The 72,089-nt window shown below is 40.5% G+C and overlaps 1 protein-coding gene and 2 pseudogenes across 1 annotated transcript; 2 read left to right on the top strand and 1 right to left on the bottom strand.

Moving 5' to 3' along the window:
- Positions 1–26,894: 26,894 nt before the first annotated feature.
- On the bottom strand, positions 26,895–32,823 carry LOC149155866 (uncharacterized). The gene is made up of 4 exons (XM_089444557.1): positions 32,331–32,823; positions 32,089–32,237; positions 31,297–31,485; positions 26,895–31,142 (listed from the first exon to the last, which is right to left on the bottom strand). The coding sequence occupies exons 1-4, from the start codon at positions 32,821–32,823 to the stop codon at positions 26,895–26,897; spliced, it is 5,079 nt and encodes a 1,692-aa protein (XP_089300683.1).
- Positions 32,824–53,597: 20,774 nt separating this feature from the next.
- On the top strand, positions 53,598–54,712 carry LOC149155865 (uncharacterized; annotated as a pseudogene).
- A 3,840-nt stretch (positions 54,713–58,552) lies between these two features.
- Positions 58,553–60,639, top strand: LOC149155864 (uncharacterized; annotated as a pseudogene).
- Positions 60,640–72,089: the final 11,450 nt, after the last annotated feature.

The raw sequence follows: 72,089 nt of genomic DNA, 5'->3' as shown, positions 1-72,089 counted from the left end.
AGCTTCATGTGGTCACTTCTGTTCTGAAACAAGTTTTTCAAGGCCTTCCACATTGCATATGGAGTCTACTTCCCATGGAGGCTTGAGTCAATATGATCTCTAACTCCTTCTAGTATGATACTTCTCACCTTTGCACACATTTCCTCCACTCTGCCAAATCTTGAGCATCAATTGTTAGAGGCTTAGGAATATCTTTATTTATGAATTCCTTCAGCCTGTTGTTTTCCAACACTGCCTCCATCCCGTCCTTCCAAGAAATATAGTTTGAGCAACCCTCAAGAGCATATTTGAGTCTCAATCCGTAGAATGACATCCTACTATCTCTAAAGAATGATACTGCAAATTTGATTTCACCTGCAAAATACAAGCTCGTATTCTCCTCTTCTAGAGTTATTCATGCTCTGATACCATGTAAAAATTCCTAGTAAATTCAAACTGCTAATTGTAATTTAATAAAATAATAGGCTTGAATTTACTCTAATCATCACCAAAAACAATTAAACAATCGTGAAATCACGAAGCATACAAGATAAATAATTCAATCAATACACTACACAATGATCTCCCGGGGAAAACCACATCTAAAATCCCCTAATACCTGTATATTTCATTAGTCAGAAAATATGAGAATAGTACAATGCTTTGCTCAAGCCCAAACAACCTTTGCACTATCTCTATCTATCTCACAACTTCCTAGACAAGCCCATGCCAATACTTAACCAAATTTTGGCTAGCCCAAGTACCTATTTCCTTGCGATGTTTCTTTGGGAATTAACCCCCTATTAATTAGGGAAATTCCTCAATATGAATTGTGCAATCCTCATATGCCTTCCTCTGACTGCATTCACCACCTGTACAATTTGGATGATTATACAAATTATAGTACACTACCCTGAACTCCAATCTCAATTGGGTAACTCTCAGATTTGACATGCATGAGTTACATATGATTTAATCACCAGTTAACTAGTTGAACACATGAAGCAACACCCCATTGTCTGACCTCCTACTAGTTCCTCCATCAATTAGAACTAGTTTAACTCAGTTAAACTTAATTAATTAATTACAACTCAAAATAAACTCAACCAGGGCTCCTATAATGTAGGAGACACTCTACATGACTCTAGTTATACCCTCGAGCTGAATTAACTAAGCCAACTGAACCAATTTAACTTAGTTAACACGTACAAGTTGTCTTGTGATGTGGAATTACAATTTTATTCCTAATTTAATTCAAGGAAAAAATTAAATTAATATTTTCTTATTGCATTTTCAGCAAGCGTTAAGGTTCTAAGGCCTTCAGATCCTGCCAGGGGCATATCTTCCTTTGTTGACTACTCTTCATGGTTGGTTTCTTTAGTCTCCTTGGCCAAGCGCCACCACATCAGACCTCCCTATATCGGGACTTCCTTCATAATTCAATTTTGGAGGAGTTTCGAAATTCTGACCTCTGAAATACTTAAAGCACTCAGGTGTTGAGTCTTCTTTCTATGCCCTTGGTTCTATGGCTTTATACAACCATGTGCCAATACCATCGAAGCCCCTTTATCGGATCGAAACTTTTCTATATAAAAATTAGACAAGAGTTACGAAAAATCCAACCTCGGATATGTCGAACTTTAAGATGATGTCATGTTGTTATTATCACTCCACGTGACACCTCCTTAGTGGTGACACATGTCAAACATATTTTCCCCATTAGGCCACCAAAAATGTCGAATCTGACTTCCACGTGCCCACTATACAGTCACATCATGATGACATCATCTGCCTCATCATCTCATAAGGGGCCAATCAACTATTGCCATGTATCCAATTGGAGGAGAGAGAAATGGTCCACCGGTCCTTCATTTTTCAACAATTTCCTTTGTATTTCTTCTCCTCTGTAAGCCTCTACACTTTCAAATATTTTCAATTTATAAGGACTTAATAGGATCCAAGGTTCTGATGGCCTGCCCTCTGCTCCGGGGTTCCAATGTGCCTTCCTATGCCATCTGCTCCGTCCTCCGATGTTATGATGGCCCTATGCTCAAAGGTTCTGATGGCCCCATCCTATGCCACTTGCTCTAAGGTTTTTATATGCCTACATTCCATAAATCCTAAGACTCTGATTTCTGATATTCTATCCTTCTGAAATGTCACCTGCTCATCGATTCCGATATCGAGTCATGAAAATTGACTCCTAAACTCCAGGCCTTTGAAATTTGAAGGACTTCCTTCTTCACGTAGAGGCTCTGCCATCATCTACACTAAGTTTGGAAGTGCTCCCAACTTTTTTTATGCACCAAGGCTCCTCGAATCACGTTTTAACTATGCTTTCATGGCTTAAGTTAGCAAAATTTGACTGGGAATAACTCCTTATCCAGGAGGAAACTTGCAAATTTCCACATACCTTTGGAAAGCTTATTCAAAGCACTTTCTAGTGAAGAAGGTCCGATGTAGGCTTTGAGACCATCTTCTACCTAAAAAATGGTTTCTAACTCTCTTCCATTCTTTGCTCCTTGACTCTTCTTCTTATGCCTTGAATCCTGGACTCCCAACCACCATAGTCATCATTTTATGGCTTCTCCAATAAGACTGCTACTATGATTATTCTCTATAGAGTACTATAGCAACCGTGGGACTCCCTTTGATCTTGACACACCAAGCACATCAAACTAGCCTGATTACAGCCACAGCGAGGCTTGAGGACATCAAATCCAACATCTGTTGCCACAAACTATCGTGTTGGTCTAGTTGAATTCAATGCCAACACTCTTGCCAACTATCGACAATAACAACTGCCCAACACATCTCCTAGCATGATTTTTTACATCAATTCCAACACACTTGCAAACACTAGCCATCCATATAATTAAAATTGTACAACAATCACCCCATTTGGCATTAAACGCAACACCTCAACCTCATCAATTCACTTTGATGGCCAATCCTCATGCTGCTTCCACACTTCTCCTAGCATGAGCCTCCAATAGCTTTCTCTCCTCTACATGGGCCATCACAACTTCTCCACATATTTTCCAATAATTATCTCCCCCTTTCTCATCAATGGAAAAGGTCTACAAGATGCTCCTCCTCCCCCGTGCAATCATCGACTATCAATGACGTGGGTCTAGCTGTTGATGTGCATTTTTCTCTGTAGACTCCTCTTCAAGGACTGATCTTTACTGTTGCTACCTAATCTGGACATATGTGTTATGCTCCCCCTTAACATATATTCACTCATCTTTGACTTTCTCCATTTCTTAGACACCTTATGGTTGTTGGTTGAATACTCTCTAGCCAATGAATCTTTGATCTCCTACATCTTATTCCTTGCTTCTACATGGAAACTGATCCTTTGGACTTGACTTAACTGTGGGATTTATGTCATTCCACCCTCTACTGCAACTCATCTTCTTCTTCAACAAAATAAAATGTTGTTGTGTATTCTCCCTAAAATCATGTTGAATGCACTCCTCCTCTCCTTTTTAATGATGATATATTTAAAACAAACCAATTTATTATTTTAATTAGCAAGAAAGCACGACCATACCTTCAACAATTAGATGCACCTTTTTGTTAACTCTCTTTAGCTTCCTGAATCTAACTTATTCGACATCCCATGAGGCCATTCTCTTCTTTTGCTAAAGAGAAATAGAGGATCTACTCCCCCTGAGCAGATCATCTTCCTTCTTCTTCCAAACTCTCAAAGGCCAAGTCCTGACTGAAGCATTAATCTCCAGTTTCTTCTTTGCCCATGTTTGGTCTTTCTCTTAGTTACATATGGCTAGAGGAAACTTCTCTTTTAACTCCTCTTTCTTCACCCAAATCCTTTTGTTGCTCCCTTTCCTTACCTAAATCTTGTGCTCATTATAGTTTGCAATTACAGAGGGCTCTTTTCCTCCTTTATAATTCAAGTCCTTTTGATACTAAGCGTTGAAGACAAACTTGTATTCCTCTACTCCACTGTTTCTTCTTATCTTCAAATCCCAAGTTGTTAAATTCACATGCATACACTGAGAAGCATGCCATTTCTTTCCATATCTGTAGTGTGGTGCCTCATGCCCAAAGTTGCCACAATTGTATCATTCAATTTGGATTAAGAATGGAGAAGAGGATTTGCCATTTTTGCTATAATTATTGTCACGACCTCTACTTATACAATCATGCCTACTCATAGCTACTTTGTGTGTTCTAGGTTTGCTGCTACCCAAAACATTTTGTTTTCTTTCATGCTATTGGGAACGGGTCCCCTAGGGGTCAATTTTGGGGTTAAAAACCCAATTTTTGGGGTAGAAGGCCCGAAGTTTGTATAAATAAATGTAAAGTCTCTGCATTTTGTGGTCGCAGAGCACAAATATGTCAAGAGTCATTAAGGGTTCTCTGCCCTTGTTTTGTAAAGAATCATGTTGGTTGTAAAGATCCACCCATGGTCTGTGGACCATGGGATTGTATAAAAAGAATCTAAGTAAGTAAGTTCTAGGGGGAGTAAGGAGAAGAAGAGTTGGAAGTGCTTCGGGTCATAGGAGAGCTAAGAGCGAGAGTCTTGGCGCAGGTAGAGGCTTTGTAGCTGAGTGCGCAGAGGCCTAGGGTAGAAGTCCGCAGCTGAGTGTGCGGACCCCTGCAGCTGTGTGCACAGGGCAGATAGAGTATGTAATGGGAACTTGAATCATCAATAAAGAGAAGTATTCTGAAATTGTTGTGTATTTTGTCTCTAATTATTGCATCTGATTATGTTATGTTAAGTTCCAAGTTTACATTATAATGCTAATTTGATGCGCGAATGTATCTGTTTCTATCTGTTATTTGAACGTAAGAAAGAATATATGTTTACGTGAAGATAACCTTAAATTCATGATAAAATTGGTGAACACTTAAGGTAATTCAACAACTTGTAACTGTACGTAGTTTGAGAGGTGCGTAAGTTCCTGGATCGTTGGATAGGGTTGCGTGAAGTCAGTCGTATACCTTCGCAAAGGTTCTGAAGGTTGGAGAAGAAGGAACATCAATAAGCTCTAAGGGATTATCGATCTGCCTGAATACAAAGGTTAGGGTATAAGATCAACATCACGACCATCTCAAGGTGCGGAAGCTTGGTTCCTACATCCCCCCATACTGCTTCAGGTGAGACTTCAATTCACACTCTGCAGATTGATGCTGAAAGGGCCAGTAGTGTAGGGATTTTCTTGTTTGCTTAATGTTGAACCTAGATCAGGGCCCATCAAGCCAACAAATGGTTCCATTGTCGGGACCGAGATCTGCATAACGAGATGTGTGATGTCGTATCATTGGAATCCAACTAAGAAAGAGATCGAAAACTGGTTGGATATAAATATCCACGAATTCGTAGCACAAGAGAACAACAATCCACGATTGATGAAAGAACAGTGGTTAGAGAGATATCTATACACAGAAATACATGAAATCTTCTTCTGTTCCTTTTCATTTGAGTTATACAAGTGGATCACGAAGTTGGCAGACGGCCAAGGAAGGTGGAGGCTTGAAAATTCGATTGTTTGGACACCAAAGTTAGTACGCATATTGGAAGCCTCTGAAGATAAGATCGCACACGCTGTTGACCATTTGCTCGACCACTTCATAGGAGGATTTGTGACAGAGTTCGCGGTCGATACTTCCATCAGTTACAAGGAAGTAGAGCGTTTCTTATTTAAAGGACCGCAAGGTAAGTATTTGAAGTAACTAAATACTTGGATTAAGATGATCTTGTGTGAAAAGCGGGTCATGAGGTTACCTTGATGTTTGGAGCTACGCAGAGTGGAAGGTCTTTCAGGGATGGAGGAAGAAAAGGTCCCGAGTATAGCCCGTTGATCAAGCCTCCTTTGAGTGACAACGAAGGAGTAGTGAAGTCTTCTCCACTGAGAATTGTTCAGCTAATAAGGCAAGGGTTCCCGCGAATACCTACACCACCTCCATACTCGTCCCATCCATCCACCTTGCCTCCATCCTCACCCCCACCACTCACCCCATCGCCCACACCACCCCCACCTCCACCATTGTTCAACATGGCAAACTTCATAAAGCTACCTGTATTCAAGGGTGCAGGAAATGAAGATCCGGATCAGTTTTGGTTCGTCGTGAAGGCTGTATGAGAAGCTCAGGGTATCACGGATGACCAAATGAAGAAATCCATGCTGGTTAGTGCTTTGTGGGACCACACATGAATGTGGTACATTAAGTACAGTACTGATAACCCAACGTCCGCATTGGCAGATATCCAGGCTGCGCTGAATAGAGAATTCGGTAAACCTAAGTCTCAAGCACAATCAATTATGGAATTCAAGGAGATCATGATGAAGCCTGGGGAGATGCCCTGGGATTTGCATCAAAGATTGAAGTGTATGATCCATGAAGCCAACATGAATCTAACTAATGGGTAGCACCGAGAATGGTTTGTGGCCTCACTCTTGCCCCACCTAAGGGTTGCATTATCACAACAGAATATTGGGACCCAGGTAGAAGCTTTGGAAATCATGATGAGACTGCATGAGACACCAACACAGGATGCTAATCTAGGGGTTCAACAGATTCATGCGCAGTTGCAGAACATTTGCCTCAAAATTAAAAGTCTGAAGAAGGATAGTACAGCTTGGCTAGAGGCACACGAAGAAGTTTGGTGCCTAAAATGCAAAGATCAAGGGCATGACAAGGATCATTGTCCAGTCATTGTGAACTATGTTTCAGTAGGGGGACCAATGCCTCTACGGCCGAAGGCTGCGGTAGGGCCAAGTGCATAGTCGATGCTATGGTGCGCTATATGCCAAGTGGCTAGGAAACATGCAACTGAAAATTTCCATTTGTTGCAGAAATTCGTACAGACACCACAACAACTCTTCTGCAATTTTTGTCAATCAGTAGGTCATGATGAGCGCAATTTCTGTAGTTATGAATTAATGATGGACAGGACACCTGCATACAGGGTGCAGGCAGAAATGCAGCCTCCAGACCAAGGCGTTGGGGGAATGCGAGGTGAGTATTAGTGGCACGACCTTGAGGGGGGCCTGGTAGAGGTCGAGGGAAGTTTATTTGTTACAATTGTGGAGGACTCGGACACTACGCGAGGGACTGTCCGAATCTAACACGACTGTCATGCTACTACTGTACCTCGTTTGACCATGCGACTAAGGATTGCCCTATATTGTTGGCTAAGATTCACGAAAAGGGGGTGTATCCTCTGCAGTCGATGTAGAAACTCCAGATTATGAGGGTTGAGCCTCATGAGCAAGACTATAAGGTAAACATTATGCTACGCAGCAGAACCACGACTGGCAAGGATAAAGGGAAGTAGCCTGCAGAAGGTGAATGGGTATACAAAGCACCAGAAAAGGAGACTGGGATTGATTTGGAGCGTGAAAAATAAAAATTTATGGAAGAAAACAAAAAAATTCACTGAGGCCTCTACCTCAGTAAGTCAGGAGAAACTAGTTGAATAAATGGACCCATCCATGATTACCACGTTCTTGGAGACCTGCATGAAACTACTCCGTGATCGTAAGGTTGTGAAGGGCCTGCAGGAACTAATCAATCAGTGCATTGGCAATATTTTCAAATTGGGAATAATAGGAGACCTGGGTGTCATGAAGATCACCCTGAAACCAGACGCAAAACCTGTAAAACAAAGACCTTACTGCCTTAATCTGAAGTATAAGGAAAGGGTTCATGCCGAGTTAGATAAGATGCTCACAGAAGGAATTATTGAACTAATGGAAGAATCTAATTGGTGAAGCCCAATAGTGGTTCAGGAAAAGAAACAGAAAGAAGAAATAAGGATATGTGTGGATCTCTGGAAATTGAATGATGCTTGTGTGCATGATCCTTTCCCGACCCCGTTCACTGACGAGGTTCTGGATAATGTAGGCAGCCAAGAAGCATACTCTTTCACTGATGGGTTCTATGGGTACCATCAGATCAAAATCGCGCCTGAGGATAGAAGAAAGATGAACTTCGTGACTGAATGGGGATTTTTTCAGTACACCGCAATGCCTTTTGGGCTGAAGAATGCGCCAGCAATCTTTTCGAATGTAGTCATTGAGGAATTCAAAGACTTCATTCATAAATTTCTGGAGGTATACTTTGACAATTGGACAGTTTTTGGATTGTTCAAGCGCCATGTGGCAAGTCTGCACTTGATGTTGGATACCTATTGGAGATACCAGATCGTGCTCAATCTGAAGAAGTGTCTATTTTGGGTCCCTTTTGGGATCCTGCTAGGTGATGTGGTATGCAGACAAGGATTGATGAAAGACCTCGCGAAGATCGTGGTGATAATCAACTTGGAGGCATCGAGGAATCTAAAAGAGCTGCGTATAACTCTACGGCATACTGGATACTATAGGAAGTTCATCAAGAGCTATGCCCACATCACCGCGCCTATGGAGAAATTGTTGAAAAATGATGCTACATTCTGTTGGAATGATGAATGTCAGAAGAGCTTGGATGTCCTAAAAGAGAAAATGGTCAACGCACCTATCCTCGTCTTCCTGGATGGGAAAAAGGAATTTCATGTGCACGTGGTCACATCATGTATTGCACTAGGGGTTGTGCTAACACAGGCCGGTGAGGGAGAACTCGACCACCCTATAACAATCGCAAGTAGGAAGATGTTTAAAGTAGAGAAAAATTATTCCGCGACAGAGCACAAAGTATTAGCTATGGTGTACGCACTCCAGACGTTTAGGCACCATTTGTTGGGTGGACATTTTAAGATGTATACAAATCATTTTGCATTGAAATACCTGGTCAATAAGCCTGTGTTGGAGGGGAATATCTAGAGATGGGTGTTGTTGTTCCAGGAGTACGACTTTGAAGTTGTTGTGAAGCCAGTATGATTGAATGCGAGACCTGATCATCTATTGCGCACTGAAATGGGAGAGGAACCTTCTAATTTGGAGGAAGGGCTACCTGACATGCAGCTCTTTGTGGTACGTGTCGTGGACAGTCACTTTGAAGATATCATCCACTTCCTGATGACAAGATCAGTTTCGGAAGGTTATACCAGTCAACAGAAGAAGGAACTGGTAGTGTGCGCCGCAAAATTTTCTATCATTGTAGGGCACTTATACAAAATGGGGTCAAACGAAATATTGCGATGTTATGTGCCTGACTTTGAACGAAGCAGCATCCTCGCTGAGGCTCATGGAGGAGTTGCAGGAGGACATTATGCAGGGAAAGCAATAGCACAGAAGGTTCTACGTGCTGGGTTGTGGTGGCCAACCCTGCATAAGGATTTGAAATCATATTGTAGGGCATGTGATGCATGTCAAAGGACTGGCAGGCCATCACGGAGGGATGAACTACCTTTGATGTCGTAGGTGACATTACAACCATTCGAGAAATGGGCAATTGACTTTGTGGGTCCAATTCAGCCTCAAGGAAAGAAGACAGGTGTGTGATACATCATCACCGCGACTGAGTAATTGACCAGGTGGGCAAAGGTGCAGCCTATGAAGGATTGTACAGGTGTGACAATAAAAAAGTTTATTTTTGAATATGTGTTGACAAGATTTGGTTGTCTAAAGATCTTGATGAACGATCATGGTACATACTTTCTTAACGAAACAATCAACACCTTGACAAAATAATTTTAGGTGTATCATCATAAAAGTACGCCTTATCATCCGCAGGCTAATGGGACAGTGGAAGAATTCAATAAGATATTGGAGAGCGCACTAACGAAGGTCTACAATGCTCAGAGAAATGAATTGGATGTCCGCATACCCGCAATGCTATGGGCCTACAGAACGACTTGCAAGAAGCTAACTGGGCAAATGCCTTTCAGACTCGTGTATGGTGTAGAAGTTGTAATGCCAATGGAATACATTGTACCTAGTCTATGCATAGCGGCACTTACAAGAATGGCAGACCACAGAGCCTTGGAAGAGAGGCTTGCATAGCTAGTAGAGCTTGAGGAGGACCAATTTCTAGCTAGAGTTCATCAACAAGTTCAAAAGGAGCACGAAAAGGCATGGCACGATCAACACATCAAACTGTGCACCTTCAAGGTAAATGATCTAGTCTTTTTATATGATAGTAAATTTGATAAATTTCCAAGGAAATTTAGGATGCACTGGCTAAGGCCTATATGTCATCAAGGAGATTACCGATGGTGGACTTAGTTCAACTCGTTAAATTGAATGGAGAACCCTTCCCAGGGAAGGTGAATTGCAGTCGATTGAAGCCATACACCGGTGACACAACTAGATGACTATATGAGGAAGCACAGTCTTAGCGCTCCAGGCAGCTGAAAGGAGGCGCGAGATTGTAAACTACACTACCCAGGTTGGAGAGCTGCGCGAGGAGAGAACTGTGTGGAATGAGGGAATGTCACATAGTCCACAACAGTGCACAGAGAGTTGCGCTACCAAGGGAGCAACCGTGCAAAGCAGCCGGAAAGTGACCGTTAAAGTCACTGTTCATGATTTGACGATGAAAAAACTACTAAATTGAGCGGGGGGCAGCATTTAAGTTGGAATTTATGGGCAAGATCTTTGAAAATTTGCCACCAATCTAGCATAAATGAACCGATTTTGGAGGAAACAGTCGGATTTGAATTCAAAATGGCCTATAAATTACATGTGACCACCCAGCGGAAAACACTCTACATATTGAGAAATTGTTAGTTGTGTTGTGTGTTTTGCATGAACCGCGCCTTTCTCAAAGAGATACTTTATTTTCGAGTGTTATTTATTTCTAAAAACTGACCGCAAAATCATCCGTGACATTATTCTAGGAGTAGCAACCATGGACATTGAAACAATGACAGTCGAGGGAGTTATTCCGAAGGTCGCTATGGTAGCAAAAGGAGCTGCCCTAGAGGTTGCGCCTACAGAGATACCAGCTGAAGTACCAAAGTCTCCAGGGTCACCTAGATCAAGGCCTACCTCGACAAAGGAGGGTCCCAAGAACAAGAAGGGAAAGCAAGCCATGACACCACAACTGGTGCGCGCATCTCCTAGAAAACACCCACAGAAGGATAAGCCCACCATAAAGGAAAAGGGAAAGACGATTAACCTAGAGCCAAAAGAAGAAGAGATTGAGGATATCCCAATGGATGATGAGGATGTTAGGGTGGAAATGGAGGATATTGAAATTGAGGAGTTTGACCCCATCACTAAGTTGCCTAAGTATGTTCCTCCGCGCAGGGGCAAGACCAAGGTGCCCAAAGACATTGATGAGAGTAAGGTCACCCTGCACACAACCCTCTTACCGGACCAAATTGTGTTCAAATGACCGCGCTTGGGGTGTGTCCCCCTTTTGAAATTAGAAGACTAGGATTTAGCGGACACATAGAGGTTCCCTCATTTAGCAATGGACCAACTTATGCACTGCGTGTTCCACAAAAGTATTGGAGTAACCACGTTGGAGCCGAGGAAATGGCTCAAAGGCATGGATAAGCCAGGATTGCTTAACGTTCTATGGGTGCTGCATTATAACCGCGTGCCCATCACAATGGTGGTAATCAAGTAGTTGTTGCGCTTGGTACACGATGGGTTTTTGTGGCTGGAGGAGCGATACCCATCACTGATATGCTAATCCATGGGATCACACGGCTATCATTGACGGGGGAGAATCTAGCCATTATGTTTGGCAGAAAGGTTGGTGAGCATGCCCTCATGGAGGCCATGCATGAAAAGTTCAAGTTAGCAAAGAATCTGCGAGGCTATGCCATTACGAGAATCTCTAACCCTGCGGTTAAAGTGGAAACCCAAATCTTGGTAGGGAAGGTCATGTGGAAGTGTCGCACAGATGAAGTGTCAGCACCAATCATAGCTTTGGTGGCCTAATGCGCTAAAGGAGTTTAATTTAATTGGGTGTGCTACCTCTGCGTTGGGTTCCTTGTGAATTACTATGAGGTGCATAATCTCAGCAAGTCATTCCACTATGCATGGGTCTTGTTGTCCATAGTGCTGGTAGCATGGGAGCTACCTAAAGACAGTCAGTTTCCTCCAGTCGCATCAGACCTACCAGAGGTAGTGAGGTACACTTTGTTGTGGGTGACTAAGGATCCTTTGTGGATAAAGGATAGCAATATCTTTTGGATCTTGCTGGAGATGAACGTGCATATGGCCATCAACAGCAGGCTGTGGTTTTTGCCTACCAATTTTGACAAATTGTAGGAGTACGTGGAATTCAATCCTTACTTCCACCATATCTCAATACGGGCACGAAAGGACTCTGAGCAGAAGTTGCATGACTTGACCTATTTGGCAACAGATGACGCGATCGATGCTGTCCTTTACCGCTAGCTGGTAGAGTGGCGCACTGCCTCAAACTTGGCTACAAGATCGAGCAAGTTTGTCCCACAACGCATGAAGATTGAGGCCAAGGTGAATATGGAATAGTTGGCCATGAAAAGGAGAAATGTGACTGACGACAAGGCTAAGGAAGAGTGCACTGTTGTGCAGTAGTTGGGTGGGTAGGCAGGAGAAGAGAAGCACGACTCTCAAGGAGGTCAGAAGTCACCTTCACTAGAAACAAAGGAAGAAGAGGATGAGCAGATGGAGCAAGGAGGTGTGGACCCAAAGATCACTATATTCCATATCAATCACACTGGAGGACCATAAAAGGTAGGGCCACGGATGAAGTCCAAGGCTAGAAAGACGTCTCTAGACCTGATCACCCTAATAGAGGGGGATCTGAATGATATAGGGGATGGAGTGCGGGATGCCACCGCAGAACTGTTGTAGCAGTTCAAGCAGCAACAGCAGAAGGCATTGGGGGCTATTTAGATGGGTCTATGTGAGCTTCAGATCCATGCATCATAGATTTAGACCAGCGCGACATCCACCAATTTGGCCCTTGGCACCTCAGAAGCCGCAGGGATGTTGTGTGCAAGGGACCCTCGAGCCATAGTACTACTAGATGGAGCATTGACGACAGAGACTGAAGTTGAAAGGCCCACTGTCAGCGCCCTCAAGGGAGTGGGACTTAACTTCACAGTGCTTCCTAGTGAGGCCCTTCACCTTTTGAAGGATGGTGTGATTGGGGAACTTCAAGCCCGTGAACAACGTGCTTTGCAGGTGATCAGCAAGCAAAAGGTTAACAATGCTTAGATGACTGTGCAAAGAGACTCCTTTGTTAACCTTGTGACAGAACTGAATGACAAGAATCAATGCATAATCAAGGTTGTAGATGAGGCATTCAGAACTGTCCTAGAGCTGGCCATTCCCGAGGTTGAGCTAATAGAGTGCGGGTTCGGAAACTCGTTGAGAGAGTGTGCGACACACACACAGCGTTGGCAAAGGTTTAGCTGGAGCTGAACCTCAAAATTATAGAATTGCAGCTGAAGGCCCAACCTTCGACTCCATTGGAAGTCAGGGAACAGTGCGTGACAACTGTGACAGATGTGATAATAGTAGTAGCGAGTGCAGCGACAGAGTTCACGAAATGTTTTGAGCACTCGCTCGATGTACTCACCAGCCTGCAAGAATACCCCAATGTGCATATGCTAGAGACAAAAGCATGGGAAATACAGCAGTGCTACGATGAGGTTAAAGTGACAGCGCACACTGTCGCCATCACGCAAAGATTCGCGAAGTTGCAAGAGGCCAAGGCATTGAAGGAACGGGTCGATACAGCTTAGCACAAGGAAGTAGTGTTGAAGGCATGCTTGAATCCTTGGTTAGACGAGGCCTACTTGATCATGACCTCCATTGAAGGCAAGCTAGCTAGTCTGTAGAAGACTCAGTAGAAGCTCCAGGCTGATACCGCAAGGCCATCGACCCAGCAGTTGGTCGAGGAGATGAAGCAGGCAGTTGCGTAGTGCGTTGCCGAAGTAGCAATTGTCATTTTCGAGCTCAGAGGTCTTCGTGATAAGACCTCCACGCCAGCCGAGTAACTTGAGAGTGAGTCACCATGTTTGTGTTAGGGGCCTATTGGGAACGAGTCCGTTGGGGGTCAATTTTGGGGTTAAAAACTCAAGTTTTGGGGAGAAGACCCAAAGTTTGTATAAAGAAATGTAAAATCTCCACATTTTGTGGTCACAGAGAATGAAGATGTCAAGAGTCATTAAGGGTTGTCAGCACTTGTTTTTTAAAGAATCATGTCAATTGTAAATATCCACCCATGGTCCCCAGACCATGGGATTGTATGAAAAGAAGCTAAGTAAGTAAGTTCTAGGGGGAGTAAGGAGAAGAAGAGTTGGAAGTGCTTCGGGTCATAGGAGAGCTAAGAGCGAGAGTCTTAGTGTAGGTAGAGGCTCTACAGCTGAGTGCACAGAGGCCTGGGGTAGAATTCCACAGCTGAGTGTGTGTACCCCCGCAGCTGTGTGCACAGGGCAGATAGAGTCTGTACTGGGAACTTGAATCATCAATAAAGAGAAGTATTATGAAATTGTTGTGTATTTTGTCTCTAATTATTGCATCTAATTATGTTATGTTAAGTTCCAAGTTCAAATTATAATGCTAATTTGATGTGCCAATGTATCTGTTTCTATCTGTTATTTGAACGCAAGTAAGAATTTATGCTTACGTGAAGATAACCTTAATTGCATGATAAAATTGACGAACACTTAAGGTAATTCAGGAAGTTGTAACTGTACGTAGTTATAGAGGTGTGTATGTGCCTAGATCACTGGTTAGAGCTACATGAAGGTCAGTCGTATACCTTCGCGAAGGTTATAAAGGTCAGAGAAGAAGGAACATTGATAAGTCATAAGGGCTTATCGATCTGTGTGAAGATAGGGGTTAGGGTATAAGATCGACATCACGACCATCTCAAGGTAAGGAAACTTGGTTCTTACATCCCCCCATACTGATTTGGGTGAGACTTCGGTCCGTGCTCTGCAGATTGATGCCGAAAGGGCTAGTAGTGTAGGGATTTTCTTGGCTTCTTAATGCTGAACCTGGGTCAGGGCCCATCAAGCCAACACATGCCATCTACATTTTGTGGCTTTATGTCCAAAATTATTGCAAGAAAAATAGTAGACATAAAAAATGCCTTTTTGGACTGAAGATACCTTTTCTTTGATGGATTTTTCCTTGAGGAGGAAAGTACCTCTATTGGTTCTTCATGTTCCTTTCATCACTATTTAGAATGTTTCCTTTCATTCTTTATTGCAGTTGCTTAGCTCTCTTCTGTTGCTCTACTTTTTGTTGCTTCTTATCCTTTTGATGGTGCCTTTTTTTTCTTTTGTTTTTGTTGCTTTCCTTGTTGTTGGAGTTCAACAAATTATTTTTCTTTTTTGTTGTTAGAACCTTGATTTTCCTTTACCTAGGAATTTAACCCTTCATCCTTGGAGCATGGTTTTTCTTTGAAACCCAAACCAACTATGATGAGGGGGGATCTTTTCTTTCAAAACATCTCATCCAAGATTTTCTTTCTCTCCTAAAGCTTTTGATATTGAGACAACTATTTATTTTACTTTTCTAAGTCATGTCTCAATGAGACTACTTCATTTTGTAGTCTCTCATAGCAAGCTTCCTTCTTACTCAGCCGATTGGTCAACATGCCACTTAGCCTACTAACATATTCTTGTCGACAATTAAGAATTACTATTGGTTTTCTCAAACTTTCATTCTCAAGCTCATAAATTTTTCAGTTTCTCCTCTTGCTTGAGATTTGCCTCTGATAGGTCCTTGATCTCCTTTAGAGCAGAGATCAACTTCTTTTTAAAGTAGATCCTTTCATTCAGATCCTTCTCTTCACTATCAGAGGTGCTAGCTGAGTCACTACAAAGATCTAAACCTATCTCTTTTTCCATGGATTTTTCCACATGTCTAAGGGGTATTCCATATTCATCACTTTGAGTTATACCCCTATTCTCTTCATAGGATATACTCTCTTCTCCTTCAGAGGATCCCTCATTTCTATTTCTACTAAAGTGGGTCTATCTTCATTACCACTACTAGGTGCATGGCTATATCTATATTCAAGTGATTCACATGAACATATAGATAATGAATGAACTATTTCTTTAGATTTATCACAAAGAAATAGCTTACCTTCAGAGCAGCCTGGCATCTCTTCTGATTTTTCATCATCATCTCGAGAGTGATGAGAAGCAACTTGAGCATTAATAGGAACATAAATATTGTCATCATCTTTTTTATGGGATTCTTTCTTCGACTTCTTCCTTCTCTTCCTCTCATCATTAGAAACCTTCATAGATTTAGGTTCATTGCTTGAACAACAAGGTTCTTTGACCTCCTCTTGAGCCACATTGAAATATTTTCCATTCAGACATTGTAATTTGTCTAGCATTTCCTTTTTGTCTAACAGTGCCTTACTTTCTCAGCATTTGTCTTAGATAACCCTTTCATGATAACCTCCTTGGCTTCTTCATTCTGATCACTATTTTCTCCATTCAATATGAATCACCATAGATCAACCAAGGAAAATTTTAAGGATGGAAATTTTTCTTGAAGTTCAAAAACATTGGCGAATCTCACTAATCCCTAATATGCAAACTATAAGATATTTATTGATATATTTGTAAAATTATTCAAATTTATAATCATTTTATATATAGTCTCTATATAATTTTGGCAATTTTTACCTTTATATTCTAAAATTTGGGCAAATCATCTTTTATAAAATTGGAAATTGGTGAACCTTTTTGTGGAAAAATCATGAAAGATTAGCCCATTGGGCAAACATTAGCCCCTAAAATTTTCCATGAGATCAACATCCAAGGCCATTAAAAAGGCATCCATTCTAACCTCGTAGAATATACATACTTTGATCCATCTCAGAATGGAACTCCTTCTAGCGTAAATAAATTTTCATTAGCCATTGTTTCCCTTTGATCTACCTTCTAGTGATTAAGCTATTCCTGAAGGAACCTGCCTCTTATACCAATTATTGGAAACAATGTTGATACTGAGAGGGGGGGTGAATCAATATTAAAGCTAATTTTTAATTTTAATCCAATTTATGTTTCCTCATTCAAAATTGGCATCCATTATATGATAGAAACCACTAACAACAATAATAAAAACCATATCTGAGAGACTGAATTCGGATATTCCACAGTGTTCATCTTTTTATTTGTCGACGTTGCGAGCCTAGACCAAGACTCATCATCAGGACTGATATACAGAGAAGAGAAAAGCATGTGATAAATATGGTGTAGGAGGGCTATTGAGTTGATAAGCCGACCTTCTTTATCCTATTTTAATTAATTCTTATAATATTATCATTTTATATTTATAGAATGTATTACTATCTATGCGTTATTTTATTTTATTTAATTTATTTATTTATTATATACTTAGTAAATAATTATTATTGTTACTGATTTTCTTTTCTACTTTACTTTATTTTGTTTATAACTCTTTTTTTATGCTAATGTGTGTTAATCTTGTGCAATGTTAATAAGGTTAATTTTTATAATTGTATTAATATTATTTTATTTTTATTTATTTATTTTTATTTGTTTATTTATTTATTTGTTTATTTATTTATTCATTTATTTTTTATTTTATTTATATATATCTTTTAATTTAACTATTAATTAAAATTAAAAATGTGAGATTAGTTTTATATTGTTATATTTAATTAATATAATTAATTTAAAAGCTATATTTTTTCTTCTTTTTATTAGAAAACAAAGTTCTTAAGACCCTTAAGTTAAAGGATTAGGTTTGATTTTCATAATTTCATGAATTTCTAGTAACCCATTTCTTTTTGAGCAGTTTTATATTTATATTTATTAAAGAAACGCCTAGATATTTTGAGACGCAAAGGTCAAATTTCTTATAGTTCTATAGGATGCTAGGTTAAGCGAGGGAAATGGTTGATAGGGACAGATGAGGGGAGGAAGCGGTATGAGGAGGAAGGGATAACTTATTCAATGGGGGTAAGTAGAGAGTTCCAATTTTTACTAATTTCCAAGCCTCCATCTCTATTAAGGTTACGAGGGTGTTTAACGATTTCAATAGCCTCATGAACTTTCCGTTTGAAATGGTGTTTTTCATTCGCAATGACCTTAGTGTCTTCAAGGCATATATGATGGTTTTTTTTACCTGCATGTTCAGCTAAAGCTGAAGAGCGTGTTCTTTCTTTACGGATATCTGCACTATGCTCTTTGAGCCTAATCCTCACAGACCTGCTAGTTTCCCCTATATATTGTTCTCCACAAGAGCAGTTGATGATATAAACACCTTTCTGTTGTAGATGTTCCTGACTGTCTTTTACCGATTTCATTCTTTGCTTTATAGTTGACAAAGGTTTGAATGAAGTTTTGACATCTTTCTTTCTGAGAATTTGGGCTAGCTTGTCAGTGACCCCTTGAATGTATGGGAGGTAGGCATTAGAAGTCATGGGGTTTTTGGATTTGTTTGTATTGTTTCCAGACTTGGCCTTTTGAATGGCTTGGAAGATGCTTTTATTATTGTATCCTAAGTTGGCTAAAGTTCTTTTTAAGTATGTAATCTCTTCATTAGTGTGGTTTTCATCTGAGATTCTACAGGCTCTAGTGAAGAGGGTCTGCAGTACCCCCATCTTTTGGGTTGGGTGGTGATGTGAATTAGCATGGAGGTAGTTATCGATATGCACCTTTTTTCTGAATACTTTATGACCTATGGAACCATCCTTGTTTCTTATGAGGAGAATGTCTAAGAATGTTATGCAATTATTCTCCTCCATCTCCATTGTAAACTCGATGTCATTAGATATGCTATTGAGATGGTTCAAAAAGTTTTTAAGTTCATTATCACCATGAGGCCAATTGACACTGGTGTCATCCACAAACCTGACCCAAAACTTAGGTTTTAATGGGTATGAATCAAGAGCCTTCTTTTCAAATTTTTCCATGAAGATATTAGCTACAATCGGTGAAAGAGGTGATCTCATAGCAACACCTGAAGTTTGTTCAAATATTTCATCTTGGAAAGAGAAGAAGGTGGAGCGTAGACATATTTCAGCTAACTTTGCAGTTTGGGGGTCTGCCACTTGTTTAACCACTTGGATAGCTTCATCTAGGGGGATCTTGGTGAAGAGTTGGACTACGTCAAAACTGACAATCTTACCTTCTGGGTCTAATTTTGTATTTTTAATGAATTTGAAAAATTGATTGGAATCTTTTATGTAAGAGCTGGTTTTGCCAACTAGCGGTGCTAAAATGCTAGCGACATATTTTGCTAATTCATAAGTGGGAGACCCTATAGTGTTGACTATAGGTCTTAAGGGAACCTCTTTTTTATGCACTTTAGGGGCTCCATAAATACGAGGTGTGATTTCACTATCTGGGGTAAGGCGCTTTTTTATTTTATCGTCTAGATTGGTTTCTTTAATAGCTTTCTTTACTAATCTTGTAATTTTGGAGATAGGGTTTTTCTCCAGCTTTTTGTAGCTCCCACTATTATATAAGTGGTCTTTCATCTTGTTTACATAATCCTCATAATTCATAATAACCGTGGCGCCACCCTTGTCAGCTTTAAGAATGACAATGTCATTATTATTTCTTAGACTTCTTATGGCCTTGAGTTGTTCAGGATTTAGGTTTCTTTTAGGTGGTTTAGCTTTCCTTAAGATGACGGCACATTCCTGCCTAATGAGTTCTTTGTCTTTATCACTGAGAGTCTTGATCCCATCCTCTAAGCTGCAAATAATTTCTTCATTAGGGATTCTGTTAGGGGCTAAGGCGAAATTTAGACCTTTTTCCAAGACCTCAGCTTCTTCCTTTTTTAGTTCATAAGTTGAGATATTAACCACTTTTTTGTTGATTGTTTTAGTATCTATGTTTTCAACTATGGTGTTGGTTTTTATTTCATAGTTTACTGTGGAGTTATTCTTATCGATATGGCCAGTCTTCTTTGATGTATAACTATTGTCTTTATTGCTATTATCCTTCCTAATTTTTTTATTCAACTTATTAACTACTAAACTATTCCTTTTCCCCGTGTTGTTAAAATCTAGATTTTTACGAAATATTATGTCATTAGCCGCGTACCTGAGATCTGCTGCGTACAAGCATACCCATCATGAGTAGAAAACACATGAACACAGATGTTTTACATGGAAACTATTATAAGAAAAAACCACCTGAGCTTATTGTTGTTGTTGATGTAAAATAAGAGCACCTACTATATTACATCGATCTATTTTTTGAGCCACCACTCATAGGAAGAACCAAATCGCTTTGATTGTTTGCTAGCACCCACTAGCATGAAGCACTGACTCCCTCCTTTTTGTATACACCTTTTCAACTTACCATAAGCACCATGTGAAGCACCAAGTTCACAGATTTGTTGCAAACACCAACTTTCAGATCCTTGGATTTATGCAAGCACCAACATGCAGGAGCAACTAACCCCCAAGCCTTCTCAAGCACCCACTAGAGATGGAAGCACCGACTTCTTATATGTAGGCTCCAACCCACACTCAAATAGGAACTCAATCACTCTTCTCACTCTACAGCAGCCTACTGTCACCACCACAACATCATACTGCTCTCGACCCTCTATCCATTGCACACAGCATCACACTCTTCTCGACCTTCTTCCTCTGCACAAGAACCTTCATCCTTTTGCACATCAACGCTAGCTTTCTGTTGTGGTCTATTTCCTTTTCTTAGGCACTCTCAGCCTTTCATAAAAGAACATGATCACCTAGCCTCATATGCATCATCGCACTCTCAACAAAAATATCTCCACACAACTCATCTCTACACAATGGTGCTTCCCACTTTTTTCTCATATGTGATCCTCTATTTTGTTCCTTTGCTGCACTTTGCTCAATGTTGCCTCTGCTTCCTGTTTCCACACTGCCCGAGTGTACCTCTGTATGGATCCTCTATGTTGTTGCATCTGATACTTGAGTTCTATAATTGTATTAAACACTAGGATGGGCTCTTGAGCACTTCACCAACTCTCTATGTGATCCTCCATGCTGAGAATTTAATCTCAGTCCACCTACGCACTCCAAAGAGATTCCCCATGCTTGTTAATGGAATGCAAATATTGAATGTACCACAACATGGCTTCTTTGTTCCATATTTAATTTTATAGCATGCACGAGAGATCAGAGATGGATTTCTTCGAACATTAGAATAATCCCAGTAGTTCTAGTCTGAGAATCTTTGTCCTCATTGCCTTTTCCAGTGATATATGTAGATGCCATTAACTCCATTAACTAACTCCTCTAGGTTACATTTACTCTCTAGCTACTGACCCATTCATCCTTTACCTTTTTTTACTATCGTATATTAATATCAAAGCTTTTTCATTTCATAACTTCTTATTAAAAAGAACTTATGAAATCACAAAATCTCAATTGGCCTTTCGCTCCTTCTTACTTAGGCTTTTATCGTATTCCTCCATGTGATCATTTCTTGTGACCACCAACTTCATTCTCCTTTGTATTGCAATATTGGAGCTCCTACATGTCATAACTTTCATTATAATGACCTTACAAAATCACGAGCTTCCCATTTTACCTTTAGCCCCTTTTTCTAGGCTCCTTATTTTTTTAGACCATGGAACTAGGAGCTATGACCAGCGGCTTAATGCTAAGGTACTAAGGCCTTAAAATATTGTTGAGGGCCTATATTCCTTTGTTGACTGCTCTCCACCCTTGGTTTATTTAGTCTCCTTGACCAAGCACCACCACATTGGAGCTCCCTGTATCGGGACTTATTGAATAATTCAATTTTAGAGGATTTCTGAAACTCCAATCTTTGGAATACTCATAGCACTCAAGTGTTGAGTATTCTTTCTATGCCCTTGGTTCTAAGGGTCCCTACAACCATGTGCCAATACCATTGGAGCCCCTTTACCGGATCATAACTTTTCTATAAAACAATTAGACATGATTTATGAAAACTCCAACCTATGATATGCCGACCTCTGGGATGACATCATGTTGTCATCATCACTCCACGTGGCACCTCCTTAGTGGTGACACGTGTCATCTAAATTTTCCCCATTAGGCCACCAAAAATTACGAATCTGACTGCCATGTGCCCACTCTATAGTCACATCATGCTGATGTCATCTTCCTTGTCAGCTCTTGAGGGTCCAATCAGCTACTTCCATGTGTCCATTTGGATGAGAGAGAAAGGGCCCATTCATCCTTGGTTTTTCAACGATTTCCTTTTTATTTCTTCTCCTTTGTAAACCTTGGCACTTTCAAATATTTTCAATTTAGAATGAGTTATGAGGATCCAAGGTTCCAATGGCCTCAACCTTCCGATATTCTGATATGCCCTCTGCTCCAAGGTTCTGATGTGCCTTCTTATGCCATCTGCTCCATCCTATAATGTTTTGATGGCCCTACGCTTCGAGGTTCCGATGAACCCACCATATTCCACTTGCTCTAAGGTTCTGATATGCCTACATTTCGAAACTCTCGAGACTCTGACCTTCAATATTCTATCCTTCTGAAATTTCACGTTCTCATCTCTTCCAATATTGGGTCTTGAAAATCAGCTCCCAAAACTCCAAGCCTCCGAAATTCTGAGGACTTCCTTTTTCGCATAGAGGCTCCACCATCATCTCCGCTGAGTTTGGCAGTAATTCCAACTTTTGTTATGCACCAAGACTCCTCCAACCACCTTTTAACTATGCTTTCATGACTTAAGTCACCAAAATTTGACTGGAAATAACTCCTGATCGAAGAGGCCATTTGCAGACATCCACATACCATTGGGAATTTTATTCAAATCAGTTTCTAGTGAAGAAGGGCAGATGTAGGTTTTGAGCCCATCTACTACCTGAAAAATGGCTATTAACTCTCTGCCATTTTTCTCTCCTTGACACTTCTTCTTGTGCTTAGAATCCTGGATTCCCAACCACCATAGTCATCATTCTATGGTTTCTCCAATAATCATGCTTCTATGATGATTCTCTACAGAGAACTGTAGCAACCATGGGACCCCCCTTGAGCTTAACACACCAAACACATCAAACTATATCAATTACCATCACAGCTAGGCTAGAGGACATTAAAGTCAACATATATTCCCATAGAAAATCATGTTGGTCTAGTTGACTTCAATGCCAACAGTCTTTCCAACTATCAAACAATACCAACTACCCAACACATCTCCCAGCATGATTGTTGACATCAATGCCAAAACGCTTGTAGCCACTAACCATCCATATAATTCCAATTTTCCAATAACACCTAGACACTTTCTTGACCATATCAAGGAGATGATTAAGATAGACCAAATAAATCATTATTTTAATTAACAATTATTATTTTAAAAAAATTTATTAATTTCAACCAAATCTAAGCTTATCCATTCAAATTCCCACACTATTTTGGAGCTCTAGTGCAGAGAGGGCATTGATGGCCTTTTGTTTTGGTCCCCAACACTAGGAGGGAGCATTGTTGGGCCTTTTGATTTGGCCCCTACCACTTGGCAGGAGCATTGATCCTACAAAACACTTGTTTTTCTAATGTGTCAATAATCACAAATTGATCCTTTGACTTAGCAAAGGATGTTCTTTTCATCTTGGCCCTAGGGGTGGATTTTTTAGCTATAACAAATGCCCCTAATGTATGAGGTTAGAAGAGAATCTAATGGTCAAAATACATTAAAATAAGTGGACCAATGAGAGAGGTAGGAATATTTAGAGGACAAGGGACATGTAGAAACTCAAATATATAGTTGGATACAAAAATAAGTACATCTACGAAGTAGGAATGCCCACACAACATTTTGTGGACTAATGTCATTAAGAACTAGTCATGATACAATGTAGATCTCTAGCATTATAGCTATCAATATGGCTAGACATTGATGCGAGTGCACCCAATGATGGCCATCAAAGTACATAATGTTAGCACTCCGTAATTTTTTAAGGTTGTGAAATAAATTTCAAAGGTAACCACAAAACCACTTTTAAGTTTAGAAGTTATCCCTCTAAACTCAAAGAGGGATCTCTTTATCAGATTCATCTTTGTTTTATTTTTAGGATTTTAGGCTAGATGTGAAAGTTCAAGGTTTGGTTTTAAAATTGGTTTGGTTGGAACAACAAGGAAATCCATTGGGAAATGGAGTCAAAGGGGATTAGAGTGATCAAGTTGTAGAAATGTCAACCTTAAGTGTAACAAGGAAAGGTAAGCATGCTACTAGATCTTTGAAATTTGTGAAATGGAGAGGGAATAATAGATTAAGATTCATTTAAAATATAGAGCATTGTTACCTGAATTCTATATTTAAATTTCATTGGAAAACATTGATATTGCTTTAAGCTAGCACAAAGTGTATTGAAACAAATTCTAAACTTATTTTTCTTAAAATAATAATGAACTGAATTGCATATGAAAGCAAAAAGAAAAAACAAGGTTAAAGAAAGAAGCACTTCACCATATAGTTATGACACATGAATCCTATAAACAACTTTCTTGTATTAAGGCAAATGGCCACTTGAGCTCAATAAACAACTTTACAATGAATGGTAGTATTTCTTAGTACAAGTCCCAACACAAATACTTTGAATTTTGAAGTATTTATACAAATTCTATCTAAATATCTTGACATAAAATATCAACATTTATTATAAAATATCTTAAATATTTTTTATAAAATATAGGAAAACTGAAACTACTGAAGCTGCTGCTAGTATTCTCAAGGATGGTTGTTGATGACTGGGCTTGAAGAAGTGTTGTCATGTTGTCTTGTTGTTGGAGGTGAAACTGTTTTATTAAATCAGTTCACATAATTTATCTCAACACTCTTCACTCAGGATAGAAAACTTTATTAACTTCCTGTAAGTCTCATCTACCTCAATATACTTTTGAAAGGTAGGCTTGATGAGAAACAGGGGCTTGATTGTGTGCTTGATGAACAAGTCAAACTCTATAGCCTCCAGAAAATCCTTCCTTGTGATGCTTCCTTTTATGCCTACAAATTTTGATTTATCTCGGGTAATAGTGTATAGCTTATGGTAGTAGTCCTTTAAACTGATTAGTTGGTCTCCCATTCCTATTAGTGTTGGCAGTCCTTTTAGATTAAGTGCATTAAACTTTCTATGAAATTTTTGTACACTAGACTCCATGTTGTGACATTTATTTTCTAATTGCAACATTAGGTTCCTCTTAGTTAGGACCCTTCTCACCTCCAAAATTGTTTTTGTTCTATATGCAAATTCTAATTCTTCTAACTCCTCTTTGGTTTTTGAATTTAGCCGGATCCTAATCAATTTTGTAGCTTCTCCAGGATTTTGTCCCAAATCTTCCTTTATCTTTGCAATTTCTTCTTTTGATTTCTTAATCAACTCTTGTTGTTCAAATATAATTTGAATTGAGGGCCATATTTCATTCATGGTCTCATTAATCTCTATCCATATGGTCTCCTTTGCCTGTGCCTTTTATGAACCAACTCACAAAATAGAAGAAGAGATATATCAACGAATTCAAAATAAACCTCTTCGAGGGGGAAACATCCTTTACATTACACAAATGAACAATTCTTGGATGATACAAATGACAAGACATACTTTCTATATATAGGGGTCTAAGGGGTCACAATATAATTAGAGCCGACATAAAAATAATAAGGTAAGGGTACAGAAATAACAATAGTGGGCTTCTATGGGGTGCCATAATAACAATATGAGGACTACATGGGCACAAAAATACAATAAGGGGGTTGCACTAATAACAATAAGGGACTACACTAGTAGTATAGGGACCTAACATGCTCCTCTCCTTAAAAAAGTGTTTTCCTCAACGCTTAAGTAGTTTTTTTTTTATCGTTAATACTATGCTATTCTATTATATACAAAACAGGAAAACAATTACAGTCGTTGAGTCATACTGTCCAAGGCCATGGATGGCACTTTGGATTGGAGTTTAACAGCAAAAGCAGCCCACGCAGGGGCACCGCAACTGAAACAAACCACCCGCGCAGGGGTTCTAAACCATGGAAGTGTTATCTGAGCCAGACTTGACAACCCACGCAGGGGATCAAAAAGGAAAAGGGAGACCTTCATTAGGAACCCGCGCAGGGGCTTCAAAAACCATTTAAAAAAACTACTTTCGACCCAAACGTAAACAACAAAAACAAACAGAAGGCTTAAGCAGACATAACATAACATGGGAGAACCTGAACAACGATTCTGAGCAAGAGGACGGCTAATCTTCCGGTTCCTCCTCGACAATTGGATACCATCCATAGTCCTCAGGGAGAGGGTCCTGTTCTTTCTTATCTTCCGCTGGAGAAGGCACTGCCTGAGACAGAGGTGGACTGGCAGCCTGTTCTGGAGCAGCCTCTGGCGGTCCCTCAGCATCCCTCGAGCTTCCTGCCTGGTGCTTCTTCTTGCTGGGTTGATTCTCGCTCTCGTCCTTCGGTTCCTCAAGGAAAAGGACCGAGACATGGGCGTTGATGCGGGAATTCTCTTGGGAGCTGCTGAAAGAGAAGACAGCCGTGCCAAACGCTGGTAGAGGTGCCGAGTCCAAATCTGGGCTACTCGAGTCCAAGAATTGACTCGCTTGAATGGGGTGTGCTTCTGCAACTCTGTGGCAGAGGCATCTACAACATCTTGATTGGGCTGAAGCCTCGGAGGGGCGTGAAGACCCGCCTCGGCTAGTGCCGCGCCGGCTGAGGAGACGCTGCCGTGGCCGAACCATATTCCCACTGATACCCGGAGGGAAGAACAGAATCGCAAGGGAGGAATTGGGGAGACTGAAGCGTCCACCTTTCGCGTTTTCCACTTGGAGGCCACAGTTACTTGACAGAGGAATGGCGTGAGCAGCAGCTCCGCGAACCATAAACACAACAGGGGCGCTCTTCCTGAACCATGAGCCAGGCTCCAATTTCTGAGCTCGAAACAACATAGAGCGATCCATCCCCTCATCATTTTTAACCTCTTCAGCATTTCCTCGAAATCTACAGGCCATAACTGCGCTCTGAGATCACACTTGAACTCCGGACTGTGCATTGAAATGCCGTCCCAGTACCCACACTTAAACTCATCGACGACGGAACGCATTAAAAGCCTGTCTCAGGCATGAGGCCACACATGGCCTCCATGTGGCTCCCCTCCTTCGTCCCTGATGTCACCCGCATCCGGGGAGGCAGCATCTTCTTGGACCAGCCTAGCGCAGTCCTGAGCCTGGGCATTATTTGGTATAATGGCCGTGGTTCCAGTAAGGAGAGTGTGTTCATTATCTGCTCCTATGTTTGCTAAAAGGTCTGCGACCTTGTTGCCCTCTCTCTTTGTGTGATTGAAGGTGAGTGCCCTGTTGCTACGGAGAGCTTGTTCAATGGCTTCTAATCGGGCTGCGAGCCTCCAGCTGTCCGCGACTTTTTTTGCTTGGGATCCATTTTGCATTCTCTTGGCCATATTTATGAGAATCTGAGAGTCTCCTTCCACGATCAAGGGTTGGAGATTGAGATTCCAGGCGAGAAGGAGCCCTTGCCATAAGCCTTCAAGCTCAGCCGAGTTGTTGGTGTCCCAACCCAGGTATCCGAAGTATATTTGCAGTGGGGTACCTTTGTGATTCCTCAAAATACCTCCAAAACCTGCCTTGCCAGGGTTACCTTTGGAGGCGCCATCAAAATTGAGCTTGTAATAATGCTTAGGAGGGGCGATCCAAGTGCCTTTGTTTGTGTTGCTGCTTTTTGAGGTGCTGGTCTTGAGAAGGGTCGTAGGTAGGAGCAGTTGCCAGTTGCTTAGAATGCCTTTCTCGACGTCTAGAGATGGGAGATCATCCTGGGTCCAGGAGTGGAGCATCAGCGTTTCGTTAAGGTTCCCACGGAGTCTGGTCCAGATGTCTTCGATCGTTGAGCGCTGATTTTTGAATATACGTTTATTCCTTTCCTTCCATATACCCCATAGGAGAAGACCAGGGAGCAGGTTCCACAGACAGTTGAGTAACGCGCTCTTATAAGGATTCTGTGGCCATTGTCTTAGGGAGTTGATAATGTCGTTCTCTGTTCTGCATCTTTTTTGACATCTGAAGCTAGCCTTCTCCCATAGCTGATTTGCTAGGGGGCAGGTGTCCAGGAGGTGTTGGAGCGTTTCCTCATTTTGATTGCAGTTGGGACAGATCGATGGTCCATGAAAGTTTCTTCTTCTTAGCTTGTCCCAGGTGAGGATTCTTTTGTGGCTAGCCAACCATAGGAAGTAAGAGACTTTGGGCCAGGATCCAAGACCCCATATTTTGCTCCAGATAGGATCAGAAGGGGTGGTAATGTTGCATAAAATCTTGTAAGCCTCCGAAGTAGTAAAGTCACCCTTAGATTTGTATCCCCATCTTAGGATGTCATTGCCTTCGTTGTATCTGATGGTTCTTTTTTCGAGCTCCTTCTCCAAATCCTTGATGTCCTGTAGATTTGTGATGGTTATTAACTGATTGCCTTGTTTCCATTTCCTGAATCCATGCTCCATTTCCTGTACCCAGTAATGATGGATTTTTTCTTGTTGCTGCTCCATCCTAATGAGATCCGGGAGTGAGTGAAGAACTTGGGTGAGCTTTGGCAGCTGGTTCCATGCATCAGTCCAAAATCGTGCAGACTTGCCATTCCTGATCTCCCAAAAACTGTGCTGCTGAATTAACTGGAAGTGTTGTTTGGCTGCGTTCCATATTAGCGAGCCTTTTTCCGCGGGGGTGAATCTAATGAGCTCCTCCTGAGGTCTGTTATTAGCGTATTTAGCTGTCCAGATTCTTGCCCAGGGTTTTCCTGGGTTTGTGATCCAGTGCCACCATATTTTGGCGCTCATAATGGAATTGCTGTGCTCCGGATCTCTCAGACCAATACCTCCTTTATCTTTGGGCAGACAGACTGTGGGCCATTTGACTAAAGCCCATTTACGATTGGTTGCTGAGCCGCCCCATAGAAAACTGCGCTGAAGATTCCTGATTCTTTTTAGAGCCCATTTGGGCGCAGCCAGAATAGAGAAAAGATACAGAGGCATTGCCTGAAGGACAGACTTAATGAGCACTACTCGGCTGGCAAGATTGAGAGATCTGTGCGTCCATAGGTTAAGCCGAGATTCAAGCTTCTCAATGAGGGTTCGCCAGGAGGAGTGCTTTATAGCAGAGGCAGTGAGGGGGGCTCCGAGGTATTTGGAGGGGAGGGAGGCTGTGGGAAAGCCAAGGATTCGGGCTACCGCTGTTTTAACAGGAGGGGGGGTATGAAAGAAGAAGATCTGCGATTTGGTGCAGTTGACATCAGTTCCTGAAGCTTCAGCAAAGTCATTGAGCAGGGATTTGAAGCATGCGGCTTCCTGGACCGAAGGATATCCAAACAGCATGGTATCATCAACAAATTGCTGATGAGAGGTAGCAGGGGTGTTGTGAACTGTAAGGCCTTTGAGACGATGGGATTGAAGGGCATGTTTAATGTGACGGCCAAGCCCTTCTGCCATGAGAACAAAGAGGAAAGGGGACAGGGGGTCCCCTTGCCTAATTCCTCTTGTTGGTTTGAAGGGGCGGGATGGGATCCCATTCACAAGAATGGAGAATTGAGTAGAATTAATTAAACTCATAATCCAGCGGATCCACATAGAACAAAAACCAAAAGCCTTTAGCATTTGCTGAATGTAAGTCCAGCTGAGTTTGTCGAAAGCTTTAGAAAGATCTAGTTTCAGAAGCATACCTGCCTGTTTTGACTGTTTGAGAGAGTGTATTATCTCGTGCGTGAGGAGGATGCCATCCATGATCTGTCTTCCTTCAACGTAGCCCGACTGTTCCGGTGATATGAGCAGAGGTAACAGAGGCTTTAGCCTGTTAGCAATTACTTTGGATATCACTTTGTAAATGACATTACAGAGTGCAATCGGCCTGTATTTGTCCGGAGTGATTGAGTCTTCCTCTTTTGGTATCAGGGCAATGAAGGTGGAGTTGAGAGAGGGAAGCAACCAATGGTGAGCTCTCGATTCTTCAACAATTTGCCAGACTTCCTGTTTTATCATCTCCCAGAAAGTGTGGAAGAAAGTGGTGGTGAATCCGTCCGGCCCAGGGGCTTTTCCTTCCTTAAGCTGGGACATTGCGTCATCCACCTCCTGAAGCTGAATTGGGCGAAGGAGAAGCTTATTGTGTTCCTCCGTTATAATCTTTGGCACGTTGTTAGTGATCCTTTCAATTGCCTGTCGCCTATCTCCCTCCGGCTCTTGAAGGACCTGATTAAAGTGCTGGAGAAATTCCTTCTCGATTTCCTCATGCATTTCTACTTTTTCCCCTCCTTGCTTTTGGATGAATGGAATGCGATTGTGCATTCTTCTTTGGATAGTAGTACTGTGGAAGAATTTGGTATTGCGTTCGCCCTCCTTCAGCCATCTTATTCTGGATTTTTGCTTCCAGTACACTTCTTCTTGCTTCTGCCTTTCCTCAAGCTGCCTATGGATACGTCTTTCTTGTTCCAGGGTTACTTCCGTGTGTCCCCCTGCGGTTACTCTTTGATGGAGATCCAACAGTTCCTGCTTTAGATCTTGTTGCGCTTTGAAGATGTCTCCAAAGGTTTCCCTGTTCCAGCGCTTTAAGTGATTTTTTAGGAACCTAAGCTTCTGTTGGAATTCATACATCTTAGACCCTTCTGGAGGAATAAAGGAGGCCCAAGTATTTTTGACAAAATCTTTAAACTCAGGATGCGAGAGCCAAAATCCTTCAAAGCGGAATGGCCTTCTGGTCAAATCGCCTGGTCTTTGCCATTGGAGGGCAATCGGCCAATGGTCCGAACCTGTGTGTGGAAGAATTGCAGCTGTGATATCTCCTCCTAGGTGAACCGCGTTATCAGAGATAAGGAAGCAGTCTAGCTTGGAAGTGATTTGATGTTTTCCGGCTCTGCGATTACTCCATGTAAAGGTTCCATTGCAGAAAGGCAGATCTATGAGGGAGGTGTTTTGAATGAAGTCCTTGAAATGGGTGTTTTCTTGCTCCAATCTGTTGCGCCCCCCAATCTTCTCCTCTAGCTTGGTGATCATGTTAAAGTCCCCTCCGATGATCCAGAGTGGGTGCCTTCTGTTGTTGTTCAAAGCCTCTATGGTGTCTAGAAGCGCAATTTTGCTTCCTGTGTCCTGCGGGAAATATACATTTGATAAATTTCCATGGATGTTCGTGCCTAGAATGTGGAATGCTGCCTGTATGAGATGATGAGAAGCGTGGAAATCTGAGAGATTTAACTCTTGAGTGTTCCATGCAATGGCCAATCCTCCTGAAGCTCCAGAGGCATCTACTGCTACCGAACGACATCCTGGCCATGCTTTGGAGAGAATGCTACCTAATGTAGATCCATTACATTTTGTTTCCTGGAGAAAGCATAGTTGTGGCTTTTCCATTTTAATCATGTTTTTTAACATTCTTAGTTTCCCTGGGCTATTGAGCCCTCTTAGGTTCCATGATACAAGCTTCATGGTTCAACTATTTGCAGAGGGTTTATAGTACTTTGTCAACTTTGCATACCTGCCTGAGTCTACCAGGATTTTCCCAATCTCGATCGTTCTTTGTAGATCTGTCCTTCGTCCTCTCTTTTTGGTTTCTTTTGGGGGGTGGTTTCCATCCCACTGGCTTCCTGGTTGAATACCTAGTTGCTGCTGCTGATACGCTCTTGAGATGACCACTTCCAGCTTGCTGAGTTGGGTTTCGGATATGCTGTCATATGCTTTCTGTTTACATGCTAGCTCTAACTCTAGAATATCTAGGCCATGCAGATCTATGCTTTCTGGTTCTTCTTCCATCTGTTGCACTTGACTGCCTTCTTCCACAAAGATCTCTGAGTTAGCAGGGGGGTCTAGCTTTCCATCGATTTCCATGTCCTTGTCTTTCTCTGTTTGATCTTTCAGATCTCCTGAGGATGGGTCCTTGAAGATGAAGGGGGGTTGGCGTGTGGAAGGGGAGGCTAATGGGGGGGTGGGGAGGAAGAAGAGGGATGGGCGGGGTTAGACTCAGAGCTCGGGGGATGTCATCAGAGGATTGAGCTAGGATTTCGAAGCTGTTTTTAGAAGCTGGGTTATTGGAGCTCATGTGTTGGGGCTTATTCCCATTGGAGGGTTTCTTGTGCGCTCGCCTTCGGCTAGGGGATTTGGTGAAGCCGTCCTGGGATGTGGGATCAGAAGGGTCAGGAGAAGTAGCTTTGGCGTTCAGAGGGCAGTCACGGAAGAGATGCCCGAGAGCGTGGCATCTCCTGCAACGGAAAGGCACATGCTCATAGTCCAAGGGTTGGATCCATTCCTCGTCACGGTGGGAGAGACTTACCGATTCTGGTAGGGCTTCATTCAAGCGCATGAAGACGTAGATGCGAGCATAGGAGATGAATCTGCGCAGTTTGGTTTCTTCTGCAGTCCTGATGTACTCTCCTAGACCATTTCCTATATTCTTGAGAATGTCCTCGTCCCAATATTCATCTGGAAGCCCATACATTCTGATCCATACTGGTGCCCAGGTGAGGTCTTCCTTGTCCGGGTTGAATCTAGGTATCCAGTCTCTCATGTACAGGCCTGCTGAGTTGAAGAAATGGGGCCCTGTTCCCAGCACCCTGAGCTTGTCCTCAATACAGTAGAAGATTGCTGTGAAGAAACCCTTCGGCCCTAGCTGCAGGGTAACATCTCCTTTGGGCTTCCATTTTGCCGTGATCCATCCATATAAGGCTCTTTCAGTCGGCCATAGCCCTATAAACTTCCCAATGATGGCGTGGTCCTTCATGAACTCGATTCGTGCATCAATCTTGTGTCCCGGTAGCTCTATTCGTGGCCGTTCTTTGGCTATTGGTTTGCATGTTGTTGAGGATACTTTCGGGGTGTCCTCTGGATTTTTCCCTTTGTCTTGAGTGACGCTGGCATGGTCCTTCCGTCCTCCTACCTTCTTGCTTCCCTGCGGTTGCCTGTTCCCATTGATCAGGATCTCCCTGTCAATCGATCCAAAGAGGAGCGCCTGCTCAGGATCGCGCTGCACTGGGGAGGGCTCTGACGCCCTCCCCTGAGGAGATTCCATTGGGTAGCTCTAGTACCCTGTTTTCCCTCTGCTCAACAGTTGATTTGGTCTGGTTCGCGTACAGATCCAGAGCTGTACTACCTGCGCCGTCGATACCTTCTGCAAAACCCTAGTCGTCGTCACGAGCTCGGAGCTTCCTTCAACGCTCAAGTAGTTATGGATGCCTCTGTATAAAATTATCATCCTCCCATGTGGAATCTTCAGTGGGTAATTTCTTCCACTTCATGAGATACTCTGAAATTGATTGATTTTGTAATTGTCAGGTTCTTGTTTTTGTGACTTCTTCAAGTTCCAATATGATTTTTCCTTCCTCATCAAGTTCCGAAAATATTGTTTGAACTAGGAGCTTGTCACCTATAACCTTCTTTAATCATGAAACATAGAAAACTGGGGGCACTCGGGACGATGCAGGAAGCTCCAATTTGTATGCCATAGTACCAATCTTTTGCAACACCCTGTAGGGACCATAGTACTTTGGTGATAATTTATTATCCTTCTTAGCTTGCTTGGGGGAAATTTCTTTGTATGGTTGTAGCCATAAAAATACCCAGTCGCCTACATCAAAAATTCTTTCGCTGCAATGTTGATATGCTTATTGTTTCATTCAATTTTGCACCAAAGTGAGGTTATCTTTTAAGAGTTGGAGAACTTGTTGTTGATGCTCGACGTGATCTTTCACTACTTGAACCTTAGAATGATTGTCAAAGACTTTTTGGAGATAAGGAGAAATAGATGATTTCACTGTTTGAACCTCTAGTGAACATAATTGTGCAATTACGCCCCACTGTTCTTTCTTTAGAATTGTTTGTAGGTTTTGACCCCATACAGAAATTACCTTCATACGAATTCTAAGAACAAAAAATAAACAATGCAAGAGCATAACACATAAAACACATATACATGGAGATTTTCCCTCGGATCCCAAAACCGAGACTAACAGCTTTATTTTTCATTATATTCCTTTCAATGTTGCAATACATATATATGCGTGTTGAAGCATCATATACCATGGACCGAAAACCATCGCACCCAAAAGCATGTGCGAAAACTATGCACAAAACCATAGGTAGGTCTGCCCGCCTAATATAGGGTCCAAAAACATTTTCCCCAAGGCGCTGCCCCAGACCCTGTAGAGAGGGGCTAACCGCCCACCTCAAAACCCCTATGGCCACCCCGTTGCACAATCGGTGCAATGAAGGGGGGGCTCTGCCCCCCCTCTGATCCCCCCGGTTAACTAGGACAGTTAGTCGTGGAAATAATATACCACAACCAAACATTCTTCCACTTGTTCTTTTCTTTCCACAGGGGGCCACAGGAGAGCTTAGTCATTTATCCAGCGCTGAAACACCCATTGTTTCTCTACACCAAGAGAGCTTCTCAGAGCTCATAGATTTTGTCAATGCATCTACATTATTCTTCAAAGTGCCCACCTTTACCAGCAACAACTTTTTGTCTTCTATCATATCCCTCACAAAGTGAACATAAATGTGTTTTGTCTTTGAATGATAAGCAGGGTTCTTTGCCAAGAAAATTGCACTTTGGCTGTCACAGTAGATCCTTATAGCTCCTTGTACTAACCCCATACTTGAACACAATCTCTACAACCAAACTGCTTCCTTGCTTGCATGATTGGTTACTTTGTATTCTGCCTCTGTAGTTGATAGTGCCACTACAGATTGTTTCTTACTCATCCAACTGATTGCACCTCCAAATAGGTTAAACACATACCCACTTGTAGATCTTCTCTGAACCAGATCTCTAGCCCAGTCTACATCAACAAAGCCACGAATATCCAACACTCTGTCAAATCATGTTCTTCCTTGGTAGCACAAACCATAATCCCTAGTGCCACACAAATACCTAAAAACCTTCTTCACTGTTGTCCAGTGCTCCTTCCCTGCTTTTTACATAAACCTACTCAATACTCCCACTTCATGTGCAATGTCTGATCTAGTACATACCATTGCATACATCAGTCTACCAACTGCACTTGCATATGGAACATGGGACATGTCCTCTTCCTCTTCTTGTGTCTTGGGACACTTTTCAGCAGATAACTTCACACCTACAGGAATAGGAACCTTCACTGGTTTACTATCCTGCATATTAAACCTATATAGCATTGTCTCGACATACTTCCTTTGGTTTAACCAGAGCTTCCTCTTTGTCCGATCACTTTTAATTTCCATGCCCAAAATATAGTTTTCAACACCAATATCTTTCATGTCGAAGTTGGAGGAGAATTGCGTCTTCAAATCTTGGATAATTTCTTTGTCATTTCCAACCAGAAACATATAATCCACATACAAGACTAGATAAATAACATGGTCACCAATTAATTTAAAATACACACAGTGATATTCTTTTCTTCTAGTGAAGCCGAGTCCCTGGATAAATGTATCAAATTTCTGATACCACATCCTTGGTGACTATTTTAACCCACTTTTTTTTTAACTTGCATACTAGTTCTTTCTTACCTTTCACCGCAAAGCCTTCAGGTTGCTTAATGTAGATCTCCTCTTCTAGATCCCCGTGAAGAAATGTTGTCTTCACATCCATCTATTCTACCTCAAAATCAAAAGCAGCAACAACAAATAAAAGTAATATAATAGAAGCTACCTTGGCAACAGGAGAAAAATATCACCAAAATCAATTCCCGGCACCTGGGAATAACCTTTTTCTACCAAACGAGCTTTGTGTTTCTCCACCTTTCCTTTTGCATTTTTCTTCTTCTTGAACACCCATTTGCTGCCAATGGGTTTCCTTCTAGTCGACAACTCCACCAGATTGCAAGCCTCATTTTTGTGCAGAGATGCCATTTCATCAACCATGGCCTCTTTCTAGAGTTTTCCATCCTCTGAATCTACTACTTCCTTCATAGTTTTGGGATCATTATCAGTAATAGATAAAGAAAAATTTGAACAAAACTCAGATGGACTATACCTTTCTGGTTGCCTTCTTTCTCGAACTGATATTCTCACAACTAGAGTTTGTGGATGTTCATCTTCTAATTCCTCTTCTGTTGTAGAGTCTGATTCTTCGTCCTTTAGCTCAAACTCTATCTTCTCAAGTTCCTTTGGTTGTACTTCATGTTTAATAACATCTTTCACCTTTCTGAACACCACATCTCAGTTGTACACAACCTTCCTTGTCACTGGGTTCCAAAATTTATAACCCTTTAAACCATCCTTATACCACATAAAGATGCACTTTTCATATTTACTATCCAACTTTGTTATTTTCTCCTTTGGAACATGTACATATGCATCACATCCAAATACCCTCAGATGTGGAAGAGAGGGTTTCTTACCAGTCCATACCTCTTGTGGAGTCTTATCCTCCAACATTGATTGATCAGGAGCTTAGGACCAAGTGTCGTAAAATGGTCAAAAATGAAAGTGCTCAAAACTGGTTTGAACCTGAACGAATGGATAGAGCTCATCTTCCTGATTCTAGTGCCGTGAACGGTTCGGAAAACGGTCGCCGTATGAGAAAGTTATGCCAAAAACAAAATCGCCCTATAACCCTCAATTTTTGAATATTTTTCAAAAAAATATATATTAAAAAAGGAATATTCCACAGAATATTCTTTGAAATATTCCATCTGAGCAGCCAATCATAGGCCGCCACGTGGCAGGCCCGAAGGCTGCCACATGGCCCTGGGTGACGTCAGCAAAGGTATGTGGGCACATATTAAAATTTGTTTGGAGGCGGAGAGGTTTGAAGCTACGACCTCATTCGTATTAACCAAACACCTTACAATTAGGCCACAACAACAAATCTTGAATCATGGGCGGCAGACACTTAATATGAATTTTAAACGTGGTTTGAGCAGGGCCCTAAGGGGGCCAGCCCCTAATGGCCAGCCCCCATTCCATATGCACTTATGCCCAAAACCGTGGGCCTACACCCTTAACTGTTGGCACGGAATCCCATGCAAACAGCCAACCTAGAAATTTTGGTCACATGCCCATTAATCACAAGCAGTTAGACTGGTGGAAATTTTGGCGGAGCACCAAATTTGGGCAGACCCACCATATTTGGCGGGCCTAACTGGCTCCAACTAAAGTTATTTGGAGTTTTTGTAGGGGCAACTAGCAGTTGGGAGTAAATGGCCATAACTTTGGCTAGAAAAGTCCGTTTTGGACCAATTTATTTATTTATTTTTGGTATCTTTGACCTTCTAAAGCCATTGGCATAGGTTTCACAGCCATCTGAGGTCTTTTGCAGGTGTTTTAGCTTCGTGGAAGTTCCAGGAGCCACTAGGGCCAAATCAGTTTGTGAGCTGCATTGGGAATTGTGTAGCCATTGAATGTGGAACGAAGGTCATTCCTAAAGGTTTACAGCATTCTGAATCCATTTCTATAGCTCGTTTTTCCTGTTGAGGCATTCTTCTCACTGTTTAGCTTCACGGAAGCTTTCAGGGCCACTAGGGCCATTTCAGTGCTTGAGTTGTTTGGGGGCTATGTTCATCCACTTTTGGTGATTCAAAAGCATATGTCTGCTATTTTCAACCTTCTAAGTATAATGGAAGAGGTCTCAGAACCAATTAAGGTCATATTCACCTGGAAATTCTCCATGCAAGTCTAAAGGGCCACCAGGGCCAATTGGGGAAAGTACTGTATGAGGTACAATTTCACTGTTTAGTGTTTGGGAAAGAGCATGTTTAGCTAATTCCTATCTTCTGATTCTGTATTTACAGTCAGATTTGTCTTTCGAGACACTTATATTCTTGTATTAGCCTTTGTAGCATTTTTAATACGAGAGGACAAGCCTAGTTTGAGAGGCTTGGTCCAGCAGATGTAGCCCAGAAGGGGTTAACTGCTTTATCATTTTGATGTCTTTATTTGCTAAAGATGATATGCTAAACAAAACTGATATAAAGTGTTAAACAACAAATATACATAACTTGCATACACACATAATCACCTATTCAGCTGCAGAAAGATATTTGTCTTATTCCGCAAGACATCAAACTTCAAGTATGTGTATGTCAAAGACTTCTAAGTGTTTACTTCGTTATTTCTTTAGGCAGAGCCTGTAGAGGGCTAGGTAGCCTCTGGAACTCATCCTCTCTTTAGAGGTGACATGTCTGGTGAATGCCCCTACAGTCTATCTTTGTATAAGAGATAAGAAGTTTTCACATTTTCAGAGGTCACTTGGAGTGTATAACTCACATTTGAAATTATGGGAAATGGATACCTTGCACCCTTAAACAAGTACATTCCATTTTCAGATCATTGATGAAGGTGATTTTTTGACTAGGTAACATGCAGTCTCCACCACATCTGCGCAAATTTCCTGTCCTAACCCGGCACCACTGAGCAAGCTTCTTGCCCTTTCCATCAACATCTTGTTCATTCTTTCTGCAACTCCATTTTTATCAAGTGTGTATGGAGTAGTCTTCCACCATGCTATACCACACTTCATACAGAATTCTTCAAATTCCTTCTTGCAAAACTCTCCACCATTATCTATCCTCAACACCTTTATCTTCTTCTCTGTTTGGTTTTCCACAAGAGCCTTAAATTCCTTAAACCTGTCAAAGACTCCATATTTCTTCTTAAGGAAATATATCCATTTATTCCTTGAGAAGTCATCTATAAATGATACATAGTACACAGACTTACCTAGTGATGGAACCTTCACAGGTCCAAACACATCACTGTGCACAAGCTCTAATATTTGTTTCGCCCTCTTACCACCAGAGGGGAAACTCACCTGATTCTGCTTCCTTGATACATTCAACAATACTGAATCTGGGACACACAATCGTATTGTGTTCTATTCCTTCTAATCCAACTTCTCCCATTCTTCATCGAACACTCTCGTTGGTTTAGTACCTGGATCTACCACAATCACTGATCTTTATCCACCAACAGATCCTCCATATTGAGTTTCCACAGCTCAAAACTCTGACCATTAAATTTCTCGATCTCTATCTTTCCACTGCTCACCATCTTCTTTCACCACCAAAATCAATCCCGCAGATCTCCCACTGGACAGGGTCTACCACAGGCCCAAGCGAAACCCCTTAGCAAGGAAGGTGTCCCCTTGAAGCCAAAACAACTTTAACACCAAATATAGGTTTTAACCCCGTACAAAAATTACCTGCATACAAATTCTAAGAACAGAAAATAAATAATGAGAGAGCATAACACATAGAACACATACACAGATATTTTCCCCTGGATCCCCAAACCAGGACTACCAGCTTGATTTTTCATTATGTTCCTTTCAATGTTACAATACATATATATACACGCTGATGCATCCAATACGATGGACCAAAAATTGTCACACCCAAAACCATGTACAAAAACCATTCACAAAACCATAGGTATGTCCGCCCACCTAGGGGAGCTAGTCATGGAAAGAATATAACACAACCCAACATCATTATCATGTCGTTAGAGATATTACCTTTCCTAGTTTCCCTATGATACCCTTTAATTTAGCCTGCTTTCTTCCTAAAAAAAAAATCAAGAAAAGTTCTTGAAAACTAAAAGCTATCATCCCCAAAGATTGTAACCATTAAACTCCTAGAAAAACATCAGCACCACCAATCGGAATGGAAAGCATTGGACTATTCAAGACATATTCTCCCATGGATAGCTTGACATTATGGTACTTTCCAAAGAAATTTATGGTTCCTCCATTTGCAACCATTACTTGACACTCTAGCGGGTCCTGAATATAGTCCATTGATAGAGCCTCCTTCAAGTGACGACGAGGGAGCGGTACAGGCCTCAATGCGAAGCGATGTACAATTGATAAAGTAGGGTTTTCCGCGAATACCGCATCCGCCCACACCACCTCCACCTTCACCTCCACAACATACACCTTCACCCACACCACCCCCACCTCTACCACCGTTCAATATGTTGAATACCATGAAGTTTACCATTTTCAAGGGCTTGGGAAGTGAGGACCCGAATCAGTTTGGGTTCATTGCGAAGGCTGTGTAGATGGCATAGAATATTATAGTTGGTTATTGCTCTACAAGATCGCGCATTGACATGGTGTTATCACTCCTCTGGATCCCTAAGGATGAGGAAAGAGTTCCAGCTGAGGTAACCACAGACCAATATTTTGACTTGGTAGCTATCCCTACCAAGCCGAAGAGGGCTCTCTCCAAAGGATCACAGCCAAGAGGGCTGGATGAATTAGGGTTTTAGGCTAGATATAGTAGCTCAGGGTTTGTTTGATTTTATTTGATTGGGGTAGTCTCTGGATGGGTGAATTAGGTCAGCGAGTGAATTAGGTCAGGGAAAAAGAGAATCATAATTGCAGATATTTGATGGGGAAAGGTAGGAAAGCTACTTTAACACTTTGTAGTATAGTGATGAAATGGTTTAGACTGGTGAGGTGCTAAAAAGAGCATGAAATTCATGAATTCTTTTTAAACTGAAGAAATAAAACAAATTATGATGATTGTCCCAAAACAGAGCATAGAATATGAATTATGCCACACCTTGAAAATCAAACATATTTAGAAGTGAAATCGATCATGGAAGATACAAAACATTCACACACATTTAATTGAAGAAGAAACAATATAAAAATACCAAGCCATGCAGGAATCCCACCAAAATAGTTGCAACTCATCCAATATATTCCATGCCAAAGTCTGAAACACTAGTACAACATCCAATGGAGTCCAACCTATAGTATGAGTGAGAAATTACATAATATAGGCCTCAAACCAACTCATCCCAGCCTCAGGGGTCCAATCCATGAGAGGAGGAGCAGTTGCAACAAAAATTGAACTGATAGCTAGAGTCTAGGGTGGTCAAAGTGACTCATCCCTAACTTAAGCAAGCTGATTCATTACAAGTCATAGAGGTCATTTACCTAATGTATTTACCCTAGGTAATAGTAAAAACATAATAATTACATCATCCTTATCAATTACATCAGCAAAACAATAATTTCCAATAGGTAAAAATCAAATTGGAGAGAAATAGTGAAAATTTGGGCAGACTGTCAAACGCGCAATGCCAGTGTCAAATGCGCAGCACCATCTTCAAGCTGACTTTTACCTACCTTCCTGATGTCCAAATATAGCCCAAGAGAGCTCATTGGAAAGCGTATCTTGTCTAGTTTCCAAAACTTCACTTTGTTTTCAAATTTGGCTTGATTTTACCCTCCAAAATTCCATTCTCCCAAGACTACTCAAACGCACAGTGCCTGGTCCATCAAAGAGGCAGAAACATAATTTTTAGGTGTTTTTTTGTCTTTTTCACCCACCAATTTTTCTTTCCAGGGTTGTAATCATGGTTTTCTTGGATGTCTTGGTCCTTCTGAATCCAATGGTGGTGGCCATTCCTCCAAAAAGTGTTGATATCAAAATTGCCTTGAAAAGACAGGAAAAGCAAGATGACAAAAATTGTGCCAAGGGTCTTCAAAATTGTTCAAGAAGATGATGTTTGAGGTGGTTGGGCATGGAGTGAAGCCTCTAAAAGTATATCAATGCTCCCAATTCTCATTTACCATTTTGGAAAATTTCTCTTTTAGGGTGAGCTCATTAGCTAGCTCAACCTCCTTTTCGTTTTCTAGCTCCAAAGCTTTCTTTAGGCCTCTAGTATTTGGCCTTTTTCTTGGCACCTGTTCCTCCATCTGGTCATTGTATTATCCATATGCTTCATCAAGTGAGGCTTTAGCCTTTTCAGCCTCCCTCTTTGCCTTGATGAGCTGAATCTCCATGAGCCCATGTTTGGTCTCTAACTTCTTGCTTTCCTGCTCATAGTAAGTGATGATGTATTTTTCCCTTTGAAAATTGACCTGGAGTTCCCCTATGAGTGCTTATTTCTCTTTGAGGGCAATGGTTGTTCTCTCACTATCATCATTTTCACTTAGGTCAACTAAGTGAAAATCTTTCTCTATCTCATGGAGGTCCTCCTCCTGCTGCTGGATCTCTGCCTCTGTCACTTTTTCCTTACCCTTTTGTACCTTCTTTGCTGATAAAGAAGGAAAGGCCCCTCCCACAATCAGTGGGGCAAACACTTTCCTATGCCCTCTCTGATAGGTATGTGCCAAGGTACCCAAACCAGCCCTTTTAGGTTTTTTGATCTCACCATGTTCAATGTGCTCTTGCTCTCTACCTTCATCTCTACTAGGTGACTGAATAGGCTCATGAAATGGCAATGATGGAGGTGATGGTGTGGCTGACTCATCAGATGAGGATGAATGATGTATGGGCTGATATGGAGGAATGGAGGTGGATGGATGAGATGATGAAGGGATGCTTTGAATATTTTGAGTAAATTCATGAGTGAATATGGGATTAGCTATGAAGGTACTCCATGCAATGTTGAGTTCCTTGTGATGGTAAAGGAATATGATCTTAATGAGGGAATGATGAAATAGGCTCTTCATTTGATCTTTCTACTCCCTCTTTTGGGCAATAAAAGTCATCTTCTCAACACTCCAGAAAAGATAGTAGGGTATATTGAGCATTTTTACCCTAGTGAAATGGATTAAGAGTTGGATATGATAAGAATAGACCCTGGAGAATCTACCTTCACATGAAAAACATTTCATAATAATCTTCATCATTGGGGCATATCTATCAAGGAGGTTTGAAAAAGCAAAATAAACCCTTCTTTAATTTCTATACCTTGGTTTCATGTAAGGCTCATAATAATGCCTCTCCAAATCACCCTGTTTAAACCATTCTTCTCCAATGTCTGGAATCCCAGTGGCAGCTGATATGATGGCAGTAGACAAAGTGAAAGTTATACCTGCTAGAGTGACTTGGTTGTCTTGAAGTTTAGTAATGAAGAGCCTATTCAACTCAGGATGATGTTGGATTGCCTGTACTTGTTCACAGAAATCATAACAACCTAGCCATTTGAAGGATGTCACATTCATAGGGGATGCTAAGAGTTCTCTGTGATCTATGGGCTCAAACCTATTTATCTAGCCTCCTTTGTGTGGCCTCCTCTGTTCCCTGTCTTCTTCTCTATCTATTTCCTCTTCCTCACTATGTGGTCTATATTCCTCCTCTACCATGTTGTTTTAGTATCAAACCCTAGGGAGGTGTAAGGTAGTGGGAATTTAGTTTTTAGAGAATAGTAAGTGGGGAAGGGTAAATATGAAGATGATGGGTGAAAGGATATGTGTATTGGGTAGTATGATAGTTTGGGGATGGGGAAATTTGTTTGCAATATAGGGGTTTCGGAGCCTAGGTAGTGTTGTATCACCTAGGACTTAGGGTTTTGGGACAAAGGATTCGAGGGTATCTGGGATATAAAGATTTAGGGAAAGGGAAGGAAGGTGGAGGGAAGTGTGCAAAAGGGAATGAGAGTGGGAGGTAGTTTTTGGGGAGAATATAGGGTTTAGATGTAACAATTAAACCAAATCTTCAATAAACCTTTCAAACACTTAGGAATTGACTTGAGGAGGAGGAAAAGGGCATCCCTTAGCTGCTACTTACATGCATTGAGGTTGAGAGCATTTTGGAGGAGCTAAGGAGGTGGTTAGAGTGTTGTTGGAAAAACGCACAGCGCCAATACAAAGTGTGCAGCGCCTCATCCAAACACACAGTGCCTTAAGGGAATGCACATCACCATAAGGAAACGTCAAATGTCAGAAGAGAATGAATTTCTAGCTTAAAATCCAAATTGGAATTACAAACTGGAAATAATTTCTAGCTTGAAATCCAAATTGGAATTTTAGCAACCATGGTTACATTCTTGTAAACCCTTATCTAACTGAAAAAGGTATTTTATTTGCTTCTCTCTCATACTTTGCTGGCCTTATGCAATGAAATGGTCTTTATTGGACCTTGGAAAATAAAACCTAGAGACCTAATGGGAACTTGAATGACTAGACTTCGAGTGGACTTGACTGACACAAAACATGATGAAAAGAGATTTTATAGTCAATGTATGCTTAGTAAGACACATGAAGGTGGGCCAGCAAATATTGATTTTTGAGGGGGGATGGGGTTTTAACTTGGGCTACCATCAGTGAGTAAATTTTGACATGATGACCTAGGTGGAATGATAAAAATTTCAACATGGGACACTAATATGATATAAAAGAGGGATTTTGATCACTTATGGCAGTATGCAAATACAGACTCTAACACATGGTACATTAAGTATTGCACCGATAACCCATTGGCATCATTAGCGGACACTCAGACTACTCTATATAACCAATTAGGTAGGCCTAAGTCTGAATCACAATCAGTCGATGGATTCAAGGAAATTATGAAGAAGCTTGGCGAGACTACTTGGGAGATGGATCAGAGACTGAAGTACCAGATCCATGAAGATAACATGAATCTAAGGAATAGTCAGCACCGTGAATGGTTTGTAGCTTCGTTGCTGCCCCACCTAAGGGTTGCTTTATCACAGTAAAAGATATGGACTCAGGCAGAAGCACTGGAGATCGCGATGAGATTACATGAGACACCTATTGAGGACATTACTTTGGGAGTGCAGTAGATTCATGTGGAGTTGCAGAACCTTTACTTGGAATTGTAGAGATTGAAGAAGGAAAAAGTTGCTCGACCAGAGGTGCGCGAAGAAGTTTGGTGCCTAAAATGTAAGAGCCAAGGGCATGATAAAGATTACTGCCCTGTTTTTGTGAATTATATTACAGGGGGAGGGCCAATGCCCCTGAGACATGAGGCTGCCATGGGACCTAGTGCAAGGCCAGCACTCTGGTGCGCTATCTATCAAGTAGCTGGAAAACATGTAATGGATCATTTTCATTTGCTATAGAAATTTGTACAAACTCCGCAACAATTATTCTACAATTTTTGTAAATCGGTGGGCCACAATGAGCGTAACTGTCGTAGCTATGAATTGATGATGGAGAGAATGCCCTCATTTCAAATGCAAAAAAAAAGACTCAGACTTCAGATCAAGGCTTTGGGGGAGCGCGAAGGATATCAGGGGTGTGGATGAGACTGAGGAGGAGGAGGACCTGGTAGAAGTCGACGACAAGTTATTTTCTACAATTTTGGAGTGCGAGGACACTACACGTCAGAATGTACAAGCCAGACGCGACCGTCGTGCCAGTACTGCACTCAGTTTAACCACGAGATAGAATAATGCCCTATACTGATAAAGAAGATGCAGGAGAAGAAGGCGCAGCCTTAGCAGCCTACCCAGAATCTACAGATGATGAGGGATGAACCCCGTGAAGAGGATCACAATGTGAAAATTGTGCTGTAAAATAGAATGATGACTGGTGATGATAAAGGAAATAAACCTGAAGAAAGTGGGTGGGTTTGCAAGGCTCAAGAAAAGGAGTTTGGGTTTGATATAGAATGTGTGAAGGAAATGTTCATGGAAGCAAACAAAAGCTTCGCTGAGGCTTCTACCTTAGGAATTCAGGACAAGCTATCTGAAGAATTTGACCCATCCATGCTTACCACTTTCTTGAAAACTTGTATGAAGTTGTTTCACAATAACAAGGCGGTCAAAGGGCTTCAAGAACTGATAAATAAGTGTGTTGGTAAGGAAGGTGCTCCTAAAGGACACCGCGTAGTCAGAAAGATAGGCAAACACAAGACGAGAACAGGGTGCGAGATGAGGCTTACTGCGCAAATAGGAGACTATGAGATGGATCAAGTTATTTTGGATCTGGGGTCAGATGGGAATGTTTTGCCTAAACATACACGTGAAAAAATGGAGACCTGCGCTACAATGGTCTCCGATTCAATTGATAATGGAAAATCAATAGAAGATTATCCCTATGGGAAGACTGCATGGAGTGATTGCAGATATAGAAGGTGCAAGCACATTGGCCGATTTTGAAGTAATAGAGATTGTTGATGACAGCAATCCATACCCCACGCTCCTAGGAATTGATTGGTCCATCGACATGTACGATGTTGTTTGAAAGAAAATCGCTCCACGTAGTAGTACCATTGGACCCTGTAAAAGGACCATGCTATACTGAACTAGTCCATGACTATGAAGAAAGTGATGATGATTTGGACCAAATCTATAAAATAATAGTTTGAGACCAATATTGGGTTAATCCGACAGCTGATGGACATATTGCATGGGACTACGAAAGTTCTTGTACATCATATTCTGATGAAGAATTGGAACACTGGAAGAATAGGTTGCATGAAGTATCTATGTTGCGATGTAATATGATGACTAAATCGTTGTACTGTGTATCATCTGAGGTAAGGAATTTTCCTTATTACGATGGTTTGACTGATGTGGATAAATGTTTGGATGCATTTGAAAGTGAAGTACCTAAGAAGCATCACTTTCATGTGATGGATTTGGCATTGCATGCTACCCTTGCACCGTGGTGGGGTATGCATAAAGACAGTTTTGATGAATGGCGTGAGTGTAGAAGAATGATGGAAATGTGGTTTGGTCACCCGAAAGTTTGGCTAACCGAAAAATATGATGGGAGATATTGTAGCATCCATTGTACTTTTAATTTTATTTTTAGTTTTATTGCAAAAATGGAAAAAAATCAAATATTGTGTTATAGCAGAAATAAGAGGAAATGCGGAAATTTGAAAGAAATGACTTATTTTATATTATTAATGGATTTTGAATGTGAGAAACTCATAAGAATATCTGAGCCGTCAGCTTGGAAGGCAACAGATTTGAAGGTAATCGTGGGGTTAACAAGCGCGAGGGTTAATTCAAAATCAAACGTGATAAATTATAAAATAGAGTTAAAACCGAAATTAATCAGGGTCGTCCGCTTGAAGGCAGTAGATCCGATGGATATCACGTCAAAAAGTGAATGAGTTTTATTTTAAATTTCAGACCCGAGAAATATTTTAACCGCAGTTTAGTTTCCTATCGGGTCCGTGGGGAAGTCAAAGGCTTTTGGAAAAAGCGGACACAATAAGGTTTTATTCAACAAGTTTAAAGTCTCGTTGAGTTCCGAAGGATCAGACCATCCATTGAATGGGTGATCAGACGGTGATCGCGCTCAAATGTGCATGTGGGTTAATGGCTCAAGTGGACCCGATATGTAATGAACTGGAGCTCAATTCCTTTGGTTATTGGTGATGGTGATTGGTAGTGTTTCCTTGTGTTTTGGTCAATCACAACACTTCTAATATGGACGTAGGCCCATAACCCACAAGTCCATGTGTGGAGTTCTTGTAAAGTTGCAGTTTGTTGTGTTAAAATAGTCTAACTGTCATCAGGACGTCTATAGCGTTACAACTTGCAAAATAACACTCAGACCACATACTCAAGCCACAGATTCGAACAACGAATAGCCATCACCTTCTAATTTTTGTTACCTCTCGTTATTTTGTTTTCTTGAGGATAATGAGGTGTCTTTTACCCTCCATTGTAATATTCTGTAATAACTTTTACTTTAGACAGTTAGGAAATAGTTAAGCAGTTTGATAGTTTTGGTGATTACCAACTATCTCATAATGTATAAAAAGAGGAAAATTTACAGAGAAAGGGTTCGAATTTTGAAGAACTTGGAGACTAGTCCAATGTATTCTTGATAAAATTATTGATTAGTGAAAGAATTAGAATTTTTCCACACATTGTTGGGTATGATTTTGTAACTTATCTATTATGTGTCATCATATGTCTTCTTTCCTTTAAGTATGGTAATGAAGCTACAAGTCTTTGTTTGCTTATGTGAATGAAGTTAAATTTCCTTAAAAGAGCGCTCCTATACTTAAAACTCCTACCTCTGCAATTCTTCTAAGTTATAGATAATAGTTTCTCTGTAAAACAACATATTGTCTTTAACTTCTTTAAGTGCTACAAATAATAGTTTATGTGTAAAACAACATATTGTCTCTGACTTCTCTAAGAATTATTCATTCAGCGTTTATATTCAGCAATCAAATGGCATTTTGAGACTTTCGTGTCACTTAAGTATTAAGTGTTTAAAACCAGGTCTTTCAGGTCCTTCATTTGAGAATAAAACATACAACTAAGTTACATAAACAATAAACATTAATGTCTTAAGCACAATTTCTACACATCTAGGAAATTGGTTTCTTAAGGGGGAACATTAATTGGTGTTGTTGCCAGGGAGAGAAGACAAGAACACTTTTCCTTGGGTTTTTAATATTTTCCTCTAGTTGCTCAGTGAGGAGGAAATATTTGGCTGTATTGACCAAAAAATAATAACTCTAGCTCCAAAAAGGCCCCATACAAGGTCGATACCTCACAGTAGAAAGTTCAAGCCCTTTCAGTCCCTGAGAGGCTAGTTTCCAAGAGGGTTGGAAGGCCAAAAACTCCACTTATATCAAGTCCTACACTGTCTACACCTGGAAACAGTTCAACACATATTTCACCCAAAAATTCATCTTTTATTGACCAAGAGTCACCTTTTACATCCACTTCATTTCAAGAACCCAACTGTCAAGAATAGTCTTTAGAGTCTTTTTCTTTCTCAGTATCTGCTATAGTCATTCAACTTGAACCTATAACTACATTTCCACCTTTTCATACTTCATTTACTCCTCATTCAGGTTCTACATCTGTTGGCACTCAAGGTTTAGTAAGTTCAGGAGAAAACATGGCAGCACCTGCATTCTTGATGAATAGGTATGCACCTATTCAATTTCCACAACAGTTGAATCAAATGCCACAAGAATACTTGAATATTCTTCCTCATTTCACAGGGGAGGATGAACAAAAAGTAGAGAATCATATAGCAATATTTTGTAATTTTGCAGAAAATCTAAATGTTGAACATCTGGATGTTGTTTTAAGACTTTTTGTGCAATACTTGGATGGAGAAGCAAGAAAATGGTTTAAAGGGCTTCCTAATAACTCTATTCCTACATGGGAAGAGATGGAGTGCATGTTCACCCAGAGATGGGGAGAGAAAAGAGACCATGGGTATTCACTCACAGATTTTAATGTTATTAACAAGAAATCTGATGAAAGTGTTGTGGAGTTCATCAAAAGGTTTAATAAATTGTACAACAGTCTTCTAGTGGAGATTAAGCCCCCTCTTGCTGATGAAAAAATAACTTTTGCAGGGGCTTTTGAATCAGATTTTGGGTTCACATTGAGGGAGAGAAGATCCATAACCCTTGATCAGATCAAAATTGAAGCCTTAGAAATAGACAAAAATATGTTGGCTGAAGGTAAAGCACCAGAGGCACAACCTACTCAAGATAAGGGAAAGGCTAAAGTGGAATCCTCTCAAGATCAAACATTAGAGGATATGAATAATGTAATTAAATTTTTTTCTAATAAATTGATTAAATTGGAATTAGAGAGTAAGAATTTTCAGAGGCAAGTATAGAAAAACATAAATTTTAATCCTCAATATAGAAGACAACCTCTACAAATTTTGCAGAAGGAGAGAAAAGATCAAGATCAGGTTCAACCACCACTTTACTTAGAGGCAGATCCTGATGGAGTACCAGAGCATTCTAGGGACCATGATGATCATAATTTTACATTATATGCAGGAGATGAAGATGAACTAGATGTTGAGGGAGAAAAATATATTGAAACATATGCCATTTATGATGAGAATGAAATTGATGATTATGGGACGCAGTTTTATGATTTTATGCAGGCAGAATTACATAAGAAATAATACTTGAGATCAAGGAAAAGATCTAGATTTCAAGAAAATGAAGGTGAGCAACCAACTCCCTTACAAAAGGCGACTCCACAAGAACCACAGCCTGCAAAACAATTGAATAAAGGAAAGCAACAACAGAGTACAAATAGCAAGACTCAAATACTTCAAGGTGAGTCTTCTCAAGATAGAAGTGAAAAAATTCCTTTAGAAAAACTTGTTTCCATTCCACAAGAGGTTTCAGTGATGAAGAGAAGTGAAGATGAAAATGAAAGGAATACTAAACAGGTTCATGTGTTTAGTCTTACTAAATAATTAGAAAAAAACAGAATTCAAGTGCCCCTCACAAAGTTGGTCAAAACACCAGTTTATTAGAGAGAGATTGCTAAGTTTATCAATCTAAGAGAGAATGTGAATGTAAATGACACTGTGAATCTGCAAGAAGATAAACCAGTAGTGGTTTTTGGTCCACATGTGGAGGAGGTAGATTCTTCAACACCTCCTTTCTACATTTCTTTATTGATTCATGATTTCCTCTTGCATAATTGTATGTTTGATTCAGGAGCTTCACATAACCTTATGCCATTATCAGTGATGAAACAACTAAACCTACAAGTTACTAAACCTTACAGAGACCTATATTCTTTTTATTCAAATAAAGTCAAGTGTCTGGGGGTCATTTATGATATGGTGGTGTCACTAGCCCAGATCCCAGCTAGAAGCTTTGTAATAGATGTAGTGGTATCAGATATCCCTGCTAGGTTTAGAATGTCGTTATCTAGGCATGGGGGGCTAAATTGGGTGGTGTTTTGAAACTAGATTTTACTTATGTTGTTATACCAATTTTTGGTGGTGAAGAAAGAAGATTGTATAGAGAAAAAAGATTTATTAGAACAATCACAAATAATGAAGCAACTAATTCACCTATATATAGCTAAGAAAAATATGACTTTTCTTGTTTCATTCTGCATGACAATGCAAAGTTGGCTGAAGATAACCAGAGGTAGCTTACTTCAACCAGTGTAAATACAGAGCTGCAAACATAAGGGGTGTGGAAGTGCTTCTTTGATGGAGCCTATTCTAAAGAAGGAACAGGTGTTGGTTTCCTTTCACAGGATGAACAGATTCAAGATCACAATATTAGAACCCAGAAGGAGCCCAAGCTCATCAAATTGTTCAAGGAAGTTCCACTTAATTATAAGAAGAGATATATTAAGCTTTTCAGGGAATACACTGAGGTTTTTGCTTAGTCTTATGAGGGTCTCAAAACATATGATGTAAGAATTATTCAGCACAAGATTCCCTTGAAAGAAGGGATTAAACCACCTTCAAGTGGACAACACAAGTGGGTTCTTACAGCTACTAATTATTTCACCAAGTGGGTAGAAGTTATACCTACTAAAAGGGAAAATGACCAGGTGGTGATGAAGTTCTTAGAGGAAAATATTTTTAGCAGATTTGGATGCCTTGTCAAAATCATAACAGACAATGTTCAAGTCTCTAGTTCAAGCAAGTTTGTTTCTTTTCGTTAGAAGTATAATGTTGTTTTATCTCATTCAACAGCTTATCATCCACAAGAAAATGAATTGGTTGAATCCACTAACAAAAAATTGATGAAGATCCTTAAGAAAACCATTACAGAGAATCAGAAAGATTGGGATTCAAATTTGAAGTTTTCTCTATGGGACTGTTCGAGTAACTAAAAGAAGGTCTACAAGCAAATCACCTTTTGAGTTAGTGTATGGAACTCAAGCTCTATTCACAAGTCGGCTTGTGAAGCCTGTAATCACAATGATTCAGGAGGCAAAAGAAGAACACAATGCTTTGATAAGAAGGATGCATAAGGTAGTGGAATTAAGTGAAAGAAGGGATAAGGTAAGAGACAACTTGATTATGTATCAATCAAAGATGAAGGGTAAGAGACAACTTTATTCTCTCTAGTATGGCCCATTCAAAATCATAGATGCAAGGACAAATAATACAGTCTTCCTGGAGAATCTTGATGGTGAATCTTTACAGCTGCCTGTCAATGGGTAGTACCTCAAACATTACTTCCAATTCTGAAGCACAAGAATCCTATCATTGTAGATACCGGAGTGAATTAATTGCACAAATTCCATATAATTTAAATTAGCTAAGAAATATGTGACTCCATGCCCGAGGTGAAGGCACTGATTTATGGTTCTTAGTGCTTCTATGGCAAAAGCATTATCCCCAGGTGGAGCTAGATGTTGTAGCATCCATTGTCCTTTTAATTTTATTTTCAGTTTTATTGCAAAAATGGAAAAAAATCAAATATTGTGTTATAGCAGAAATAAGAGGAAATGTGGAAATTTGAAAGAAATGACTTATTTTATATTATTAATGGCTTTTGAATGTGAGAAACCCACGAGAAGATCTAAACCGTCAACTTGGAAAGCAACAAATCCGACGGTAATCGTGCAGTTAACAAGCGCAAGGGTTAATTCAAAATCAGACACGATAAATTATAAAATGGAGTTAAAACCTTAGTTAATCAGGGTCATCTGCTTGAAGGCAACAGATCTGACATATATCGTGTTGAAAAGTGAATGGGTTTTATTTTAAATTTCAAAATCGAGAAATCTTTTAATCATAGTTTAGTTTTCTATCGGGTTCATGGGGAAGTCAAAGGCTTGTGGAAAAAGCGAGCGTGATAAGGTTTTGTTTAATAGGTTTAAAGTCTCATTGAGCTCCAAAGAATCAGACCATCTGTTATCACTGAAGAATTCTAATTTCAAAAAACCGCTCACATTAGTTGGATGGTAAAAAAAAAAAAAAATTCAGTGCTAGTCTAGTTTTGAGTTTTTGTTTGCCTTAGAGTCTGAGTCTTAGGAGTCCACTATGCATCCTCATTCACCACTGGTCTCATAATTCACACAATTTCCATGTGTCAGCTTTGTTCAAAGGTTATTATGTGCTACAAAGCTCCTTAAGTGATTTCGTAGCGCATAAGTCAGTTTTAGGTGTTTTCGCAGCACAACATGTTTCATGTGATTTCGTAGCGCAGAAGCCCGGTCTAGATGATTTTGTGCTGATCCATAGCAAATCTCACCCAGCTGTCATACTTATCAGAATCCGCTGTGTTTTAGGTCATTAGGTGTCTTGCTACTGGCACATGTTGCAGTTGTTGCTGAGAAGGAGACAAAGGGTTCTGTTTACGATCTGAATGCATTTAATGGAAAGTTGCTTGCTGGCATCAATCAAAAGATTCAGTTATACAAAAGGGAGCTCCGTGATGATGGTTCAAGAGAATTGCAGTCTAAATGTGGCCATCATGGGTACACTGCAGCAGCAGAGGCCATAACATTATTAATGTTAACAATACCCGGATTGGACCGCCTGGGAAAGGGCCTCAATGTAGTGGCGTGGAGCGCGTTGAAGCCATTGTTGACTGGGGTGTCCTTCTGCCTATTTCTGTTGATGGATATCTACTAAGAATTCGAGACTCATGCCTGAAAGGAAGAAAATGAACCAATAGAACAAGCTGCTTTCGCCAATCAGCCTCAGCAGTTTGTATGTAACAAAGATCCGTTCTCAGAAGGTGCATGCTTCGATTTTATCAGTAAGGGTAAATGTGAAAGAGGTGCAGACTGCAAGTTTCGCCATAGTTCAGATGATGGTAGGTGTAGTGATTTGCTTCCCCCTGCATATGCTTTGATTTTGTCAAAAAGGGTAGATGCGATAAAGCGGATGACGACAGATTTAGCCATGACCTAGATGCCAGAAAGAAAAGGAGAAACACAGTGTCTAATACACATCAGCCCTGTTGGTTTTGCTTGTCAAGCCCTAATCTAGATACTCATCTTGTAGTGAATGTAGGGGACAATTTCTACTGCGCGCTAGCCAAGGTATTTGAAACCGAGTTTAGTAGATGCTTTTTATAAGCGAAGGGTTTCTTATTTGGCGATAAGTTTCATAGAATTTGGGTTCCCTTCTGAAGGAGCGTAGTATTATTTCAAGCAGTTGAAAGTTTCTTGGCTTGTGATGATTTTGTCATCTTCTTTTTCATCTGTTCCAGAGCTAGTCCATTGTACACTTGTAGATACAAATAAGGAAGATTTCCTCAAGCCTCCGGTAAAGATGAAGATGGGTACCTCTGTATCCAATTTTTCTGTGGTCAGAGCTCCAGGTGAAAAGTTTCATGTTTCATTGCATCCCATTCTGCTTCTACATGGGAATATAAAGGACAAAGTCAGTCGTCATGGTGTGGATATGTGAAGTTTCAATAAACCAAGAATGCACGCAAAAAGTTTTGTGATGAGATTTCTTTTGGTCTAAAAGATAGGGAGATTTCTCTTGCAAAGGCTATGTTATTGATTGCTGTTGAGGATGAAGCATTTATGTCTTATAATCGAGATATGGATGCTCGAGCAGTTGTAAAGGAGGGGCGAGAAGCTCCCAGTCTGTCAAAGGTCCCAGTCTGTCAAAGGTTACCTACGAATGGGCAAGCTTAGATGCCTTTCCGCTAGCTGGTAGAAGCATTACAGCACGGTTGTCTGAGCTTGACATTATAGCAAAACAAGTGGAAGCAGAGTTAGTATGAAAAGAAATTGGGTGCCATTTGTTGCAAGTTTTGGAGGCGGTGAATTTTGTTCTTTTTTATTTACGAGGCTTTACTAGGTCATCTCTTCTTAAAAATCCAAAGCAGTCATACTTGCATCAAGTGCTAAAATCTGCATCTGGAAGTGGAATAATGCTAAGCATAATATATATTGAAGTTTTCCGAAGACTTGGAGTTACTATTGTAGGAGCTCGTGTTGGGGAAGAATTTTTGATATGGCCCAAAACTGAATACACTGAGGAGCTTTTTCAACTATCTGAAGGAGAAAGCTGGTTTGCTAAAGTAAATGGTGGTTGTGTTAAACATCCTGGATCAAAAGCTTTCGATTTGAACAGCAGATCACTTCCAGATATTGAGCTTGGATGAAACAGAGACATAATTGAAGTTGCTTTGGAAAATCTAAAAAGGCTTTATTGGAAGCATGCATCAAGGGCCCATCCTGGCTTATTGCTAACTTCTCCTCTTCGACCAGTGCACCATACTTCTGACCAGCCCAGCAAGTTTGATAACTCAAATGCTTTAACATTGCGCCCCCAAGAATTGAGATTGTCCATTATGTCATCCGAGAGGCTTCTCATTCTTCAACCACATAATTGGGCATTGCGGAGAGACCATGGCATGCTTTTATACCGTAGCAGACACTATGGAGAAGCCGTCCAAGAGCTTAGTATTTGTATGGTCTTTGCCCCAGTGGAAGAAGCAAAAATTCTGGAGCCTTTTGTTGAAAAACTGCATCTAATGCGTGCTGAGTCTTCGTGGACACCTATGGAATTCAGTTCTCAGCCATAGGATTGTCTTTTGATGTACAATTAATAGTTCATTAGTTGAAGAACATGTTTTGATAGTTTCCTTTGAACATTTACCTTCTACTCTTTCCCTGCCTCCAGATGTAGATAGTGAATTACAAAGGCTTGCGCATACTCTTAAAAGATTTTTTTTCAGGAAGCATGGAAATGCAATGATTGTATTTGAAAAGTAATTGAATCTAAGGATCGCTGATCATGCTCATTTACAAGTTGTTCCCATACCTTTGGCCAAAGCACCAGCTGTGTGAAGTGAATTTTAAAAGGCAGGGAAGAAGTTAGGATTTGAGTTTGATGTGATTAGACCTGGAGAGAATGATATTGATGTCAGAATGTCATTGAAGAAAGTGTTACATGGGGGAATGGGCTATTTCTTTGTGGAGCACCTGATTCAGCTGGTCATTCTGGAAATGCTATTGCAACTGATAAAGGGCAAACAGGCAATGCATCCATTAATCAGCCAGTGAGGTACCAGCCAGCTTCATACAGTTATATTTGGAACAGTCAATGGTGTTATTGATGTCATTGCATCTTTTCCTCAGGAGAAATATATGTTTCTTGAAAAGTTGCAAGCAAATCTTTTCAAAACAATCAAGGGAGTAAGGTGCTTAAGCCATGAACACTGGCGATCATTTAGCTATGAAAGGAAGACTGTGTTTTTGAAATTACACAGCAGTTTCGTAGCGCGCTACGAAACTGCTGTAGGTGATGATTTTTACGCAAATCAAGCAGTTTTGAATTATAAGCGGGAATTTTGAAAGGGAAACATCTAAAAGGCATACAAGGCATCATCTGAAGCTATCTAACAGTTAACCAGGTCAAGACACGTGGAGATAATATGCATTCGAATCCAACTTTGGATTTTTGTCATAAAGGAAGCATATTTCATATTTATCACACTTCAGGATATGTGAAACGGTTACAGTTTGCAAAAGTTTTGGCTTTCACGTATGCGAACGGTGGACAACACATCAAAGACGTGGCAGTTTGCTCCATTTTGGGGTAATTAAAAGATAAAGGATATACTTCGTTGGATCCGGACATGTTAAGGCAGACTAAAGACCGATACACAGGGACAGTTTCATACATTTCAGGGTATTGGAAAGGATGTGTCATTAAAGATCAAACATGGAGCTTTGAACATCCATTACAGCCAAACTAAAGGGGAGCAGATGTCAAAGAACGAGGATCATTTTAATTAAAGCCATCATGCATGTAAAATGGAGTTAGAGTCATAGTTGATTTAGATCTCTAAGAAAACTCCAGTTATCACTTTGTTGTATTTATTAATTAGTTAAATGGTTGATAGGTGTCATTAGAAGTAGTTTTCGAATTCCCATCATGCTGGAGGAGGAATCTCGATCAGTTAGAATAAAAACTCTATATATAGCTGAAACAACAATGTAATCAAGGTTGGAAATTTTACGACACAGCTTGTATTTGGCATATGTATGACTCATTTTCAATAATAGATGCTGGACTTTACTTCTCAGGATTCATGAGGGATTTCTATTTGTTCAGAATATGTAATCTTGTTCTTTCCATAATTTTTACAGTGGTATAGATGTATAATCACTCAGAACTCACTGAATGTGCTCTGATTTCCTGTATGCATTTATAAACTGTGGTCCTATATGAGTTATGTTCTGAATAGCTAAATTCTGAGTGCCTTGACTTTTATGTAAGGTTGAGTTCATTGTTATATTGAGGTGTTGTTGACTCCATAAGCCCAATGGATAGTTTTGTTTAATTTGTTGCCACCATTCATATTTTTCATACTTGTTTCATAGAGTTAGCCATCTAATCTTTATCAAAATCATTAACCTTTGAGAGAGCCCTCTCAGGTTGAGGAGGCTAAGCCTCAGCCAAAAGTTGGTTTGAAATAGTTACTTGAAGTCTTCCTGGTCTGCAGCCTTCCAGGGCCTGATTTTGAGATAACATTTTGGTGCGTCTGCCGGGAGCCTGAAGATTACTCATTCCCGAAATCATGAAGCTGAACTTCTGAAGGTAGCAGGAGCTCAGAAGGTTTTTTGAGGCTGCAAATCTACCTTGGCGACTCCATTGTTGAAAAATTCGAAATTCATAGATTCATGGTGATTCCACTGGAGTTATGAAGGACCCAGATGCTACCATTCTTATTTCAAGGTATGCATGCATAAATTTTTCAGGAATTCATGGTTTCCCAAATCATTTTCCCAAGGATGCATATTTTCTAAGGAATGGTCCAAAATTCAATGGAGAAGATTTGAGTTTAACCTTGAAGCATATATCAGATTTTTGCGATTTTATCGAGCTTCTTAGAGTTAAAAATGAAGATGTTTGCATTATGTTGTTCTATGATTCATTTCAAGGGAAATGCAAACAGTGGATTGAAAGCTTTCCTGCCAAATCCATTAAGTCATTTGAAGACTTTTGGTTTATGTTTTTGGAGGAATGGATGGATAGATCAGATGCGGTGGCAAACTCTCCTTCAATTCAAGGTTTCAAACAGTGGAATGATCATCATATTAATGAAGAAACAGTTGAAAATTTTTCTTTGTCCTTGTCTTCTTATCTAAAATCATTTGACTGCAAGGCAGAGGATAAGATGAAATTTTTGGATGAAGTTGTTGAGGACATTGAGAAAGACATTGAAGGTTTAGAAGGTCAAATTCAGGCATATAGTCTTCATAATCATGATCATTATTTTCAGAAGCTTTCTATGGCAGAACAAAAGGAGAGAATGTTGCTTCCTTTCTCTTTCACGATTGAGGAACTGTACACTGTTGTTGAAGATTAGTTTGCACAACCAGAAAGTTACAAGAATCATCAAGCTGATCATGTATTCTGGGATCCTATAGCTAAATACATGGAAGAGTTTTACTCTCCAGTGTTTCAGTTTTTCTCTGAAGATCAGAGGCAATTTCAGTGGTAGTGGTCATCACAATATCATCGTGGCTCTAAACTCCGATGCAATCAAAAAACTCAAATATCAGATAAGACAAATGATTGGCTACATTGGAAATTTCACATTGATTGAGCTGAAAGAAGTTTGAATTGATAGGGTAGGTAGGTAGGAAAATGAAAATAAGCTCAAGGTTGACTGAGCATTTTTTTTCCAGTAGTGGTATATTTCTTTCTCTCACAATGATCACAAGTTTAAGCCCGAGGTGAAGGCCCAGAAGCTTGAAAGGGATGCTTGTCAAGCAAATTTTTGTTTGTCATAAATGGATAAGGCACTGGACATACGAGTTCTTAGTGTACTACAGGAGCACACTATCCCAAGTGGAGCCACTGTTATCACTGAAGAATTCTAATTTCAAAAAACCGCTCACATTAGTTGGATGGTAAAAAAAAAAAAAATTCAATGCTAGTCTAGTTTTGAGTTTTTGTTTGCCTTAGAGTCTGAGTCTTAGGAGTCCACTATGCATCCTCATTCACCACTGGTCTCATAATTCACACAATTTCCATGTGTCAGCTTTGTTCAAAGGTTATTATGTGCTACAAAGCTCCTTAAGTGATTTCGTAGCGCATAAGTCAGTTTTAGGTGTTTTCGCAGCGCAACATGTTTCATGTGATTTCGTAGCGCATAAGCCCGGTCTAGATGATTTTGTGCTGATCCATAGCAAATCTCACCCAGCTATCATACTTATCAGAATCTGCTGTGTTTTAGGTCGTTAGGTGTCTTGCTACTGGCACATGTTGCAGTTGTTGCTGAGAAGGAGACAAAGGGTTCTGTTTACGATCTGAATGCATTTAATGGAAAGTTGCTTGCTGGCATCAATCAAAAGATTCAGTTATACAAAAGGGAGCTCCGTGATGATGGTTCAAGAGAATTGCAGTCTAAATGTGGCCATCATGGGTACACTGCAGCAGCAGAGGCCATAACATTATTAATGTTAACAATACCCGGATTGGACCGCCTGGGAAAGGGCCTCAATGTGGTGGCGTGGAGCGCGTTGAAGCCATTGTTGACTGGGGTGTCCTTCTGCCTATTTCTGTTGATGGATATCTACTAAGAATTCGAGACTCATGCCTGAAAGGAAGAAAATGAACTAATAGAACAAGCTGCTTTCGCCAATCAGCCTCAGCGGTTTGTATGTAACAAAGATCCGTTCTCAGAAGGTGCATGCTTCGATTTTATCAGTAAGGGTAAATGTGAAAGAGGTGCAGACTGCAAGTTTCGCCATAGTTCAGATGATGGTAGGTGTAGTGATTTGCTTCCCCCCGCATATGCTTTGATTTTGTCAAAAAAGGTAGATGCGATAAAGGGGATGACGACAGATTTAGCCATGACCCAGATGCTGGAAAGAAAAGGAGAAACACAGTGTCTAATACACATCAGCCCTGTTGGTTTTGCTTGTCAAGCCCTAATCTAGATACTCATCTTGTAGTGAATGTAGGGGACAATTTCTACTGCGCGCTAGCCAAGGTATTTGAAACCGAGTTTAGTAGATGCTTTTTATAAGCGAAGGGTTTCTTATTTGGTGATAAGTTTCAGAGAATTTGGATTCCCTTCTGAAGGAGCGTAGCATTATTTCAAGCAGTTGAAAGTTTCTTGGCTTGTGATGATTTTGTCATCTTCTTTTTCATCTATTCCAGAGCTAGTCCATTGTACGCCTGTAGATACAAATAAGGAAGATTTTCTCAAGCCTCCGGTAAAGATGAAGATGGGTACCTCTGTATCCAATTTTTCTATGTTCAGAGCTCCAGGTGAAAAAGTTTCATGTTTCATTGCATCCCATTCTGCTTCTACATGGGAATATAAAGGACAAAGTCAGTCGTCATGGTGTGGATATGTGAAGTTCAATAAACCAAGAATGCACGCAAAAAGTTTTGTGATGAGATTTCTTTTGGTCTAAAAGATAGGGAGATTTCTCTTGCAAAGGCTATGTTATTGATTGTTATTGAGGATGAAGCATTTATGTCTTATAATCGAGATATGGATGCTCGAGCAGTTGTAAAGTAGGGGCGAGAAGCTCCCAGTCTGTCAAAGGTCCCAGTCTGTCAAAGGTTACCTACGAATGGGCAAGCTTAGATGCCTTTCCGCTAGCTGGCAGAAGCATTACAGCACGGTTGTCTGAGCTTGACATTATAGCAAAACAAGTGGAAGCAGAGTTAGTATCAAAAGAAATTGGGTGCCATTTGTTGCAAGTTTTGGAGGCGGTGAATTTTGTTCTTTTTTATTTACGAGGCTTTACTAGGTCATCTCTTCTTAACAATCCAAAGCAGTCATACTTGCATCAAGTGCTAAAATCTGCATCTGGAAGTGGAATAATGCTAAGCATAATATATATTGAAGTTTTCCGAAGACTTGGAGTTACTATTGTAGGAGCTCGTGTTGGGGAAGAATTTTTGATATGGCCCAAAATTGAATACACTGAGGAGCTTTTTCAACTATCTGAAGGAGAAAGCTGGTTTGCTAAAGTAAATGGTGGTTGTGTTAAACATCCTGGATCAAAAGCTTTCGATTTGAACAGCATATCACTTCCAGATATTGAGCTTGGATGAAACAGAGACATAATTGCAGTTGCTTTGGAAAATCTAAAAAGGCTTTATTGGAAGCGTGCATCAAGGGCCCATCCTGGCTTATTGCTAACTTCTCCTCTTCGACCAGTGCACCATACTTCTGACCAGCCCAGCAAGTTTGATAACTCAAATGCTTTAACATTGCGCCCCCAAGAATTGAGATTGTCCATTATGTCATCCGAGAGGCTTCTCATTCTTCAACCACATAACTGGGCATTGCGGATAGACCATGGCATGCTTTTATACCATAGCAGACGCTATGGAGAAGCCGTCCAAGAGCTTAGTATTTGTATGGCCTTTGCCCCAGTGGAAGAAGCAAAATTTCTGGAGCCTTTTGTTTAAAAACTGCATCTAATGCGTGCTGAGTCTTCGTGGACACCTATGGAATTCAGTTCTCGGCCATAGGATTGTCTTTTGATGTACAGTTAATAGTTCATTAGTTGAAGAACATGTTTTGATAGTTTCCTTTGAACATTTGCCTTCTACTCTTTCCCTGCCTCCAGATGTAGATAGTGAATTACAGAGGCTTGCGCATACTCTTAAAAGATTTTTTTTTCAGGAAGCATGGAAATGCAATGATTGTATTTGAAAAGTAATTGAATCTAAGGATCGCTAATCATGCTCATTTACAGGTTGTTCCCATACCTTTGGCCAAAGCACCAACTGTGTGAAGTGAATTTTAAAAGGCAGGGAAGAAGTTAGGATTTGAGTTTGATGTGATTAGACCTGGAGAGAATGATATTGATGTCAGAATGTCATTGAAGAAAGTGTTACATGGGGGAATGGGCTATTTCTTTGTGGAGCACCTGATTCAGCTGGTCATTCTGGAAATGCTATTGCAACTGATAAAGGGAAAACAGGCAATGCATCCATTAATCAGCCAGTGAGGTACCAACCAGCTTCATACAGTTATATTTGGAATAGTCAATGGTGTTATTGATGTCATTGCATCTTTTAGTCAGGAGAAATATATGTTTCTTGAAAAGTTGCAAGCAAATCTTTTCAAAACAATCAAGGGAGTAAGGTGCTTAAGCCATGAACACTGGCGATCATTTAGATATGAAAGGAAGACTGTGTTTTTGGAATTACACAGCAGTTTCGTAGCGCACTACGAAACTGCTGTAGGTGATGATTTTTACACAAATCAAGCAGTTTTGAATTATAAGCGGGAATTTTGAAAGGGAAACATCTAAAAGGCATACAAGGCATCATCTGAAGCTATCTAACAGTTAACCAGGTCAAGACACGTGGAGATAATATGCATTCGAATCCAACTTTGGATTTTTGTCATAAAGGAAGCATATTTCATATTTATCACACTTCAGGATATGTGAAACAGTTACAGTTTGCAAAAGTTTTGGCTTTCACGTATGCAAATGGTGGACAGCACATCAAAGACGTGGCAGTTTGCTCCATTTTGGGGTAATTAAAAGATAAAGGATATACTTTGTTGGATCCGGACATGTTAAGGCAGACTAAAGACCGATACACAGGGACAGTTTCATACATTTCAGGGTATTGAAAAGGATGTGTCATTAAAGATCAAACATGGAGCTTTGAACATCCATTACAGCCAAACGAAAGGGGAGCAGATGTCAAAGAACGAGGATCATTGTAATTAAAGCCATCATGCATGTAAAATGGAGTTAGAGTCATAGTTGATTTAGATCTCTAAGAAAACTCCAGTTAACACTTTGTTGTATTTATTAATTAGTTAAATGGTTGATAGGTGTCATTAGAAGTAGTTTTCGAATTCCCCTCATGTTGGAGGAGGAATCTCGATCAGTTAGTATAAAAACTCTATATATAGCTGAAACAACAATGTAATCAAGGTTGGAAATTTTATGACACAGCTTGTATTTGGCATATGTATGACTCATTTTCAATAATAGATGTTGGACTTTACTTCTCAGGATTCATGAGGGATTTCTATTTGTTCAGAATATGTAATCTTGTTCTTTCCATAATTTTTACAGTGGTATAGATGTATAATCACTCAGAACTCACTAAATGTGCTCTGATTTCCTGTATGCATTTATAAACTGTGGTCCTATATGAGTTATGTTCTGAATATCTAAATGTTGAGTGCCCTGACTTTTATGTAAGGTTGAGTTCATTGTTATATTGAGGTGTTGTTGACTCCATAAGCCCAATGGATAGTTTTGTTTAATGTGTTTCCACCATTCAAATTTTTCATACTTGTTTCATAGAGTTAGCCATCTAATCTTTATCAAAATCGTTAACCTTTGAGAGAGCCCTCTCAGGTTGAGGAGGCTAAGCCTCAGCCAAAAGTTGGTTTGAAATAGTTACTTGAAGTCTTCCTGGTCTGCAGCCTTCCAGGGCCTGATTTTGAGATAACACCATCCATTGAACTGGTGATCGGATGGTGATCGTGCTCAAATGTGCGCGTGGATTAGTGACTTAGGTGGACCCGATATGTAATGAACTGGGGCTTAATTGCTTTGGTTTATGACAACAGTGATTGTTCATGTTTCCTAGTGTATTGGCCAATCACAACACTTTTGATATGTATGTGGGCCCATAACCCACAATTCCACGCACGAAGTTCTTGTAAAATTGCAGTTTGTTGTGTTAAAATAGTCTAACTATCATCATGACGTCTATAGGGTTACACCTTGCAGAATAACACTCAGACCACATACTCAAGCCACAGATTCAAACAGAGAACAACCATCACCTTCTAATTTCTGTTACCTCTTGTTATTTTGTTTTCTTGAGGAGAATGAGGTGTCTTTTACCCTCCATTGTAATATTCTGTGATAACTTTTACTTTAGAAAGTTAGGAAATAGTTAAGTAGTTTGACAGTGTTGTTGATTACCAACTATCTCACAATGTATAATAAGAGGAAAATTTACAGAGAAAGGGTTCGAATTTTGAAGAACCTGGAGACTAGGCCAATGTATTCTTGATAAAATTGTTGATTAATGATAGAATCAGAAGTTTTCCACACATTGTTGGGTATAATTTTGTAGCTTCTCTGTTATGTGTCATCATATGTCTTCTTTCATTTAAGTATGGTAATGAAACTGCAGGTCTTTGTTTGCTTATGTGAGTAAATTTCAATTTCCTTAAAAGAGCGCACCTATACTTAAAACTCCTACCTCTACAATTCTTCTAAGTTACAAATAGTGGTTTCTGTGTAAAACAGCATATTGTCTTTAACTTCCCTAAGTGTTACAGATAATAGTTTCTGTGTAAAACAACATATTGTCTTTGACTTCTCTAAGCATTCTTCATTCAGCGTTTATATTCAGCAATCAAATGGCATTCTGAGACTTTCATGTCACCTAAGTATTAAGGGTTTCAAATGAGGTCTTTTAGATCCTTTATTTGAGAATACAATATACAATTAAGTGACATAAACAATTTCTACATAGCCAGGAAATTTGTTTCTTAAGGGACAACAGGATAAATGATCCATGCGATATTTTAGAAAAATGGACTAAGGTCTATGGAGCGGAGCCGCAACCAAAGTGGGTTCATATTTTCTATCACACTTTGGACATCATTCCTATGAATTGGTACCTAGAAAGAGTGCTCTACCACGGTACCGCAAAGTGATACATCTTGAGAGAAGGATTTTTGATGACCTTCAACTTTGAGTATGGGTTCGAAAGCATCGATGAAGCACTGTAGGAGGTTAAGGTAGCAATCTTTAGAATACCGTAGGATCCCTTAGAGTTGATTCAACTAGATTGGGGCACCCAACTATGCCATGCCCTGGAGTGCTATAACATGACCATTGAAAAAGATGATGAGGATCCAAAGAATATTAATATCCTAGAGGTCGAAGGCCACCGTGAAGTTGAGGGACCATAGAGAGAGAATCCAGACATAGCTGCAACATGGAGTCTATACAGGTCAACATTGGCATAGAGGCAGAGCCGAAATTTGTAAATATTGGAGATTACTGGGACGATGCCATAGTAGACAAGGTTGATGAGTTGCTCCGCGAATATTAGGATTCGTTCCCGACCAAATTTTCAGACTTGAAAGGTATAATAGGAGATTTTGGAGTGATGAAAATTACTTTGAAACCAGACACGAAGCCTATTAAGCAAAGGCCATATCGCCTTAATCCCAAATACAAGGAAAAGGTCCACTTGGAGTTGGACAAGATGCTTGTAGAGGGTATTATTGAACCAGTGGAGGAAACTAATTAGGTGAGTCCAATGGTAATTCAAGAAAAGAAGCAGAAGGATGAAATAAGGATTTGCGTAGATCTCAGGAAGATTAATGATGCTTGCATTAATGTTCCTTTTCCCACTCCATTTACAGATGAAGTACTAGATAATGTTGGAGGGTAGGAGGCCTATTCATTCACTGATGGGTTCTCTAGATACCATTAGATTAAGATCGTGCCAGAAGACAAGAGTAAGACCACCTTCGGGATAGAGTGGGGATGTTTCCAATATACAGTGATACCTTTTGGACTTAATAATGCGCAGGTGATATTTTCACACGAAGTCATTGCGGCGTTCAAAGAAATCATTCACAAGTTCTTGGAGGTATATTTTGATGATTGGACAGTGTTTGGGCTTGTAAAGAGCCATGTATCTAGTTTGCTCTTGATGTTGGATACATGTTGAAGGTATCAGATTGCGCTAAACATGAAGAAATGTTTGTTTTGCATCCCTTTCAGAATCTTATTGGGTCATGTGGTATGTAGGCAAGGACTTATGGTGGACCCTGCTAAGATCGCAGTAATAATTAATTTGGAGGCACCAAGAAGTGATAAATAATTGTGTGCAACACTGGACCACACTAGGTACTATCGAAAGTTTATCAAAAGTTATTCTCATATTACCGTGCCTATGGAAAATCCACTAAAGAAGGACGCTACATTTGGTTGGGATGAAGAATGTCAGCGCAGCCTGGATGTACTGAAGGAAAAAATGGTCACTGCGTCCATCCTAGTCTTACCTGATTGGAAGAAGGAATTTCATGTGCATGTGGATGCCTCATGTATTGTGTTAGGAGTAGTGGTGACACAAGTTGGTGAAGGAGAACTAGATCATCCTATACTGTTTGCAAGTAGGAATTTGTCAAAGGCTAGAAAGAATTATTCAATGACAAATAGAGAAGGCTTGGCTATGGTGTACGCGCTCCAGAAGTTCAGACATTACCTGCTAGGTGGACATTTCAAGATGTACACAGACCATTCTACATTAAAATATCTAGTTAATAAGCCTGTGTTAGGGGGGGAATATGCAAATGGCTGTTGTTGTTCCAAGAATATGATTTTGAGGTAATTGTGAAGCCAGGGAGATTGAATGCAGGGCCAGACCATCTGTCGTGCATTGAAACAGGAGAGGAGCCTACTAATTTGGAGGAAGGGTTTCCTGACACGTAGCTCTTCACGGTGCACGTAGCAGATAATCACTTCGCGGATATTATCCATTTCTTGAGCACATGAACATCTCTACAAGGATACACTAGTCAGCAGAAGAAAGAATTGGTGGTGCGCATGACATATTTTTCTATAATTGAAGACCATTTATATAAAATTGGATAAGATGAGATACTTCGATGTTATGTGCTTGATTTTGAACGAAACAGTATCCTCCCTGAAGCTCATGGAGGAGCTACAGGAGGTCATTATGCAAGAAAAGTAATAGCGCAGAAGATTTTGCGCGCTGGGTTGTGGTGGCCAACGCTACATAAGGATTCTAAAGCCTATTGTAGCACATGTGATGCATGTCAGAGAACGGGTGGGCTATCATGGAGGGATGAGTTTCCTTTGAATCCGCAGGTGTCATTACAACCATTTGAGAAATGGGCAATTGATTTTGTAGGATTGATTCAGCCTCCAGGAAAGAAGACAGGTGTGTGCTATATCATCATCACGACCGAATATTTGACCAGATGGGTGGAGGCATAGCCCACGAAGGACTGTATAGGGGCAAAAGTAGCAAAGTTTCTATTCGAATATGCGTTGACCAGGTTTGGTTGCCCAAAGGTACTAATGAGTGATCTCAATACGCATTTTCTCAATGAAATGATCAGCGCACTGACAAAAGAGTTCTAGGTTTACCATCAGAAGAGTACACCATATCATCCTCAGGCCAACGGAACGGTTGAGGATTTTAATAAGATATTGGAGAATGCATTGATGAATTTTTGCAATGTGCAGCAGAATGATTGTTACGCGCACATACTAGCAGTGTTATGGGCTTACAGAACTACTTGTAAAAAGATTACTAGTCAGACACCTTTTAGGTTGGTCTATGGTGTGGAAGTTGTCATGTCTATCGAGTATAACGTGCCTAGTCTACGCATCATGAATTTCACAGGAATGGTGGACCACAGAGCCTTAGAAGACAGGAACGCACAACTAATGGAGCTCGAGGAAGACATATTTTTGGCTGGATTCCATCATCAAGTTTAGAAGGAATGCGAAAAATCTTGGCACGACCCGCACATCAAACTACACACCTTCATGGTATATGATTTGGTTTTATTATATGACAGTAAGTTTGATAACTTTCCAAGAAAATTTTAGATGCACTGGCTGGGGCCATATGTTATCAAAGATATTACAGATGGTGGAGTAGTTCAACTCGCGAAGTTTAATGGAGGCCCATTTCCGGGAAGGGTAAATGGAAGCTGATTGAAGCCATGCACCATCGATCCAGCCTAATGACTACATGACGGTAGCATATTCTTAGCACTCTAAGCAGCTGAAAGGAGGCGCAAGACTATAAACTACATTACCTGGCTTGTAGAGATACGTGACAGGGGGGCTACGTGAAAACGAATGATGTCACAGTACTAGAAGAAGCACGAAGGGAGTTGTGCTATAGGGGGAGAGACCGCGCAGCGTAGCCAAAAAGTAACCATTACAGTAATTGTTCATGATTTGACTGCCAGGAGATAGTTAAGAGGAGTGGGGAGGTGGAAATAAAGGCATTTAAGGCTGAAACATTTGGAAATATGCTGCTAATTCATAATTTATAGATAGATTTTGGATAGAACGAATGAATTTGAATTCGCCTATAAATTATGCATGGTCATCCAGCGAAAAATGCTTTGCATCCTGAGAATTTCTATGTTGAGTTGTCGATTGTTTATGAATCCCCAATTTTTCATTGATTTAGTTGCTATTTCTGTATTTGATAAGTTACCCGAGCATACCCAACGATTTATTCTTAGCACAATGTCTAGACCTAGAGAGACTGCTAGTACGGGAGGAGTTGCTGTCTCTGAGCGAGTTGCTCCAGAGGTGATGAGCATGGAGGCTCTAGCTCATGTGCCTATGGTGCCGAGGTCACCTAGGCAAAAATCCACACCGGTGAGAGAAGTACCTAGACCTAAGAAGGGCAAGCAGAAGACGCCCATGCCGATGCGCAAGTCACTGAGGAAGCATGCTGCTACACGGGCCCAGAAGAAAGACCAATCGCGCGCTAAAGATAAGGGGAAAGTGGTGGATCTGGAGGCCGAAGAGGGCGTAGAGGACATAGAAACTGAGCGGGTGGATCCTATATCCAAGTTTCTAGATTATATCCCTCTGCACAAGGGAAACGTGAAGGCCCCTAAGGACAGAGATGTAGGACAATTCCTCCACAGCACACCCCATTTACTAGAGAACCTCACTTTTAAAGGTCCGGCGTGGCACGGATTCACCATATCAATCTAGAAGATTAGGATTTGGCGGACCACGAGAGGTTCCCCCACTTGGAAACATAGAAATATATGAAGAGGATCTTTTATAAAGAATCAAGTGTCACCACACTGGAGCCTATGGAGTGGATTCGCGAAGTGAATCAATCAAGGTTGTTAAACCTGTTGTGGGTACCCCACTACCACCACTCCGACATCAACTTGATAGTTATCAAACAGTTGCTAACCCTAGTGCATGATAGATGCTTGTGGCTAAGTGCGTCGATCCCCATTACTGATATGATGATCCATCGAATCACGATTTTGTCGCACTTAAGGATGAATCTGGCCAAGGAGTTTGGTGGAAAGATGAGTGAACGCGACCTCACTGAAAAGATGAAGGATAAGTTCAAACTCATGAAGAAGTCATGCAGGTAATCGATCACCTCTATCAACGACCTCACAGTGAAGATTTCCACATAGATCCTTGCAAGCAAAGTTATAAAAAAATGTCATGTGGATGAGGTTCCAGTGCCAATGATTTCTTTGGATGTACAAGGTGCGGAGGCCATACAGTTCAATTGGGCATGCTACCTTTATAGCGAGTTCCTTGAAAACTATCGAGAGGCATAGGACGAGAGTAAAACATTCCACTATTTGTGGTTGTTTCTCTCCATTGTGCTCGTCACTTGGGATCTTCCGGACGACAGTTAATTTCCTCCCATGGAGAAAGATTTGTCAGAGATTGCACACTTTACATCCCTCTAGGAAATAAAGGATGTCGCACACGTTACAGAGACCAAATTCTTCTGGGTGTTGATGGAGGCAAGCATTCGCATGGCCATTAAACTAGAAGCCACAGTTGTCACAAAACACATTTGAGTAGCTTTCAGAGTATGCAGAGTTCAAAGCTGACTTCCACCGCATATACATCCAAGCGCGGAATGATCTGCAGTAAAAATGTTTTGGCCTCCCTTACCTCACTACAGAAGATGTTATCCAGGAGGTCATCAAGTACTAGTCGATAGATTGGCATACTCCATCTGATCTGGTTGTGGGCACCAGCAAGTCCACGGAAATAAGAAGAAGGAAGCAACAAAGCAGAAGGTCTAGCAGTTAGCTGAGAAGCAGAGAAAAGAGGTTGAGGAGAATTCCCCAGAGGAAGTGGAGCACGCCGTTGTTGGGACAAGGTCCCCTAGGGTCAATTTTGGGGCAAGAGCCCAAGTTTTGGGGCAAAAATTCCAAGTTTTATTGTAAATAATATAAAGTCTTTGCAAGATGTGGTCACAAAGCGTGTAGATGGTAAAGTGTCATAAAGGGTTTTACCCTTCTTTTATGTAAATTGTGTTGGCTTGTATAGATCTACCCATGGTCCGCACACTATGGGATTGTATAAAAAGGAGAATCTTAGAGAGTCTAAGGCAGTAGATATCAATGGAGACGAATGTAATGGGTTAGTAGAAGGAAGAGTGAAGAAGTCTTAGAGTAGAAGAGAGGCTCTGCAGCTGTGTGTACAGAGGCCTAGAGTAGAGTCTGCAGCTGAGTGCGTAGACCCCTGCAGCTGAGTGCGCAGGGAAGTCTTGAGTTTGTAAGAAGAAATGAAGTATTAATAAAGAGATTATTCCAAAAATTCCTATGTTTATCTATTTCCTTCTGTTATGAATGAATGCGCTATTATGTTATGATGAATGATGGGTTTATGAATTAATACTATATTGATGCACGATTTTACATTATTTATATTGATATGTGGATACAAGTAATAATAACTATTTATGCGAAGAATATCTTGTTGCATGTTAAAGTTATCAAACACTTAAGCCGATCTGGGTAAATACGGAATTAGGAGTAATCACAGAGGCGCATAAGTGGTTGATTCACCTGTTTAGGCTCTGCAAAAGACAATCGTGAATGTTCGCGAAGGTATAGAATCTGATTAAGGGTTATATCGATAAGCCCTAAAGGCTTATCGATCTATATGAAGGCAGGTTTAGGGCATAAAATGACATTACACTAATCTCTAGTTGTGGAAACTTGGTTCCAGCATCCCCCATACTGCTTTGGGTGAGACTTCAGTCTGCCCTCCATGGGTTGATGTTGAAAGGGCCAGTAGTGTAGGGATTTGTTTGGAAAAAGTAACTCTGAACCTGGGTCAAGACCCACTAAGCCAACAAATGGTTACATTGTCAGGACTGGGATCTGCATAAAGAGATGTGTGATGTCGCATCACTATAATCCAACAAAGAAATAAATAGAGGAGTGGTTGGATAGAAAGATCCACAAATTCACGACGCAAGAAAACATAAATCCGCGATTGACGAAAGAACAGTGGTTGGACAGGCATCTGTACACAGAGATACATGAAATTTTCTTGTATTCCTTCCCAATCGAGCTATACAAGTGGATCATTAAATTGGCAGATGGCCAAGGAAGGTGGAGGCTTGATGATCCAATAGTGTGGACCCTGAAGTTAGTGTGGAGATTGGAAGCCTCTAGAGATAAGATCGTGCACACTATCAATCACTGGCTTGATCGTGTCATCAACGGATTTGTGACAGAACTCGCGGTTGATATCTTGTTTAGCTACAGCGAAGCAGAATTGTGCTTCTTCAAGGGATCGTGAGGTGAGTATTTGAGATCTTTGAATACTTGGATTAAAATGCTCTTATGTGAAAAGTGGTTTATGCCATTACCTTGATATTTGGAGCTACGCGAAGTGGAAAGTTATTTAGGGATAGAGGAAGAATAGACCTTGAATATAACATGTTGATTGAGCCTCCTCTGAGTGACGACGAAGGAGAAGCAAAGGCTTCACCATAAACCATTGTCCAGTTAATAAGGAAAGGGTTCCCGAGAATACCCCATCTACCCACACCACCTCCATCTTCACCTCTACAACATACACCTTCGCCCACACCACCTCCACCTTCGTCGTCGTTCAATATGGAAAATACAATGAAGTTGTCCATTTTCAAGGGATCGGGAGATGAGGACCTGGACCAGTTCTGGTTCGTTGTGAAGGTCATGTGGACAACCTAGAATATTATAGATGATCAATTGAATAAAGGCATGTTGGTTACTACTTTACAGGATCGCGTGCCAATGTGGTACATTAAGTATTGTACCGATAACCCGATAGCTCCATTGACAGACATTAAGATTGCGTTAAATAAGGAATCCAGTAGGCCTAAGTCTGAATCACAATCAGCCATTGGACTCAATGAAATCATGATAAGTCCTAGTGAAACACCCTATGAGCTGGATCAGAGATTGAAATGTCAGATCTATGAAGCTAATAGGAATCTTACAGATGGACATCACCACGAATGGTTTGTAGCTTCGCTCTTGCCTCACCTAAGGGTTACTTTATCACAGAAAAATATTGTAGCCAAGGTGGAAGCCCTGGAAATAGTGATGAGGTTGCATGAGATAGCAATTCAAGATGTTGCTTTGGGAGTTCAACAGATCCACTCAAAGCTGTAGAATATTTGCCTAGAGTTTATAATTTTGAAGAAGGATAGAGCGGCTTTTCCAGAGGTGCGCGAAGAAGTTTGGTGCATAAAGTGTAAAATCTAGGGGCATGATAAATATCATTGCCCTGTCTTCGTGAATCATGTTGCAGGAGAAGGGCCAATTGTTATTGGGAAAACTAGTGTTTATTCAGAGCTGCTAGTCCCACTAAGACGGGTAGCTATCTTAGAAACAAACAAACTAAAGTCACTTGTATTTTCCTTTATGAGAGATAGATGAGAAAGAAGAAAAGAGTACCAACCTCAGTCTTTCGCTTGGCTCCTTGCTTGTTTCCTTTCCCCTTTGACAGAACTTCACCACTCCTTCCTTACTTGTCCTGCTTCAAAGAGAACCTGTAGAGTCAAAGCAACATAATACCATCAAAGCATAGAGATCTATAACCATAAACAATATAGGATGAGATGTATATTAACCATACAAATGCATATACCAATACAAGATTCAGAGATATACAAGAATATGGAGGAAAACTCAAATATATTTATTGATAGAAGTAGTAGAAGAGAGGATTACAACCCATTGGTCTGACCCAGCACCATCCTCCTAGCATGAAAGCCCTCTTCACCTCATGAAAATCTTAGATCATGCAATGTTGCACAGAGAAACCAACAGCACTTCCTTACAAAATACAAGATTCCAGCCTCTAGATCTCTAGGATGAGGGATCCATATATAGATGTTTGCAGGGGGGTGAGTTAGCTTCT

The sequence above is a fragment of the Pinus tabuliformis genome, chromosome 9 (assembly GCF_031772625.1).
Source record: "Pinus tabuliformis cultivar Carrire ecotype Pingquan chromosome 9, CPIR1, whole genome shotgun sequence".
Taxonomy (NCBI): domain Eukaryota; kingdom Viridiplantae; phylum Streptophyta; class Pinopsida; order Pinales; family Pinaceae; genus Pinus; species Pinus tabuliformis.
The sequence above is the reverse complement of the archived record's forward strand: the minus strand, read 5'-3'. Positions and strand labels throughout refer to the sequence as shown.

Excerpts from the sequence above, each read along its gene's own strand:
- LOC149155866 (XM_089444557.1), bottom strand. The coding sequence starts at position 32,823 with ATGGAATCTCCTCAGGGGAGGGCGTCAGAGCCCTCCCCAGTGCAGCGC. Across the intron at positions 32,238-32,330 it reads CCATTTCTTCAACTCAGCAG|ATGAATATTGGGACGAGGAC; the intron begins GCCTGTACATGA and ends ATGGGCTTCCAG. Across the intron at positions 31,143-31,296 it reads ATCCTGGTAGACTCAGGCAG|GAAACAAAATGTAATGGATC; the intron begins GTATGCAAAGTT and ends TGCTTTCTCCAG.